Genomic DNA, 63,838 nt, shown 5'->3' on the forward strand with positions numbered 1-63,838 from the left:
TGCTTATATTATGCGGCAATGGTATATATGTGTGTTTTACACATCTACACTTATGTTCAGTGTTTAGGGGACGCAAGAGTATAATAAAAAATTCACCAATTCAAGATTTTAAGTTACATGCAAATATTAAATGTATATACATATATACATCCATGGTAATAAAAGCAATATAAGCGACTTGCTGTTGTCAGCCATAACAGGGCAGCACAAATTTCGTGTACGACATAACAAAGTAGTGGTTGACAAAGACAAGCCTCTACCGTTCACAAGCTTACAGAATACGGCTATGCAATAATATATTGTAATGATGCGTGTGCTTTAAAAAAAAGGAGTGATAAGAAAGTATCAGGATTACATGATTCACGAACACAGAAGAAAGAGAAGGTTTTAGTCAGAAGAGAGATAAAGGAAGTAGGAGAAAAAACTAAAATTTAGTGTAGGCATGGTGTAGAGTTTAAGTGAAAAAAGTTTAGTCAAGCAAGTATGACATGTAATATGAGGTTTTTTCAAAATTTAGGCTAGGCGTAGTGTAGAATATAGAATATTCAATATATATATATATATATTATATATATATATTATATATATATATAGTGAGATTGAGTGCAAAAAGTTCGTTCAATAGAGTATGAAGTGTAATATAAGATTATCTTGAAAATTTAGTCTAGGTGTTGTGCAGAATATCGTAGATTCAGTATATATAGTGAGTTTATGTGAAAAAGTTGATTCAAGCAAGTATGACATGTAATATAAGGTTTTTTAAGAAATTTAGGCTAGGCGTAGTGTAGAATATTGTATATTCAGTACATATAGTGAGTGTAAGTGCAAAAAGTACGTTCAAGAAAGTATGAAATGTAATATAAGGTCACTTCGTATAAAATTAGTAAAAGTATGCGTATATATACATGTTGATGAGTATGATAATATACAGTTACAGTGCAAGTGTTTAGTATAGTTAGAATGAAAACAATTAATATTTTCTTAAGATTTAAGGTTATGCGGAGGGATAAAATATCACACATACGTATATATAGATATACATATGCTCAGTGATTTCTTAGAATATAGTATATTGAACATATATAGTCTTTCCACAAGTATTTCATAGAAGCGAGTGTGAGAAGTTTAGTTTTTCAAGAATTTAGTATGGGTATAGTAAAAAAATGTCAGTTTCTACCTTTATTGTTCTACAAAAGTATGTCTAAAAAGTTGCATATACATGTTGATCATGTAGAATATGGTATAGTTAATATACATAGTGAATTTGACTGATAAAAGTTGTTTTGAGCAAGTATGTTGTGTAATAGAACGACACTTCTTATGAACATCAGGTCCTGCGCACGGACAAAAAGTCAATTTCGGAGAATGAGGCTTCGCTACTAGAAAGACTTTTTTCAATTCGGTATTTAGAATTTTCAAATAATGTGAATTTGTTCAGAATTTAATTTTCTACAAAATAGCCAGAATACTTTTATGAAAAAACCTTTTTATAAAAAATGGCTCAAAAAGAATTGAAAAAAATACACATTTTTGGTCAAATACAATAAGCGTTCGCCCTGGGTATAAGACGTTTCTTCGAAACTCTTTATACGGGGCGAGTGCCTGAAAAGTAACAAATTTTATATTAATATCCAGACAAATTTTTAAAATTATAGTTGTTTGTAAAATCCTACATTCATCTGGAAACTATATATGTTTAAAGCATATCTATCATGATAAAGTGCCCTATGAGGCCCAAATCATAAGTAAGTCTGCGGTAGCTGAAAATAGAAATTCTGAATTTTGGCCTTCAAAGATATGTCATACCTGATAATATGCTACATATAAACATTGTTTTACGTTTCTTACATTATACCTGAATATATGCAATAGTTTAATTCATTTTTTAAACCATTTAGGAAAAATATAAACAAAAATTGGATTTTTCATTTTTTGACAATTTAAGGTATATCCTTCCCCTTAAGCAGGCATTTGTCATTTTTATTGCCCGCCGGTAAAAAAACTGGTACCTTAACCGCTTAATAGGTATGAAAAACGCGAAAATCGGGCATGTGTTACAAAAATACTACAGTGTGCGCCGAGGGCTAAGCAGGCATTTCGACCTCATGTAGATAGTAGCCTTTTTCTTTACTATTAACTAGTGGCCTTCAAGTCAGATGTGAAATAATAGTACATTATGCAACAAGTGAGTATAGTCGATGATTATTCCCGCGGGTGAGAGTTTACTGCCCGAGCGAAGCGAAAGCATTAAATTACCCGAGGAAATCATTGACTTTACTCTCGTGTTGCATATAGTGTATTATTCACGACTGAACTGTGTAGCCACTTTATTTCTTGAAAAGTGGGACCTACAAGAGCTAAATTGAATTAATCAATACAACTATTTTTAAATATTCAAAATTTTTTATTTTTTTTTATAATTTTTTACTTTTTAACGTTTTTCAAAATTTTTTTCAATTTACAAAATTTTCCAAAATTTTGCAGGAATGAAGAATTGATTTCTCGCATTTTAAGGGGAAAAAAATAGGAGGAAATGAAATGCAACTTTAGTCCTGCTTTTCAGGAAATAAAGTGGCTATTATAGTTCAGTCGTGGACGGAGCGAAAATATTTTTCCCTCGGGTGATTACTGCTTTAAAAAATCTGATTCTTTCATCCCTTGTTCTATTATTGAATATTAATACTGAAACGGTCCATATGTATCTTTGTAGCCTTCTAAAATGCAGAAAACAGTACATGCGTTGCAAAATGTATAGTGTGCACCAGGGAGTCTAAGCGAGGTAGCACGAGCCAAAGACGAGTACTGCAAATTCCGCACTCGGTCTAAAAAAGCCCATTTTACGTCCTCGGTACACAATAAACTATTGATTGATAGTTTATTAGAGATTAGAAAATTTTTACATTTTTAAATTGAAAATCTCGACCAATTGCTTAAAATTCCTTTGAATTTTTTTAATAACATCTGCACCACAAATCAAAAGTTATTGATATGTACCCTCTTTTTGGAAATGCCAAAAACTGATAAACAAGTTACAATAAAAATTATTATATTATTTTGTTTGGCTGATTTAATATTTAGATCAAAAAGACCAATGCCAAGCATAACTTATAATGTATTTATTTATATTACTTAATAATGTTTACATTTTGCACTATTGTCATGTTAATATAACAATACGTATGAATTTATTTAAACATATAGCATAAAATAATGTAATAATAATTGATGACTTGGGTCGGTTATGTGGAATGAAGTGTAGGTAGTGTATACATCATTTTTTGTAAGAGGTTGCAGGGTAGGGCTATTTTAAATAAAGAAAATTAGAATACTAATGAAATTGAACTGATTTATAAGCAGAAATTATTAATAACTGTAAGCTTTGATTTGTAAGCAAACAAATATGTCGAAAATAGTACGTATTACTTTTCATGTTGATCAAAATTAAAATAAATATACGTAGCAAATGTGAGAGAGGTAATCCTTGTAAAAAAATCCATAAAATTCACGTTAACTGACGACGTTTCGTTGGTGTGGTATTCAACCTCATCAGATCTTTATTGACGAAAAAAATTATTACAATATATAAATAACATTGCACAAAGATTACAATAAGTATAGTCATAGTTCTTAACCTCCTAACTATGAATTGCCTTCCTCTACCTTCGCCAGAATTTTCACCAGCATTCTGTCCGAAAATGTTTCCACACTTCAAAGTATTCTGGAAAATTTCTGTCATAGATTCTGCTAATCCACCAGGAAATTTTACTGATTTCGGGCAATACAGCCTCAGCTTTCTATCAGAGCAATTTTGGAACGTTAACCGATGGTTTTAAAGAAATGTGTCAAGCGCTTTTTTAAACAGTATCTACAAATAGATTTAATTGTTATTAGATACTTTTTAATTTATAGACTGAATTGATACAATAAAATAAGAAAATATTGCCATGTTGCCAAACTTACCTAGGCATATTCAACACCTCTCCTTGACTCAATTGGAAATTTCCTTATAATAAAGTCCATGGATTAGTTGCATCCTGGATGTCACAACATTTTGGGGCGCAATGACTTGGGTGGGGACTATGGTCTTTGTAGTTCTTATTCCTCTTGACAATGGATTCATTACCACACGGCCCCTCCTGGCTACCGTATTTTTCCTATTATTAGCTTTGAGGGTGTTTGAAGCTACCGGGTGTTGTATCTTCTTTAAAGTTATAGGCTCACATGGTGATTTTGGAATGTCTTGTATCAATGTTTGCGCTTTCTCGACAATAGTCTTCCTGGTTCTTATTCCTCTCGCCAATGGATTTAATACCGCACGGCCCCGCCTGGCTACCGTGCTTTTCCTAATATTAGAGTTGAGGGTTTTTGAAGCTACCGGGTCTTGTATCTTCTTTATAGTTATAGGCTCACATGGTGGTTTTGGAATGTCTGGTATTGATGTTGGCGCTTTCTCGTCATCGCTCGAGCTAGAGTTACTACTATTTGAAGACTCGGAATCGTCGCTGCTTGAGTTCGAGCTAGAAGTCTTAGAACTGCTGCTACTGCTATTTGATGATGATGATGACGACGACGTAGAACAGGTGGAACATGTTGAACACGATGAACTCTTTGAACTGGTTGAACTGGTTGACCTGTTTGAACTGGTCGAACTGGTTGAACAGGTAGACACGTTCAAAGGGTCCTCGTGAGCTTCTTCGCTGTCAATCGTTCGACCACCGATAATAGACAACGGAAGGTCAACAGGCTCGGATGCTGGCTGCAGGATGACTTGTGCTGGTGAATTGTTGGCCATTGGTTGTTCGTCATGCTCTAACTGCTGAAGATCGTCACTGTCACTTGAAGATGCAGATAGGTTGAGTGGCTTGAACGGCGACTTTGCGATTTCACCGATTGATTTTGCTTCATTTTTCGGCAGCTCCAAGAAGTTAAAAAGTTTATCCGACTCCTTGTCTATCAATCTCCGTGCCAATTCCTTTTCCGGGTTCTTGTATACAAGCGCATCGAAATAATCAAGCGAGTGCTTGTCATCGGCGTCAACTTCCAAATAGCAGGGTGTAGGCGGCCGAATTACGTTATTTTCGCTGTCGACGTACCTTCCTCGTGGAATGCTCTTTTTGGAAGTGCTAGATCTAGAAGTTTCAGGAACAATTTCTCGAGGTCGTTTTGCCTTTGCCTCTACTTCTAATGAATTCCTCTTTCTCTTCTGACCTCCTTTTTTTATCGGCAATATTGGCGAAGATGAACGTTTCACTTCGACTTTTATTCCGCACTTATCTGGGCGTTTAGAAGATGTTAAACGTTTAAAGATGTTCGTGACCGCCAGATTTTTTGTGTTGTCCGGACCTGGCTGCTTAGGAAGGTGGTCGCTGTCCTGCTGAACTAATGCCATTTTATCTTCTCGATGATCGGTTGATTCAACTGAAAAAAAACTTTAGTGCAAATTAATAATCCTTAAAGCTAAACCTACCTAAAAAACTCCTACGTTAGGAAATCAACACTAAATTGATAATGAATATAACGACACTGTTTTGAATTGACTTGGCGTATCGTGCAGAGACTCGCTGTTACAAGTGTGTAGAGACGCTGTGCGCGTGAACTTAATCGGATGCACCTTTAGATTGTTGGAAACGAATTGATATACTCTGAACTTTTCTATAACAAGCTGACGACTATACTTTATTCTTCGAAAATGTGTACAGAAGCGTAGAGAACTACTGCTCAGCTTGACCGTTCGAATATAACTAACTTGAGCTAAAAATCGCCCAAGCTTGGTAAAAGTAGCCCTCTGGTGGAAGAGAGATGGATTACATGGCTTGCGCATGCGTTCAGTGTCGCCATCTGGAATAAGAGTGGGGGTATTCAGAGGGTACGCCTCAGATCGGCATACCTGCGTAAGGGACGCTAATGGCTGAGGGCGGAGTCGTTTGACTGATTGTTTTTATTTTGTAATGGGATACGGTACTAGGAATATTGTTGTAAATACTATAATAAAATTGTCTAGACATACGTCATAAGCTTCGAGATGCACAGATTATTAGGATAGTTTCGATAAGCTTAGGATTTTACCTCTGTAATTTTGCACGTGTATAAGTACTGAATGGAAATAGATACGAATAATCATAAACAAGCTTTCAAATTTCAACAGACTTTACTACTCGAATAAGCTAAAAATTTAAATATCTTTAGAAAATTATTGTTTTTACTTGCGCTAGTTAACAATTTTGTATTAAATACCTATGACACGTGTATGATTATAAAGTACGACTGAGTGATACTTACCAGACGAATCCTGGATAAGGTCTGAACGACTAGTTAGACACTAATCGGTCTTAAAAAGCTTTCTAGTATTAGGTCTACTGTAAATAAACAGGAAAGAGGCAAAAGACATGGACAGATAGCGCTGTAACGTCTTTGGCTTTTAAAGGAAAATCCAAAATTTAGAATTTTAATTCGCGTATTTAATATAAGTAAAAGATTATATAAAGTTTTTAAAGATTTCGATTGCTAATTTCAGACAATTTTTTTATTACATTATCTTATATATCATTTGATTAAATCATTTATTGATAGCTTTAATTTATAAAATTAGATTAAAATCTGAACAGTCCCGTTTTATTTGTATCACGTTCCTAATTGTTCTAACTCCACAGTTTAAAAGACGTCGTATTCTGACTATGATATGTATAACTATGTTTGATATCTTGGAATATACGATGATTTGTAAGCGACGGTCAGAGGAGCATCCGAACGACGCCGCCGCAACATTTAAGTGCCGCTGTAGTCAGGTCGCACACCGGGGATGTTAACAAAGCTTGCACGTGTATAGTATTTGTAGTATTTGTGGTATCAACAATTTTATTTCCTCCTAGGTAAATCTTTGTAATAGTAAAGTTTTCAGTTTAGATGAAACTTGATAGAAACGAATTCGGAGGTGTTTAGTGTTTGAATCATATGTTTTTAGAAAAATGTCCATGCAGAAGGCTGTGTGTGTATGCACGTATACCGTCATAATTCTGGAACTACGCAACCGATCGTAATAAAATTTGACATGCATATAGGTTTTCTGATTCTTAAATTAGGGAAATTTTATTTTTATGATTCTGACTATTACATGGCCCTATTATAGCCATTTTTCGCTTTTTGAAAAAATATTTTTGATTTTTTAATGATATAATTCATACAATATATTTAACAATAGTGTATCTATAAGAGCATAACATTGTCTAATTTTTCGTTTTTAGGCTGCGGCAGCTGAAAAATAGAAATTCTGAATTTTGGCCTTCAAAGATATGTCATACCTGATAATATGCTACATATAAACATTGTTTTACGTTTCTTACATTATACCTGAATATATGCAATAGTTTAATTCATTTTTTAAACCTTTTAGGAAAAATATAAACGAAAAATTGGATTTTTCATTTTTTGACAATTTAAGGTATATCCTTCCCCTTAAGCAGGCATTTGTCATTTGTATTGCCCGCCGGTCTATTTGCACGCTGTTTACTTTTTTCCCGCTGACAACTATTTTGTTCGCTGCCAACTTTTTTCGCCCGCCGGTAAAAAAACTGGTACCTTAACCGCTTAATAGGTATGAAAAACGCGAAAATCGGGCATGTGTTATAAGAGCATAACATTGTCTATTTTTTCCTGCAAGATTTTCTAGATTAATTGTTCCGTTCAATTTTTGGGAAAAAATGTATGACAATAAAAAATGATTACCAGAGAAAAAAGGCTTTATTTAAGTTAAAATTTTGGGAAAATATAGATCATTTGAACCCCGTTGTTGTGTAAGGAGTGAAGTTGCCTTAGATTACTAATAGTTTTATTCTGTAGTTATATTTATGTAGTTGATGAGTCGAATCGTTTGTCCAATTTTGTTAGTACTTATTTTAGATTTTAGTTTGTTTTGACTTTTTAATTTTAAATTGTAAATTATATTGCATATATTGTTGGTACATAATAATATTGTTTGATAGTTATTATTTTCCCTAATTATTAGTGATATATGTGCGTGTATGTATATCATTTGTTGAATTGCACAAGTGTTGCATGTATGCGTATCCTGCCTTCGATAAAGTGCTTCAATGGAATTATTAGATAAGTGATTTAATATGAATTAAAAACAAAATTTATTGTTTAAAACTTGTTCTATTCAGCATTTACTTTGTGGAAATTATTTTATTGTTGCAGGTTCTTCAATGTTTATGATGTTTGTAGCAGATGAATTTTTCTATCAGCCACTTGACTAGTAAAGTATATTATTTTTAATTTATTAAAATTATTATTTATCTTGTATATAAATGATTTTGTTGCATTTTATTGCAAAGTATAATGTCATTGATATTTCATTATAGTCAAAAATTGCATAAAAATTTGTTTACGGTTAAAATTATGATTAAAATTATGTTCTTATTTTAATTTTAACTATTATTATTCTTTTTTCAGTGCAATAATTATTGTTATTTATGATTGTTATAATTTGCTATGTATAATCTAGTTACAATTTAATTAATGTATACAATGCATAAATTACAATTTAGTAAAAGTATCTTGTTCAATATTTGTTTAAGAAGTCGATTCTCTGACGCAGTAACCATATATCATTGAGTTAATGATATACATTTTTATTATTTATATGTATTTCTATAATTATGAGGCATAGTGTTACGTTCAGAGCAAGCAAGATTAAAGATGTATCGCTTTAGACTTTGTGCTTATATTATGCGGCAATGGTATATATGTGTGTTATACACATCTACACTTATGTCAGTGTTTAGGGGACGCAAGAGTATAATAAAAAATTCACCAATTCAAGATTTTAAGTTACATGCAAATATTAAATGTATATACATATATACATCCATGGTAATAAAAGCAATATAAGCGACTTGCTGTTGTCAGCCATAACAGGGCAGCACAAATTTCGTGTACGACATAACAAAGTAGTGGTTGACAAAGACAAGCCTCTACCGTTCACAAGCTTACAGAATACGGGCTATGCAATAATATATTGTAATGATGCGTGTGCTTTAAAAAAAAGGAGTGATAAGAAAGTATCAGGATTACATGATTCACGAACACAGAAGAAAGAGAAGGTTTAGTCAGAAGAGAGATAAAGGAAGTAGGAGAAAAAACTAAAAATTTAGTGTAGGCATGGTGTAGAGTTTAAGTGAAAAAAGTTTAGTCAAGCAAGTATGACATGTAATATGTATAATAAAATTCACGTTAACTGACGACGTTTCGTTGGTGTGGTATTCAACCTCATCAGATCTTTATTGACGAAAAAAATTATTACAATATATAAATAACATTGCACAAAGATTACAATAAGTATAGTCATAGTTCTTAACCTCCTAACTATGAATTGCCTTCCTCTACCTTCGCCAGAATTTTCACCAGCATTCTGTCCGAAAATGTTTCCACACTTCAAAGTATTCTGGAAAATTTCTGTCATAGATTCTGCTAATCCACCAGGAAATTTTACTGATTTCGGGCAATACAGCCTCAGCTTTCTATCAGAGCAATTTTGGAACGTTAACCGATGGTTTTAAAGAAATGTGTCAAGCGCTTTTTTAAACAGTATCTACAAATAGATTTAATTGTTATTAGATACTTTTTAATTTATAGACTGAATTGATACAATAAAATAAGAAAATATTGCCATGTTGCCAAACTTACCTAGGCATATTCAACACCTCTCCTTGACTCAATTGGAAATTTCCTTATAATAAAGTCCATGGATTAGTTGCATCCTGGATGTCACAACATTTTGGGGCGCAATGACTTGGGTGGGGACTATGGTCTTTGTAGTTCTTATTCCTCTTGACAATGGATTCATTACCACACGGCCCCTCCTGGCTACCGTATTTTTCCTATTATTAGCTTTGAGGGTGTTTGAAGCTACCGGGTGTTGTATCTTCTTTAAAGTTATAGGCTCACATGGTGATTTTGGAATGTCTTGTATCAATGTTTGCGCTTTCTCGACAATAGTCTTCCTGGTTCTTATTCCTCTCGCCAATGGATTTAATACCGCACGGCCCCGCCTGGCTACCGTGCTTTTCCTAATATTAGAGTTGAGGGTTTTTGAAGCTACCGGGTCTTGTATCTTCTTTATAGTTATAGGCTCACATGGTGGTTTTGGAATGTCTGGTATTGATGTTGGCGCTTTCTCGTCATCGCTCGAGCTAGAGTTACTACTATTTGAAGACTCGGAATCGTCGCTGCTTGAGTTCGAGCTAGAAGTCTTAGAACTGCTGCTACTGCTATTTGATGATGATGATGACGACGACGTAGAACAGGTGGAACATGTTGAACACGATGAACTCTTTGAACTGGTTGAACTGGTTGACCTGTTTGAACTGGTCGAACTGGTTGAACAGGTAGACACGTTCAAAGGGTCCTCGTGAGCTTCTTCGCTGTCAATCGTTCGACCACCGATAATAGACAACGGAAGGTCAACAGGCTCGGATGCTGGCTGCAGGATGACTTGTGCTGGTGAATTGTTGGCCATTGGTTGTTCGTCATGCTCTAACTGCTGAAGATCGTCACTGTCACTTGAAGATGCAGATAGGTTGAGTGGCTTGAACGGCGACTTTGCGATTTCACCGATTGATTTTGCTTCATTTTTCGGCAGCTCCAAGAAGTTAAAAAGTTTATCCGACTCCTTGTCTATCAATCTCCGTGCCAATTCCTTTTCCGGGTTCTTGTATACAAGCGCATCGAAATAATCAAGCGAGTGCTTGTCATCGGCGTCAACTTCCAAATAGCAGGGTGTAGGCGGCCGAATTACGTTATTTTCGCTGTCGACGTACCTTCCTCGTGGAATGCTCTTTTTGGAAGTGCTAGATCTAGAAGTTTCAGGAACAATTTCTCGAGGTCGTTTTGCCTTTGCCTCTACTTCTAATGAATTCCTCTTTCTCTTCTGACCTCCTTTTTTTATCGGCAATATTGGCGAAGATGAACGTTTCACTTCGACTTTTATTCCGCACTTATCTGGGCGTTTAGAAGATGTTAAACGTTTAAAGATGTTCGTGACCGCCAGATTTTTTGTGTTGTCCGGACCTGGCTGCTTAGGAAGGTGGTCGCTGTCCTGCTGAACTAATGCCATTTTATCTTCTCGATGATCGGTTGATTCAACTGAAAAAAAACTTTAGTGCAAATTAATAATCCTTAAAGCTAAACCTACCTAAAAAACTCCTACGTTAGGAAATCAACACTAAATTGATAATGAATATAACGACACTGTTTTGAATTGACTTGGCGTATCGTGCAGAGACTCGCTGTTACAAGTGTGTAGAGACGCTGTGCGCGTGAACTTAATCGGATGCACCTTTAGATTGTTGGAAACGAATTGATATACTCTGAACTTTTCTATAACAAGCTGACGACTATACTTTATTCTTCGAAAATGTGTACAGAAGCGTAGAGAACTACTGCTCAGCTTGACCGTTCGAATATAACTAACTTGAGCTAAAAATCGCCCAAGCTTGGTAAAAGTAGCCCTCTGGTGGAAGAGAGATGGATTACATGGCTTGCGCATGCGTTCAGTGTCGCCATCTGGAATAAGAGTGGGGGTATTCAGAGGGTACGCCTCAGATCGGCATACCTGCGTAAGGGACGCTAATGGCTGAGGGCGGAGTCGTTTGACTGATTGTTTTTATTTTGTAATGGGATACGGTACTAGGAATATTGTTGTAAATACTATAATAAAATTGTCTAGACATACGTCATAAGCTTCGAGATGCACAGATTATTAGGATAGTTTCGATAAGCTTAGGATTTTACCTCTGTAATTTTGCACGTGTATAAGTACTGAATGGAAATAGATACGAATAATCATAAACAAGCTTTCAAATTTCAACAGACTTTACTACTCGAATAAGCTAAAAATTTAAATATCTTTAGAAAATTATTGTTTTTACTTGCGCTAGTTAACAATTTTGTATTAAATACCTATGACACGTGTATGATTATAAAGTACGACTGAGTGATACTTACCAGACGAATCCTGGATAAGGTCTGAACGACTAGTTAGACACTAATCGGTCTTAAAAAGCTTTCTAGTATTAGGTCTACTGTAAATAAACAGGAAAGAGGCAAAAGACATGGACAGATAGCGCTGTAACGTCTTTGGCTTTTAAAGGAAAATCCAAAATTTAGAATTTTAATTCGCGTATTTAATATAAGTAAAAGATTATATAAAGTTTTTAAAGATTTCGATTGCTAATTTCAGACAATTTTTTTATTACATTATCTTATATATCATTTGATTAAATCATTTATTGATAGCTTTAATTTATAAAATTAGATTAAAATCTGAACAGTCCCGTTTTATTTGTATCACGTTCCTAATTGTTCTAACTCCACAGTTTAAAAGACGTCGTATTCTGACTATGATATGTATAACTATGTTTGATATCTTGGAATATACGATGATTTGTAAGCGACGGTCAGAGGAGCATCCGAACGACGCCGCCGCAACATTTAAGTGCCGCTGTAGTCAGGTCGCACACCGGGGATGTTAACAAAGCTTGCACGTGTATAGTATTTGTAGTATTTGTGGTATCAACAATTTTATTTCCTCCTAGGTAAATCTTTGTAATAGTAAAGTTTTCAGTTTAGATGAAACTTGATAGAAACGAATTCGGAGGTGTTTAGTGTTTGAATCATATGTTTTTAGAAAAATGTCCATGCAGAAGGCTGTGTGTGTATGCACGTATACCGTCATAATTCTGGAACTACGCAACCGATCGTAATAAAATTTGACATGCATATAGGTTTTCTGATTCTTAAATTAGGGAAATTTTATTTTTATGATTCTGACTATTACATGGCCCTATTATAGCCATTTTTCGCTTTTTGAAAAAATATTTTTGATTTTTTAATGATATAATTCATACAATATATTTAACAATAGTGTATCTATAAGAGCATAACATTGTCTAATTTTTCGTTTTTAGGCTGCGGCAGCTGAAAAATAGAAATTCTGAATTTTGGCCTTCAAAGATATGTCATACCTGATAATATGCTACATATAAACATTGTTTTACGTTTCTTACCATTATACCTGAATATATGCAATAGTTTAATTCATTTTTTAAACCTTTTAGGAAAAATATAAACGAAAAATTGGATTTTTCATTTTTTGACAATTTAAGGTATATCCTTCCCCTTAAGCAGGCATTTGTCATTTGTATTGCCCGCCGGTCTATTTGCACGCTGTTTACTTTTTTCCCGCTGACAACTATTTTGTTCGCTGCCAACTTTTTTCGCCCGCCGGTAAATAAACTGGTACCTTAACCGCTTAATAGGTATAAAAAACGCGAAAATCGGGCATGTGTTATAAGAGCATAACATTGTCTATTTTTTCCTGCAAGATTTTCTAGATTAATTGTTCCGTTCAATTTTTGGGAAAAAATGTATGACAATAAAAAATGATTACAAGAGAAAAAAGGCTTTATTTAAGTTAAAATTTTGGGAAAATATAGATCATTTGAACCCCGTTGTTGTGTAAGGAGTGAAGTTGCCTTAGATTACTAATAGTTTTATTCTGTAGTTATATTTATGTAGTTGATGAGTCGAATCGTTTGTCCAATTTTGTTAGTACTTATTTTAGATTTTAGTTTGTTTTGACTTTTTAATTTTAAATTGTAAATTATATTGCATATATTGTTGGTACATAATAATATTGTTTGATAGTTATTATTTTCCCTAATTATTAGTGATATATGTGCGTGTATGTATATCATTTGTTGAATTGCACAAGTGTTACATGTATGCGTATCCTGCCTTCGATAAAGTGCTTCAATGGAATTATTAGATAAGTGATTTAATATGAATTAAAAACAAAATTTATTGTTTAAAACTTGTTCTATTCAGCATTTACTTTGTGGAAATTATTTTATTGTTGCAGGTTCTTCAATGTTTATGATGTTTGTAGCAGATGAATTTTTCTATCAGCCACTTGACTAGTAAAGTATATTATTTTTAATTTATTAAAATTATTATTTATCTTGTATATAAATGATTTTGTTGCATTTTATTGCAAAGTATAATGTCATTGATATTTCATTATAGTCAAAAATTGCATAAAAATTTGTTTACGGTTAAAATTATGATTAAAATTATGTTCTTATTTTAATTTTAACTATTATTATTCTTTTTTCAGTGCAATAATTATTGTTATTTATGATTGTTATAATTTGCTATGTATAATCTAGTTACAATTTAATTAATGTATACAATGCATAAATTACAATTTAGTAAAAGTATCTTGTTCAATATTTGTTTAAGAAGTCGATTCTCTGACGCAGTAACCATATATCATTGAGTTAATGATATACATTTTTATTATTTATATGTATTTCTATAATTATGAGGCATAGTGTTACGTTCAGAGCAAGCAAGATTAAAGATGTATCGCTTTAGACTTTGTGCTTATATTATGCGGCAATGGTATATATGTGTGTTATACACATCTACACTTATGTCAGTGTTTAGGGGACGCAAGAGTATAATAAAAAATTCACCAATTCAAGATTTTAAGTTACATGCAAATATTAAATGTATATACATATATACATCCATGGTAATAAAAGCAATATAAGCGACTTGCTGTTGTCAGCCATAACAGGGCAGCACAAATTTCGTGTACGACATAACAAAGTAGTGGTTGACAAAGACAAGCCTCTACCGTTCACAAGCTTACAGAATACGGGCTATGCAATAATATATTGTAATGATGCGTGTGCTTTAAAAAAAAAGGAGTGATAAGAAAGTAACAGGATTACATGATTCACGAAGACAGAAGAAAGAGAAGGTTTAGTCAGAAGAGAGATAAAGGAAGTAGGAGAAAAAACTAAAAATTTAGTGTAGGCATGGTGTAGAGTTTAAGTGAAAAAAGTTTAGTCAAGCAAGTATGACATGTAATATGAGGTTTTTTCAAAAATTTAGGCTAGGCGTAGTGTAGAATATAGAATATTCAATATATATATATATATATATATATATATATATATATATATATATATATAGTGAGATTGAGTGCAAAAAGTTCGTTCAATAGAGTATGAAGTGTAATATAAGATTATCTTGAAAATTTAGTCTAGGTGTTGTGCAGAATATCGTAGATTCAGTATATATAGTGAGTTTATGTGAAAAAAGTTGATTCAAGCAAGTATGACATGTAATATAAGGTTTTTTAAGAAATTTAGGCTAGGCGTAGTGTAGAATATTGTATATTCAGTACATATAGTGAGTGTAAGTGCAAAAAGTACGTTCAAGAAAGTATGAAATGTAATATAAGGTCACTTCGTATAAAAATTAGTAAAAGTATGCGTATATATACATGTTGATGAGTATGATAATATACAGTTACAGTGCAAGTGTTTAGTATAGTTAGAATGAAAACAATTAATATTTTCTTAAGATTTAAGGTTATGCGGAGGGATAAAATATCACACATACGTATATATAGATATACATATGCTCAGTGATTTCTTAGAATATAGTATATTGAACATATATAGTCTTTCCACAAGTATTTCATAGAAGCGAGTGTGAGAAGTTTAGTTTTTCAAGAATTTAGTATGGGTATAGTAAAAAAATGTCAGTTTCTACCTTTATTGTTCTACAAAAGTATGTCTAAAAAGTTGCATATACATGTTGATCATGTAGAATATGGTATAGTTAATATACATAGTGAATTTGACTGATAAAAGTTGTTTTGAGCAAGTATGTTGTGTAATAGAACGACACTTCTTATGAACATCAGGTCCTGCGCACGGACAAAAAGTCAATTTTCGGAGAATGAGGCTTCGCTACTAGAAAGACTTTTTTCAATTCGGTATTTAGAATTTTCAAATAATGTGAATTTGTTCAGAATTTAATTTTCTACAAAATAGCCAGAATACTTTTATGAAAAAACCTTTTTATAAAAAATGGCTCAAAAAGAATTGAAAAAAATACACATTTTTGGTCAAATACAATAAGCGTTCGCCCTGGGTATAAGACGTTTCTTCGAAACTCTTTATACGGGGCGAGTGCCTGAAAAGTAACAAATTTTATATTAATATCCAGACAAATTTTTAAAATTATAGTTGTTTGTAAAATCCTACATTCATCTGGAAACTATATATGTTTAAAGCATATCTATCATGATAAAAGTGCCCTATGAGGCCCAAATCATAAGTAAGTCTGCGGTAGCTGAAAAATAGAAATTCTGAATTTTGGCCTTCAAAGATATGTCATACCTGATAATATGCTACATATAAACATTGTTTTACGTTTCTTACATTATACCTGAATATATGCAATAGTTTAATTCATTTTTTAAACCATTTAGGAAAAATATAAACAAAAAATTGGATTTTTCATTTTTTGACAATTTAAGGTATATCCTTCCCCTTAAGCAGGCATTTGTCATTTTTATTGCCCGCCGGTAAAAAAACTGGTACCTTAACCGCTTAATAGGTATGAAAAACGCGAAAATCGGGCATGTGTTACAAAAATACTACAGTGTGCGCCGAGGGCTAAGCAGGCATTTCGACCTCATGTAGATAGTAGCCTTTTTCTTTACTATTAACTAGTGGCCTTCAAGTCAGATGTGAAATAATAGTACATTATGCAACAAGTGAGTATAGTCGATGATTATTCCCGCGGGTGAGAGTTTACTGCCCGAGCGAAGCGAAAGCATTAAATTACCCGAGGAAATCATTGACTTTACTCTCGTGTTGCATATAGTGTATTATTCACGACTGAACTGTGTAGCCACTTTATTTCTTGAAAAGTGGGACCTACAAGAGCTAAATTGAATTAATCAATACAACTATTTTTAAATATTCAAAATTTTTTATTTTTTTTATAATTTTTTACTTTTTAACGTTTTTCAAAATTTTTTTCAAATTTACAAAATTTTCCAAAATTTTGCAGGAATGAAGAATTGATTTCTCGCATTTTAAGGGGAAAAAAATAGGAGGAAATGAAATGCAACTTTAGTCCTGCTTTTCAGGAAATAAAGTGGCTATTATAGTTCAGTCGTGGACGGAGCGAAAATATTTTTCCCTCGGGTGATTACTGCTTTAAAAAATCTGATTCTTTCATCCCTTGTTCTATTATTGAATATTAATACTGAAACGGTCCATATGTATCTTTGTAGCCTTCTAAAATGCAGAAAACAGTACATGCGTTGCAAAATGTATAGTGTGCACCAGGGAGTCTAAGCGAGGTAGCACGAGCCAAAGACGAGTACTGCAAATTCCGCACTCGGTCTAAAAAAGCCCATTTTACGTCCTCGGTACACAATAAACTATTGATTGATAGTTTATTAGAGATTAGAAAATTTTTACATTTTTAAATTGAAAATCTCGACCAATTGCTTAAAATTCCTTTGAATTTTTTTAATAACATCTGCACCACAAATCAAAAGTTATTGATATGTACCCTCTTTTTGGAAATGCCAAAAACTGATAAACAAGTTACAATAAAAATTATTATATTATTTTGTTTGGCTGATTTAATATTTAGATCAAAAAGACCAATGCCAAGCATAACTTATAATGTATTTATTTATATTACTTAATAATGTTTACATTTTGCACTATTGTCATGTTAATATAACAATACGTATGAATTTATTTAAACATATAGCATAAAATAATGTAATAATAATTGATGACTTGGGTCGGTTATGTGGAATGAAGTGTAGGTAGTGTATACATCATTTTTTGTAAGAGGTTGCAGGGTAGGGCTATTTTAAATAAAGAAAATTAGAATACTAATGAAATTGAACTGATTTATAAGCAGAAATTATTAATAACTGTAAGCTTTGATTTGTAAGCAAACAAATATGTCGAAAATAGTACGTATTACTTTTCATGTTGATCAAAATTAAAATAAATATACGTAGCAAATGTGAGAGAGGTAATCCTTGTAAAAAAATCCATAAAATTCACGTTAACTGACGACGTTTCGTTGGTGTGGTATTCAACCTCATCAGATCTTTATTGACGAAAAAAATTATTACAATATATAAATAACATTGCACAAAGATTACAATAAATATAGTCATAGTTCTTAACCTCCTAACTATGAATTGCCTTCCTCTACTTCGCCAGAATTTTCACCAGCATTCTGTCCGAAAATGTTTCCACACTTCAAAGTATTCTGGAAAATTTCTGTCATAGATTCTGCTAATCCACCAGGAAATTTTACTGATTTCGGGCAATACAGCCTCAGCTTTCTATCAGAGCAATTTTGGAACGTTAACCGATGGTTTTAAAGAAATGTGTCAAGCGCTTTTTTAAACAGGATCTACAAATAGATTTAATTGTTATTAGATACTTTTTAATTTATAGACTGAATTGATACAATAAAATAAGAAAATATTGCCATGTTGCCAAACTTACCTAGGCATATTCAACACCTCTCCTTGACTCAATTGGAAATTTCCTTATAATAAAGTCCATGGATTAGTTGCATCCTGGATGTCACAACATTTTGGGGCGCAATGACTTGGGTGGGGACTATGGTCTTTGTAGTTCTTATTCCTCTTGACAATGGATTCATTACCACACGGCCCCTCCTGGCTACCGTATTTTTCCTATTATTAGCTTTGAGGGTGTTTGAAGCTACCGGGTGTTGTATCTTCTTTAAAGTTATAGGCTCACATGGTGATTTTGGAATGTCTTGTATCAATGTTTGCGCTTTCTCGACAATAGTCTTCCTGGTTCTTATTCCTCTCGCCAATGGATTTAATACCGCACGGCCCCGCCTGGCTACCGTGCTTTTCCTAATATTAGAGTTGAGGGTTTTTGAAGCTACCGGGTCTTGTATCTTCTTTATAGTTATAGGCTCACATGGTGGTTTTGGAATGTCTGGTATTGATGTTGGCGCTTTCTCGTCATCGCTCGAGCTAGAGTTACTACTATTTGAAGATTCGGAATCGTCGCTGCTTGAGTTCGAGCTAGAAGTCTTAGAACTGCTGCTACTGCTATTTGATGATGATGATGACGACGACGTAGAACAGGTGGAACATGTTGAACACGATGAACTCTTTGAACTGGTTGAACTGGTTGACCTGTTTGAACTGGTCGAACTGGTTGAACAGGTAGACACGTTCAAAGGGTCCTCGTGAGCTTCTTCGCTGTCAATCGTTCGACCACCGATAATAGACAACGGAAGGTCAACAGGCTCGGATGCTGGCTGCAGGATGACTTGTGCTGGTGAATTGTTGGCCATTGGTTGTTCGTCATGCTCTAACTGCTGAAGATCGTCACTGTCACTTGAAGATGCAGATAGGTTGAGTGGCTTGAACGGCGACTTTGCGATTTCACCGATTGATTTTGCTTCATTTTTCGGCAGCTCCAAGAAGTTAAAAAGTTTATCCGACTCCTTGTCTATCAATCTCCGTGCCAATTCCTTTTCCGGGTTCTTGTATACAAGCGCATCGAAATAATCAAGCGAGTGCTTGTCATCGGCGTCAACTTCCAAATAGCAGGGTGTAGGCGGCCGAATTACGTTATTTTCGCTGTCGACGTACCTTCCTCGTGGAATGCTCTTTTTGGAAGTGCTAGATCTAGAAGTTTCAGGAACAATTTCTCGAGGTCGTTTTGCCTTTGCCTCTACTTCTAATGAATTCCTCTTTCTCTTCTGACCTCCTTTTTTTATCGGCAATATTGGCGAAGATGAACGTTTCACTTCGACTTTTATTCCGCACTTATCTGGGCGTTTAGAAGATGTTAAACGTTTAAAGATGTTCGTGACCGCCAGATTTTTTGTGTTGTCCGGACCTGGCTGCTTAGGAAGGTGGTCGCTGTCCTGCTGAACTAATGCCATTTTATCTTCTCGATGATCGGTTGATTCAACTGAAAAAAAACTTTAGTGCAAATTAATAATCCTTAAAGCTAAACCTACCTAAAAAACTCCTACGTTAGGAAATCAACACTAAATTGATAATGAATATAACGACACTGTTTTGAATTGACTTGGCGTATCGTGCAGAGACTCGCTGTTACAAGTGTGTAGAGACGCTGTGCGCGTGAACTTAATCGGATGCACCTTTAGATTGTTGGAAACGAATTGATATACTCTGAACTTTTCTATAACAAGCTGACGACTATACTTTATTCTTCGAAAATGTGTACAGAAGCGTAGAGAACTACTGCTCAGCTTGACCGTTCGAATATAACTAACTTGAGCTAAAAATCGCCCAAGCTTGGTAAAAGTAGCCCTCTGGTGGAAGAGAGATGGATTACATGGCTTGCGCATGCGTTCAGTGTCGCCATCTGGAATAAGAGTGGGGGTATTCAGAGGGTACGCCTCAGATCGGCATACCTGCGTAAGGGACGCTAATGGCTGAGGGCGGAGTCGTTTGACTGATTGTTTTTATTTTGTAATGGGATACGGTACTAGGAATATTGTTGTAAATACTATAATAAAATTGTCTAGACATACGTCATAAGCTTCGAGATGCACAGATTATTAGGATAGTTTCGATAAGCTTAGGATTTTACCTCTGTAATTTTGCACGTGTATAAGTACTGAATGGAAATAGATACGAATAATCATAAACAAGCTTTCAAATTTCAACAGACTTTACTACTCGAATAAGCTAAAAATTTAAATATCTTTAGAAAATTATTGTTTTTACTTGCGCTAGTTAACAATTTTGTATTAAATACCTATGACACGTGTATGATTATAAAGTACGACTGAGTGATACTTACCAGACGAATCCTGGATAAGGTCTGAACGACTAGTTAGACACTAATCGGTCTTAAAAAGCTTTCTAGTATTAGGTCTACTGTAAATAAACAGGAAAGAGGCAAAAGACATGGACAGATAGCGCTGTAACGTCTTTGGCTTTTAAAGGAAAATCCAAAATTTAGAATTTTAATTCGCGTATTTAATATAAGTAAAAGATTATATAAAGTTTTTAAAGATTTCGATTGCTAATTTCAGACAATTTTTTTATTACATTATCTTATATATCATTTGATTAAATCATTTATTGATAGCTTTAATTTATAAAATTAGATTAAAATCTGAACAGTCCCGTTTTATTTGTATCACGTTCCTAATTGTTCTAACTCCACAGTTTAAAAGACGTCGTATTCTGACTATGATATGTATAACTATGTTTGATATCTTGGAATATACGATGATTTGTAAGCGACGGTCAGAGGAGCATCCGAACGACGCCGCCGCAACATTTAAGTGCCGCTGTAGTCAGGTCGCACACCGGGGATGTTAACAAAGCTTGCACGTGTATAGTATTTGTAGTATTTGTGGTATCAACAATTTTATTTCCTCCTAGGTAAATCTTTGTAATAGTAAAGTTTTCAGTTTAGATGAAACTTGATAGAAACGAATTCGGAGGTGTTTAGTGTTTGAATCATATGTTTTTAGAAAAATGTCCATGCAGAAGGCTGTGTGTGTATGCACGTATACCGTCATAATTCTGGAACTACGCAACCGATCGTAATAAAATTTGACATGCATATAGGTTTTCTGATTCTTAAATTAGGGAAATTTTATTTTTATGATTCTGACTATTACATGGCCCTATTATAGCCATTTTTCGCTTTTTGAAAAAATATTTTTGATTTTTTAATGATATAATTCATACAATATATTTAACAATAGTGTATCTATAAGAGCATAACATTGTCTAATTTTTCGTTTTTAGGCTGCGGCAGCTGAAAAATAGAAATTCTGAATTTTGGCCTTCAAAGATATGTCATACCTGATAATATGCTACATATAAACATTGTTTTACGTTTCTTACATTATACCTGAATATATGCAATAGTTTAATTCATTTTTTAAACCTTTTAGGAAAATATAAACGAAAAATTGGATTTTTCATTTTTTGACAATTTAAGGTATATCCTTCCCCTTAAGCAGGCATTTGTCATTTGTATTGCCCGCCGGTCTATTTGCACGCTGTTTACTTTTTTCCCGCTGACAACTATTTTGTTCGCTGCCAACTTTTTTCGCCCGCCGGTAAAAAAACTGGTACCTTAACCGCTTAATAGGTATGAAAAACGCGAAAATCGGGCATGTGTTATAAGAGCATAACATTGTCTATTTTTTCCTGCAAGATTTTCTAGATTAATTGTTCCGTTCAATTTTTGGGAAAAAATGTATGACAATAAAAAATGATTACAGAGAAAAAGGCTTTATTTAAGTTAAAATTTTGGGAAAATATAGATCATTTGAACCCGTTGTTGTGTAAGGAGTGAAGTTGCCTTAGATTACTAATAGTTTTATTCTGTAGTTATATTTATGTAGTTGATGAGTCGAATCGTTTGTCCAATTTTGTTAGTACTTATTTTAGATTTTAGTTTGTTTTGACTTTTTAATTTTAAATTGTAAATTATATTGCATATATTGTTGGTACATAATAATATTGTTTGATAGTTATTATTTTCCCTAATTATTAGTGATATATGTGCGTGTATGTATATCATTTGTTGAATTGCACAAGTGTTGCATGTATGCGTATCCTGCCTTCGATAAAGTGCTTCAATGGAATTATTAGATAAGTGATTTAATATGAATTAAAAACAAATTTATTGTTTAAAACTTGTTCTATTCAGCATTTACTTTGTGGAAATTATTTTATTGTTGCAGGTTCTTCAATGTTTATGATGTTTGTAGCAGATGAATTTTTCTATCAGCCACTTGACTAGTAAAGTATATTATTTTTAATTTATTAAAATTATTATTTATCTTGTATATAAATGATTTTGTTGCATTTTATTGCAAAGTATAATGTCATTGATATTTCATTATAGTCAAAAATTGCATAAAATTTGTTTACGGTTAAAATTATGATTAAAATTATGTTCTTATTTTAATTTTAACTATTATTATTCTTTTTTCAGTGCAATAATTATTGTTATTTATGATTGTTATAATTTGCTATGTATAATCTAGTTACAATTTAATTATGTATACAATGCATAAATTACAATTTAGTAAAAGTATCTTGTTCAATATTTGTTTAAGAAGTCGATTCTCTGACGCAGTAACCATATATCATTGAGTTAATGATATACATTTTTATTATTTTATGTATTTCTATAATTATGAGGCATAGTGTTACTTCAGAGCAAGCAAGATTAAAGATGTATCGCTTTAGACTTTGTGCTTATATTATGCGGCAATGGTATATATGTGTGTTATACACATCTACACTTATGTCAGTGTTTAGGGGACGCAAGAGTATAATAAAAATTCACAATTCAAGATTTTAAGTTACATGCAAATATTAAATGTATATACATATTACATCCATGGTAATAAAAGCATATAAGCGACTGCTGTTGTCAGCCATAACAGGGCAGCACAAATTTCGTGTAGACATAACAAAGTAGTGGGTTGACAAAGACAAGCCTCTACCGTCACAAGCTTACAGAATACGGGCTATGCAATAATATATTGTAATGATGCGTGTGCTTTAAAAAAAAGGAGTGATAAGAAGTATCAGGATTACATGATCACGAAACAGAAGAAAGAGAAGGTTTAGTCAGAAGAGAGATAAAGGAAGTAGGAGAAAAAACTAAAAATTTAGTGTAGGCATGGTGTAGAGTTTAAGTGAAAAAGTTTAGTCAAGCAAGTATGACATGTAATATGTATAATAAAATTCACGTTAACTGACGACGTTTCGTTGGTGTGGTATTCAACCTCATCAGATCTTTATTGACGAAAAAAATTATTACAATATATAAATAACATTGCACAAAGATTACAATAAGTATAGTCATAGTTCTTAACCTCCTAACTATGAATTGCCTTCCTCTACCTTCGCCAGAATTTTCACCAGCATTCTGTCCGAAAATGTTTCCACACTTCAAAGTATTCTGGAAAATTTCTGTCATAGATTCTGCTAATCCACCAGGAAATTTTACTGATTTCGGGCAATACAGCCTCAGCTTTCTATCAGAGCAATTTTGGAACGTTAACCGATGGTTTTAAAGAAATGTGTCAAGCGCTTTTTTAAACAGTATCTAAAATAGATTTAAATGTTATTCTTAGATCTACTTTTTAAGATTTTAGACTGAATTGATACAATAAAATAAGAAAATATTGCCATGTTGTGCAAACTTACCTAGGCATATTCAACACCTCTCCTTGACTCAATTGGAAATTTCTTATAATAAAGTCCATGGATTAGTTGCATCCTGGATGTCACAACATTTTGGGGCGCAATGACTTGGGTGGGGACTATGGTCTTTGTAGTTCTTATTCCTCTTGACAATGGATTCATTACCAACGGCCCTCCTGGCTACCGTATTTTTCCTATTATTAGCTTGAGGGTGTTTGAAGCTACCGGGTGTTGTATTCTTTAAAGTTTATAGGCTCACATGGTGATTTTGGAATGTTTGTATCAATGTTTGCGCTTTCTCGACAATAGTCTTCCTGGTTCTTATTCCTCTCGCCAATGGATTTAATACCGCACGGCCCCGCCTGGCTACCGTGCTTTTCCTAATATTAGAGTTGAGGGTTTTTGAAGCTACCGGGTCTTGTATCTTCTTTATAGTTATAGGCTCACATGGTGGTTTTGGAATGTCTGGTATTGATGTTGGCGCTTTCTCGTCATCGCTCGAGCTAGAGTTACTACTATTTGAAGACTCGGAATCGTCGCTGCTTGAGTTCGAGCTAGAAGTCTTAGAACTGCTGCTACTGCTATTTGATGATGATGATGACGACGACGTAGAACAGGTGGAACATGTTGAACACGATGAACTCTTTGAACTGGTTGAACTGGTTGACCTGTTTGAACTGGTCGAACTGGTTGAACAGGTAGACACGTTCAAAGGGTCCTCGTGAGCTTCTTCGCTGTCAATCGTTCGACCACCGATAATAGACAACGGAAGGTCAACAGGCTCGGATGCTGGCTGCAGGATGACTTGTGCTGGTGAATTGTTGGCCATTGGTTGTTCGTCATGCTCTAACTGCTGAAGATCGTCACTGTCACTTGAAGATGCAGATAGGTTGAGTGGCTTGAACGGCGACTTTGCGATTTCACCGATTGATTTTGCTTCATTTTTCGGCAGCTCCAAGAAGTTAAAAAGTTTATCCGACTCCTTGTCTATCAATCTCCGTGCCAATTCCTTTTCCGGGTTCTTGTATACAAGCGCATCGAAATAATCAAGCGAGTGCTTGTCATCGGCGTCAACTTCCAAATAGCAGGGTGTAGGCGGCCGAATTACGTTATTTTCGCTGTCGACGTACCTTCCTCGTGGAATGCTCTTTTTGGAAGTGCTAGATCTAGAAGTTTCAGGAACAATTTCTCGAGGTCGTTTTGCCTTTGCCTCTACTTCTAATGAATTCCTCTTTCTCTTCTGACCTCCTTTTTTTATCGGCAATATTGGCGAAGATGAACGTTTCACTTCGACTTTTATTCCGCACTTATCTGGGCGTTTAGAAGATGTTAAACGTTTAAAGATGTTCGTGACCGCCAGATTTTTTGTGTTGTCCGGACCTGGCTGCTTAGGAAGGTGGTCGCTGTCCTGCTGAACTAATGCCATTTTATCTTCTCGATGATCGGTTGATTCAACTGAAAAAAAACTTTAGTGCAAATTAATAATCCTTAAAGCTAAACCTACCTAAAAAACTCCTACGTTAGGAAATCAACACTAAATTGATAATGAATATAACGACACTGTTTTGAATTGACTTGGCGTATCGTGCAGAGACTCGCTGTTACAAGTGTGTAGAGACGCTGTGCGCGTGAACTTAATCGGATGCACCTTTAGATTGTTGGAAACGAATTGATATACTCTGAACTTTTCTATAACAAGCTGACGACTATACTTTATTCTTCGAAAATGTGTACAGAAGCGTAGAGAACTACTGCTCAGCTTGACCGTTCGAATATAACTAACTTGAGCTAAAAATCGCCCAAGCTTGGTAAAAGTAGCCCTCTGGTGGAAGAGAGATGGATTACATGGCTTGCGCATGCGTTCAGTGTCGCCATCTGGAATAAGAGTGGGGGTATTCAGAGGGTACGCCTCAGATCGGCATACCTGCGTAAGGGACGCTAATGGCTGAGGGCGGAGTCGTTTGACTGATTGTTTTTATTTTGTAATGGGATACGGTACTAGGAATATTGTTGTAAATACTATAATAAAATTGTCTAGACATACGTCATAAGCTTCGAGATGCACAGATTATTAGGATAGTTTCGATAAGCTTAGGATTTTACCTCTGTAATTTTGCACGTGTATAAGTACTGAATGGAAATAGATACGAATAATCATAAACAAGCTTTCAAATTTCAACAGACTTTACTACTCGAATAAGCTAAAAATTTAAATATCTTTAGAAAATTATTGTTTTTACTTGCGCTAGTTAACAATTTTGTATTAAATACCTATGACACGTGTATGATTATAAAGTACGACTGAGTGATACTTACCAGACGAATCCTGGATAAGGTCTGAACGACTAGTTAGACACTAATCGGTCTTAAAAAGCTTTCTAGTATTAGGTCTACTGTAAATAAACAGGAAAGAGGCAAAAGACATGGACAGATAGCGCTGTAACGTCTTTGGCTTTTAAAGGAAAATCCAAAATTTAGAATTTTAATTCGCGTATTTAATATAAGTAAAAGATTATATAAAGTTTTTAAAGATTTCGATTGCTAATTTCAGACAATTTTTTTATTACATTATCTTATATATCATTTGATTAAATCATTTATTGATAGCTTTAATTTATAAAATTAGATTAAAATCTGAACAGTCCCGTTTTATTTGTATCACGTTCCTAATTGTTCTAACTCCACAGTTTAAAAGACGTCGTATTCTGACTATGATATGTATAACTATGTTTGATATCTTGGAATATACGATGATTTGTAAGCGACGGTCAGAGGAGCATCCGAACGACGCCGCCGCAACATTTAAGTGCCGCTGTAGTCAGGTCGCACACCGGGGATGTTAACAAAGCTTGCACGTGTATAGTATTTGTAGTATTTGTGGTATCAACAATTTTATTTCCTCCTAGGTAAATCTTTGTAATAGTAAAGTTTTCAGTTTAGATGAAACTTGATAGAAACGAATTCGGAGGTGTTTAGTGTTTGAATCATATGTTTTTAGAAAAATGTCCATGCAGAAGGCTGTGTGTGTATGCACGTATACCGTCATAATTCTGGAACTACGCAACCGATCGTAATAAAATTTGACATGCATATAGGTTTTCTGATTCTTAAATTAGGGAAATTTTATTTTTATGATTCTGACTATTACATGGCCCTATTATAGCCATTTTTCGCTTTTTGAAAAAATATTTTTGATTTTTTAATGATATAATTCATACAATATATTTAACAATAGTGTATCTATAAGAGCATAACATTGTCTAATTTTTCGTTTTTAGGCTGCGGCAGCTGAAAAATAGAAATTCTGAATTTTGGCCTTCAAAGATATGTCATACCTGATAATATGCTACATATAAACATTGTTTTACGTTTCTTACATTATACCTGAATATATGCAATAGTTTAATTCATTTTTTAAACCTTTTAGGAAAAATATAAACGAAAAATTGGATTTTTCATTTTTTGACAATTTAAGGTATATCCTTCCCCTTAAGCAGGCATTTGTCATTTGTATTGCCCGCCGGTCTATTTGCACGCTGTTTACTTTTTTCCCGCTGACAACTATTTTGTTCGCTGCCAACTTTTTTCGCCCGCCGGTAAAAAAACTGGTACCTTAACCGCTTAATAGGTATGAAAAACGCGAAAATCGGGCATGTGTTATAAGAGCATAACATTGTCTATTTTTTCCTGCAAGATTTTCTAGATTAATTGTTCCGTTCAATTTTTGGGAAAAAATGTATGACAATAAAAAATGATTACCAGAGAAAAAAGGCTTTATTTAAGTTAAAATTTTGGGAAAATATAGATCATTTGAACCCCGTTGTTGTGTAAGGAGTGAAGTTGCCTTAGATTACTAATAGTTTTATTCTGTAGTTATATTTATGTAGTTGATGAGTCGAATCGTTTGTCCAATTTTGTTAGTACTTATTTTAGATTTTAGTTTGTTTTGACTTTTTAATTTTAAATTGTAAATTATATTGCATATATTGTTGGTACATAATAATATTGTTTGATAGTTATTATTTTCCCTAATTATTAGTGATATATGTGCGTGTATGTATATCATTTGTTGAATTGCACAAGTGTTGCATGTATGCGTATCCTGCCTTCGATAAAGTGCTTCAATGGAATTATTAGATAAGTGATTTAATATGAATTAAAAACAAAATTTATTGTTTAAAACTTGTTCTATTCAGCATTTACTTTGTGGAAATTATTTTATTGTTGCAGGTTCTTCAATGTTTATGATGTTTGTAGCAGATGAATTTTTCTATCAGCCACTTGACTAGTAAAGTATATTATTTTTAATTTATTAAAATTATTATTTATCTTGTATATAAATGATTTTGTTGCATTTTATTGCAAAGTATAATGTCATTGATATTTCATTATAGTCAAAAATTGCATAAAAATTTGTTTACGGTTAAAATTATGATTAAAATTATGTTCTTATTTTAATTTTAACTATTATTATTCTTTTTTCAGTGCAATAATTATTGTTATTTATGATTGTTATAATTTGCTATGTATAATCTAGTTACAATTTAATTAATGTATACAATGCATAAATTACAATTTAGTAAAAGTATCTTGTTCAATATTTGTTTAAGAAGTCGATTCTCTGACGCAGTAACCATATAGCATTGAGTTAATGATATACATTTTTATTATTTATATGTATTTCTATAATTATGAGGCATAGTGTTACGTTCAGAGCAAGCAAGATTAAAGATGTATCGCTTTAGACTTTGTGCTTATATTATGCGGCAATGGTATATATGTGTGTTATACACATCTACACTTATGTCAGTGTTTAGGGGACGCAAGAGTATAATAAAAAATTCACCAATTCAAGATTTTAAGTTACATGCAAATATTAAATGTATATACATATATACATCCATGGTAATAAAAGCAATATAAGCGACTTGCTGTTGTCAGCCATAACAGGGCAGCACAAATTTCGTGTACGACATAACAAAGTAGTGGTTGACAAAGACAAGCCTCTACCGTTCACAAGCTTACAGAATACGGGCTATGCAATAATATATTGTAATGATGCGTGTGCTTTAAAAAAAAGGAGTGATAAGAAAGTATCAGGATTACATGATTCACGAACACAGAAGAAAGAGAAGGTTTAGTCAGAAGAGAGATAAAGGAAGTAGGAGAAAAAACTAAAAATTTAGTGTAGGCATGGTGTAGAGTTTAAGTGAAAAAAGTTTAGTCAAGCAAGTATGACATGTAATATGAGGTTTTTTCAAAAATTTAGGCTAGGCGTAGTGTAGAATATAGAATATTCAATATATATATATATATATATATATATATATATATATATATATAGTGAGATTGAGTGCAAAAAGTTCGTTCAATAGAGTATGAAGTGTAATATAAGATTATCTTGAAAATTTAGTCTAGGTGTTGTGCAGAATATCGTAGATTCAGTATATATAGTGAGTTTATGTGAGAAAAGTTGATTCAAGCAAGTATGACATGTAATATAAGGTTTTTTAAGAAATTTAGGCTAGGCGTAGTGTAGAATATTGTATATTCAGTACATATAGTGAGTGTAAGTGCAAAAAGTACGTTCAAGAAAGTATGAAATGTAATATAAGGTCACTTCGTATAAAAATTAGTAAAAGTATGCGTATATATACATGTTGATGAGTATGATAATATACAGTTACAGTGCAAGTGTTTAGTATAGTTAGAATGAAAACAATTAATATTTTCTTAAGATTTAAGGTTATGCGGAGGGATAAAATATCACACATACGTATATATAGATATACATATGCTCAGTGATTTCTTAGAATATAGTATATTGAACATATATAGTCTTTCCACAAGTATTTCATAGAAGCGAGTGTGAGAAGTTTAGTTTTTCAAGAATTTAGTATGGGTATAGTAAAAAAATGTCAGTTTCTACCTTTATTGTTCTACAAAAGTATGTCTAAAAAGTTGCATATACATGTTGATCATGTAGAATATGGTATAGTTAATATACATAGTGAATTTGACTGATAAAAGTTGTTTTGAGCAAGTATGTTGTGTAATAGAACGACACTTCTTATGAACATCAGGTCCTGCGCACGGACAAAAAGTCAATTTTCGGAGAATGAGGCTTCGCTACTAGAAAGACTTTTTTCAATTCGGTATTTAGAATTTTCAAATAATGTGAATTTGTTCAGAATTTAATTTTCTACAAAATAGCCAGAATACTTTTATGAAAAAACCTTTTTATAAAAAATGGCTCAAAAAGAATTGAAAAAAATACACATTTTTGGTCAAATACAATAAGCGTTCGCCCTGGGTATAAGACGTTTCTTCGAAACTCTTTATACGGGGCGAGTGCCTGAAAAGTAACAAATTTTATATTAATATCCAGACAAATTTTTAAAATTATAGTTGTTTGTAAAATCCTACATTCATCTGGAAACTATATATGTTTAAAGCATATCTATCATGATAAAAGTGCCCTATGAGGCCCAAATCATAAGTAAGTCTGCGGTAGCTGAAAAATAGAAATTCTGAATTTTGGCCTTCAAAGATATGTCATACCTGATAATATGCTACATATAAACATTGTTTTACGTTCCTTACATTATACCTGAATATATGCAATAGTTTAATTCATTTTTTAAACCATTTAGGAAAAATATAAACAAAAAATTGGATTTTTCATTTTTTGACAATTTAAGGTATATCCTTCCCCTTAAGCAGGCATTTGTCATTTTTATTGCCCGCCGGTAAAAAAACTGGTACCTTAACCGCTTAATAGGTATGAAAAACGCGAAAATCGGGCATGTGTTACAAAAATACTACAGTGTGCGCCGAGGGCTAAGCAGGCATTTCGACCTCATGTAGATAGTAGCCTTTTTCTTTACTATTAACTAGTGGCCTTCAAGTCAGATGTGAAATAATAGTACATTATGCAACAAGTGAGTATAGTCGATGATTATTCCCGCGGGTGAGAGTTTACTGCCCGAGCGAAGCGAAAGCATTAAATTACCCGAGGAAATCATTGACTTTACTCTCGTGTTGCATATAGTGTATTATTCACGACTGAACTGTGTAGCCACTTTATTTCTTGAAAAGTGGGACCTACAAGAGCTAAATTGAATTAATCAATACAACTATTTTTAAATATTCAAAATTTTTTATTTTTTTTTATAATTTTTTACTTTTTAACGTTTTTCAAAATTTTTTTCAAATTTACAAAATTTTCCAAAATTTTGCAGGAATGAAGAATTGATTTCTCGCATTTTAAGGGGAAAAAAATAGGAGGAAATGAAATGCAACTTTAGTCCTGCTTTTCAGGAAATAAAGTGGCTATTATAGTTCAGTCGTGGACGGAGCGAAAATATTTTTCCCTCGGGTGATTACTGCTTTAAAAAATCTGATTCTTTCATCCCTTGTTCTATTATTGAATATTAATACTGAAACGGTCCATATGTATCTTTGTAGCCTTCTAAAATGCAGAAAACAGTACATGCGTTGCAAAATGTATAGTGTGCACCAGGGAGTCTAAGCGAGGTAGCACGAGCCAAAGACGAGTACTGCAAATTCCGCACTCGGTCTAAAAAAGCCCATTTTACGTCCTCGGTACACAATAAACTATTGATTGATAGTTTATTAGAGATTAGAAAATTTTTACATTTTTAAATTGAAAATCTCGACCAATTGCTTAAAATTCCTTTGAATTTTTTTAATAACATCTGCACCACAAATCAAAAGTTATTGATATGTACCCTCTTTTTGGAAATGCCAAAAACTGATAAACAAGTTACAATAAAAATTATTATATTATTTTGTTTGGCTGATTTAATATTTAGATCAAAAAGACCAATGCCAAGCATAACTTATAATGTATTTATTTATATTACTTAATAATGTTTACATTTTGCACTATTGTCATGTTAATATAACAATACGTATGAATTTATTTAAACATATAGCATAAAATAATGTAATAATAATTGATGACTTGGGTCGGTTATGTGGAATGAAGTGTAGGTAGTGTATACATCATTTTTTGTAAGAGGTTGCAGGGTAGGGCTATTTTAAATAAAGAAAATTAGAATACTAATGAAATTGAACTGATTTATAAGCAGAAATTATTAATAACTGTAAGCTTTGATTTGTAAGCAAACAAATATGTCGAAAATAGTACGTATTACTTTTCATGTTGATCAAAATTAAAATAAATATACGTAGCAAATGTGAGAGAGGTAATCCTTGTAAAAAAATCCATAAAATTCACGTTAACTGACGACGTTTCGTTGGTGTGGTATTCAACCTCATCAGATCTTTATTGACGAAAAAAATTATTACAATATATAAATAACATTGCACAAAGATTACAATAAATATAGTCATAGTTCTTAACCTCCTAACTATGAATTGCCTTCCTCTACTTCGCCAGAATTTTCACCAGCATTCTGTCCGAAAATGTTTCCACACTTCAAAGTATTCTGGAAAATTTCTGTCATAGATTCTGCTAATCCACCAGGAAATTTTACTGATTTCGGGCAATACAGCCTCAGCTTTCTATCAGAGCAATTTTGGAACGTTAACCGATGGTTTTAAAGAAATGTGTCAAGCGCTTTTTTAAACAGGATCTACAAATAGATTTAATTGTTATTAGATACTTTTTAATTTATAGACTGAATTGATACAATAAAATAAGAAAATATTGCCATGTTGCCAAACTTACCTAGGCATATTCAACACCTCTCCTTGACTCAATTGGAAATTTCCTTATAATAAAGTCCATGGATTAGTTGCATCCTGGATGTCACAACATTTTGGGGCGCAATGACTTGGGTGGGGACTATGGTCTTTGTAGTTCTTATTCCTCTTGACAATGGATTCATTACCACACGGCCCCTCCTGGCTACCGTATTTTTCCTATTATTAGCTTTGAGGGTGTTTGAAGCTACCGGGTGTTGTATCTTCTTTAAAGTTATAGGCTCACATGGTGATTTTGGAATGTCTTGTATCAATGTTTGCGCTTTCTCGACAATAGTCTTCCTGGTTCTTATTCCTCTCGCCAATGGATTTAATACCGCACGGCCCCGCCTGGCTACCGTGCTTTTCCTAATATTAGAGTTGAGGGTTTTTGAAGCTACCGGGTCTTGTATCTTCTTTATAGTTATAGGCTCACATGGTGGTTTTGGAATGTCTGGTATTGATGTTGGCGCTTTCTCGTCATCGCTCGAGCTAGAGTTACTACTATTTGAAGACTCGGAATCGTCGCTGCTTGAGTTCGAGCTAGAAGTCTTAGAACTGCTGCTACTGCTATTTGATGATGATGATGACGACGACGTAGAACAGGTGGAACATGTTGAACACGATGAACTCTTTGAACTGGTTGAACTGGTTGACCTGTTTGAACTGGTCGAACTGGTTGAACAGGTAGACACGTTCAAAGGGTCCTCGTGAGCTTCTTCGCTGTCAATCGTTCGACCACCGATAATAGACAACGGAAGGTCAACAGGCTCGGATGCTGGCTGCAGGATGACTTGTGCTGGTGAATTGTTGGCCATTGGTTGTTCGTCATGCTCTAACTGCTGAAGATCGTCACTGTCACTTGAAGATGCAGATAGGTTGAGTGGCTTGAACGGCGACTTTGCGATTTCACCGATTGATTTTGCTTCATTTTTCGGCAGCTCCAAGAAGTTAAAAAGTTTATCCGACTCCTTGTCTATCAATCTCCGTGCCAATTCCTTTTCCGGGTTCTTGTATACAAGCGCATCGAAATAATCAAGCGAGTGCTTGTCATCGGCGTCAACTTCCAAATAGCAGGGTGTAGGCGGCCGAATTACGTTATTTTCGCTGTCGACGTACCTTCCTCGTGGAATGCTCTTTTTGGAAGTGCTAGATCTAGAAGTTTCAGGAACAATTTCTCGAGGTCGTTTTGCCTTTGCCTCTACTTCTAATGAATTCCTCTTTCTCTTCTGACCTCCTTTTTTTATCGGCAATATTGGCGAAGATGAACGTTTCACTTCGACTTTTATTCCGCACTTATCTGGGCGTTTAGAAGATGTTAAACGTTTAAAGATGTTCGTGACCGCCAGATTTTTTGTGTTGTCCGGACCTGGCTGCTTAGGAAGGTGGTCGCTGTCCTGCTGAACTAATGCCATTTTATCTTCTCGATGATCGGTTGATTCAACTGAAAAAAAACTTTAGTGCAAATTAATAATCCTTAAAGCTAAACCTACCTAAAAAACTCCTACGTTAGGAAATCAACACTAAATTGATAATGAATATAACGACACTGTTTTGAATTGACTTGGCGTATCGTGCAGAGACTCGCTGTTACAAGTGTGTAGAGACGCTGTGCGCGTGAACTTAATCGGATGCACCTTTAGATTGTTGGAAACGAATTGATATACTCTGAACTTTTCTATAACAAGCTGACGACTATACTTTATTCTTCGAAAATGTGTACAGAAGCGTAGAGAACTACTGCTCAGCTTGACCGTTCGAATATAACTAACTTGAGCTAAAAATCGCCCAAGCTTGGTAAAAGTAGCCCTCTGGTGGAAGAGAGATGGATTACATGGCTTGCGCATGCGTTCAGTGTCGCCATCTGGAATAAGAGTGGGGGTATTCAGAGGGTACGCCTCAGATCGGCATACCTGCGTAAGGGACGCTAATGGCTGAGGGCGGAGTCGTTTGACTGATTGTTTTTATTTTGTAATGGGATACGGTACTAGGAATATTGTTGTAAATACTATAATAAAATTGTCTAGACATACGTCATAAGCTTCGAGATGCACAGATTATTAGGATAGTTTCGATAAGCTTAGGATTTTACCTCTGTAATTTTGCACGTGTATAAGTACTGAATGGAAATAGATACGAATAATCATAAACAAGCTTTCAAATTTCAACAGACTTTACTACTCGAATAAGCTAAAAATTTAAATATCTTTAGAAAATTATTGTTTTTACTTGCGCTAGTTAACAATTTTGTATTAAATACCTATGACACGTGTATGATTATAAAGTACGACTGAGTGATACTTACCAGACGAATCCTGGATAAGGTCTGAACGACTAGTTAGACACTAATCGGTCTTAAAAAGCTTTCTAGTATTAGGTCTACTGTAAATAAACAGGAAAGAGGCAAAAGACATGGACAGATAGCGCTGTAACGTCTTTGGCTTTTAAAGGAAAATCCAAAATTTAGAATTTTAATTCGCGTATTTAATATAAGTAAAAGATTATATAAAGTTTTTAAAGATTTCGATTGCTAATTTCAGACAATTTTTTTATTACATTATCTTATATATCATTTGATTAAATCATTTATTGATAGCTTTAATTTATAAAATTAGATTAAAATCTGAACAGTCCCGTTTTATTTGTATCACGTTCCTAATTGTTCTAACTCCACAGTTTAAAAGACGTCGTATTCTGACTATGATATGTATAACTATGTTTGATATCTTGGAATATACGATGATTTGTAAGCGACGGTCAGAGGAGCATCCGAACGACGCCGCCGCAACATTTAAGTGCCGCTGTAGTCAGGTCGCACACCGGGGATGTTAACAAAGCTTGCACGTGTATAGTATTTGTAGTATTTGTGGTATCAACAATTTTATTTCCTCCTAGGTAAATCTTTGTAATAGTAAAGTTTTCAGTTTAGATGAAACTTGATAGAAACGAATTCGGAGGTGTTTAGTGTTTGAATCATATGTTTTTAGAAAAATGTCCATGCAGAAGGCTGTGTGTGTATGCACGTATACCGTCATAATTCTGGAACTACGCAACCGATCGTAATAAAATTTGACATGCATATAGGTTTTCTGATTCTTAAATTAGGGAAATTTTATTTTTATGATTCTGACTATTACATGGCCCTATTATAGCCATTTTTCGCTTTTTGAAAAAATATTTTTGATTTTTTAATGATATAATTCATACAATATATTTAACAATAGTGTATCTATAAGAGCATAACATTGTCTAATTTTTCGTTTTTAGTCTGCGGCAGCTGAAAAATAGAAATTCTGAATTTTGGCCTTCAAAGATATGTCATACCTGATAATATGCTACATATAAACATTGTTTTACGTTTCTTACATTATACCTGAATATATGCAATAGTTTAATTCATTTTTTAAACCTTTTAGGAAAAATATAAACGAAAAATTGGATTTTTCATTTTTTGACAATTTAAGGTATATCCTTCCCCTTAAGCAGGCATTTGTCATTTGTATTGCCCGCCGGTCTATTTGCACGCTGTTTACTTTTTTCCCGCTGACAACTATTTTGTTCGCTGCCAACTTTTTTCGCCCGCCGGTAAAAAAACTGGTACCTTAACCGCTTAATAGGTATGAAAAACGCGAAAATCGGGCATGTGTTATAAGAGCATAACATTGTCTATTTTTTCCTGCAAGATTTTCTAGATTAATTGTTCCGTTCAATTTTTGGGAAAAAATGTATGACAATAAAAAATGATTACCAGAGAAAAAAGGCTTTATTTAAGTTAAAATTTTGGGAAAATATAGATCATTTGAACCCCGTTGTTGTGTAAGGAGTGAAGTTGCCTTAGATTACTAATAGTTTTATTCTGTAGTTATATTTATGTAGTTGATGAGTCGAATCGTTTGTCCAATTTTGTTAGTACTTATTTTAGATTTTAGTTTGTTTTGACTTTTTAATTTTAAATTGTAAATTATATTGCATATATTGTTGGTACATAATAATATTGTTTGATAGTTATTATTTTCCCTAATTATTAGTGATATATGTGCGTGTATGTATATCATTTGTTGAATTGCACAAGTGTTGCATGTATGCGTATCCTGCCTTCGATAAAGTGCTTCAATGGAATTATTAGATAAGTGATTTAATATGAATTAAAAACAAAATTTATTGTTTAAAACTTGTTCTATTCAGCATTTACTTTGTGGAAATTATTTTATTGTTGCAGGTTCTTCAATGTTTATGATGTTTGTAGCAGATGAATTTTTCTATCAGCCACTTGACTAGTAAAGTATATTATTTTTAATTTATTAAAATTATTATTTATCTTGTATATAAATGATTTTGTTGCATTTTATTGCAAAGTATAATGTCATTGATATTTCATTATAGTCAAAAATTGCATAAAAATTTGTTTACGGTTAAAATTATGATTAAAATTATGTTCTTATTTTAATTTTAACTATTATTATTCTTTTTTCAGTGCAATAATTATTGTTATTTATGATTGTTATAATTTGCTATGTATAATCTAGTTACAATTTAATTAATGTATACAATGCATAAATTACAATTTAGTAAAAGTATCTTGTTCAATATTTGTTTAAGAAGTCGATTCTCTGACGCAGTAACCATATATCATTGAGTTAATGATATACATTTTTATTATTTATATGTATTTCTATAATTATGAGGCATAGTGTTACGTTCAGAGCAAGCAAGATTAAAGATGTATCGCTTTAGACTTTGTGCTTATATTATGCGGCAATGGTATATATGTGTGTTATACACATCTACACTTATGTCAGTGTTTAGGGGACGCAAGAGTATAATAAAAAATTCACCAATTCAAGATTTTAAGTTACATGCAAATATTAAATGTATATACATATATACATCCATGGTAATAAAAGCAATATAAGCGACTTGCTGTTGTCAGCCATAACAGGGCAGCACAAATTTCGTGTACGACATAACAAAGTAGTGGTTGACAAAGACAAGCCTCTACCGTTCACAAGCTTACAGAATACGGGCTATGCAATAATATATTGTAATGATGCGTGTGCTTTAAAAAAAAAGGAGTGATAAGAAAGTAACAGGATTACATGATTCACGAAGACAGAAGAAAGAGAAGGTTTAGTCAGAAGAGAGATAAAGGAAGTAGGAGAAAAAACTAAAAATTTAGTGTAGGCATGGTGTAGAGTTTAAGTGAAAAAAGTTTAGTCAAGCAAGTATGACATGTAATATGAGGTTTTTTCAAAAATTTAGGCTAGGCGTAGTGTAGAATATAGAATATTCAATATATATATATATATATATATATATATATATATATATATATATATATATAGTGAGATTGAGTGCAAAAAGTTCGTTCAATAGAGTATGAAGTGTAATATAAGATTATCTTGAAAATTTAGTCTAGGTGTTGTGCAGAATATCGTAGATTCAGTATATATAGTGAGTTTATGTGAGAAAAGTTGATTCAAGCAAGTATGACATGTAATATAAGGTTTTTTAAGAAATTTAGGCTAGGCGTAGTGTAGAATATTGTATATTCAGTACATATAGTGAGTGTAAGTGCAAAAAGTACGTTCAAGAAAGTATGAAATGTAATATAAGGTCACTTCGTATAAAAATTAGTAAAAGTATGCGTATATATACATGTTGATGAGTATGATAATATACAGTTACAGTGCAAGTGTTTAGTATAGTTAGAATGAAAACAATTAATATTTTCTTAAGATTTAAGGTTATGCGGAGGGATAAATATCACACATACGTATATATAGATATACATATGCTCAGTGATTTCTTAGAATATAGTATATTGAACATATATAGTCTTTCCACAGTATTTCATAGAAGCGAGTGTGAGAAGTTTAGTTTTTCAAGAATTTAGTATGGGTATAGTAAAAAAATGTCAGTTTCTACCTTTATTGTTCTACAAAAGTATGTCTAAAAAGTTGCATATACATGTTGATCATGTAGAATATGGTATAGTTAATATACATAGTGAATTTGACTGATAAAAGTTGTTTTGAGCAAGTATGTTGTGTAATAGAACGACACTTCTTATGAACATCAGGTCCTGCGCACGGACAAAAAGTCAATTTTCGGAGAATGAGGCTTCGCTACTAGAAAGACTTTTTTCAATTCGGTATTTAGAATTTTCAAATAATGTGAATTTGTTCAGAATTTAATTTTCTACAAAATAGCCAGAATACTTTTATGAAAAAACCTTTTTATAAAAAATGGCTCAAAAAGAATTGAAAAAAATACACATTTTTGGTCAAATACAATAAGCGTTCGCCCTGGGTATAAGACGTTTCTTCGAAACTCTTTATACGGGGCGAGTGCCTGAAAAGTAACAAATTTTATATTAATATCCAGACAAATTTTTAAAATTATAGTTGTTTGTAAAATCCTACATTCATCTGGAAACTATATATGTTTAAAGCATATCTATCATGATAAAAGTGCCCTATGAGGCCCAAATCATAAGTAAGTCTGCGGTAGCTGAAAAATAGAAATTCTGAATTTTGGCCTTCAAAGATATGTCATACCTGATAATATGCTACATATAAACATTGTTTTACGTTTCTTACATTATACCTGAATATATGCAATAGTTTAATTCATTTTTTAAACCATTTAGGAAAAATATAAACAAAAAATTGGATTTTTCATTTTTTGACAATTTAAGGTATATCCTTCCCCTTAAGCAGGCATTTGTCATTTTTATTGCCCGCCGGTCTATTTGCACTCTGTTTACTTTTTTCCCGCTGACAACTATTTTGTTCGCTGCCAACTTTTTTCGCCCGCCGGTAAAAAAACTGGTACCTTAACCGCTTAATAGGTATGAAAAACGCGAAAATCGGGCATGTGTTACAAAAATACTACAGTGTGCGCCGAGGGCTAAGCAGGCATTTCGACCTCATGTAGATAGTAGCCTTTTACTTTACCTTTTACCTTTTACCTTTACTATTAACTAGTGGCCTTCCAGTCAGATGTGAAATAATAGTACATTATGCAACAAGTGAGTATAGTCGATGATTATTCCCGCGGGTGATAGTTTACTGCCCGAGCGAAGCGAAAGCATTAAATTACCCGAGGAAATCATTGACTTTACTCTCGTGTTGCATATAGTGTATTATTCACGACTGAACTGTGTAGCCACTTTATTTCTTGAAAAGTGGGACCTACAAGAGCTAAATTGAATTAATCAATACAACTATTTTTAAATATTCAAAATTTTTTATTTTTTTTATAATTTTTTACTTTTTAACGTTTTTCAAAATTTTTTTCAAATTTACAAAATTTTCCAAAATTTTGCAGGAATGAAGAATTGATTTCTCGCATTTTAAGGGGAAAAAAATAGGAGGAAATGAAATGCAACTTTAGTCCTGCTTTTCAGGAAATAAAGTGGCTATTATAGTTCAGTCGTGGACGGAGCGAAAATATTTTTCCCTCGGGTGATTACTGCTTTAAAAAATCTGATTCTTTCATCCCTTGTTCTATTATTGAATATTAATACTGAAACGGTCCATATGAATCTTTGTAGCCTTCTAAAATGCAGAAAACAGTACATGCGTTGCAAAATGTATAGTGTGCACCAGGGAGTCTAAGCGAGGTAGCACGAGCCAAAGACGAGTACTGCAAATTCCGCACTCGGTCTAAAAAAGCCCATTTTACGCCCTCGGTACACAATAAACTATTGATTGATAGTTTATTAGAGATTAGAAAATTTTTACATTTTTAAATTGAAAATCTCGACCAATTGCTTAAAATTCTTTTGAATTTTTTTAATAACATCTGCACCACAAATCAAAAGTTATTGATATGTACCCTCTTTTTGGAAATGCCAAAAACTGATAAACAAGTTACAATAAAAATTATTATATTATTTTGTTTGGCTGATTTAATATTTAGATCAAAAAGACCAATGCCAAGCATAACTTATAATGTATTTATTTATATTACTTAATAATGTTTACATTTTGCACTATTGTCATGTTAATATAACAATACGTATGAATTTATTTAAACATATAGCATAAAATAATGTAATAATAATTGATGACTTGGGTCGGTTATGTGGAATGAAGTGTAGGTAGTGTATACATCATTTTTTGTAAGAGGTTGCAGGGTAGGGCTATTTTAAATAAAGAAAATTAGAATACTAATGAAATTGAACTGATTTATAAGCAGAAATTATTAATAACTGTAAGCTTTGATTTGTAAGCAAACAAATATGTCGAAAATAGTACGTATTACTTTTCATGTTGATCAAAATTAAAATAAATATACGTAGCAAATGTGAGAGAGGTAATCCTTGTAAAAAAATCCATAAAATTCACGTTAACTGACGACGTTTCGTTGGTGTGGTATTCAACCTCATCAGATCTTTATTGACGAAAAAATTATTACAATATATAAATAACATTGCACAAAGATTACAATAAGTATAGTCATAGTTCTTAACCTCCTAACTATGAATTGCCTTCCTCTACCTTCGCCAGAATTTTCACCAGCATTCTGTCCGAAAATGTTTCCACACTTCAAAGTATTCTGGAAAATTTCTGTCATAGATTCTGCTAATCCACCAGGAAATTTTACTGATTTCGGGCAATACAGCCTCAGCTTTCTATCAGAGCAATTTTGGAACGTTAACCGATGGTTTTAAAGAAATGTGTCAAGCGCTTTTTTAAACAGTATCTACAAATAGATTTAATTGTTATTAGATACTTTTTAATTTATAGACTGAATTGATACAATAAAATAAGAAAATATTGCCATGTTGCCAAACTTACCTAGGCATATTCAACACCTCTCCTTGACTCAATTGGAAATTTCCTTATAATAAAGTCCATGGATTAGTTGCATCCTGGATGTCACAACATTTTGGGGCGCAATGACTTGGGTGGGGACTATGGTCTTTGTAGTTCTTATTCCTCTTGACAATGGATTCATTACCACACGGCCCCTCCTGGCTACCGTATTTTTCCTATTATTAGCTTTGAGGGTGTTTGAAGCTACCGGGTGTTGTATCTTCTTTAAAGTTATAGGCTCACATGGTGATTTTGGAATGTCTTGTATCAATGTTTGCGCTTTCTCGACAATAGTCTTCCTGGTTCTTATTCCTCTCGCCAATGGATTTAATACCGCACGGCCCCGCCTGGCTACCGTGCTTTTCCTAATATTAGAGTTGAGGGTTTTTGAAGCTACCGGGTCTTGTATCTTCTTTATAGTTATAGGCTCACATGGTGGTTTTGGAATGTCTGGTATTGATGTTGGCGCTTTCTCGTCATCGCTCGAGCTAGAGTTACTACTATTTGAAGACTCGGAATCGTCGCTGCTTGAGTTCGAGCTAGAAGTCTTAGAACTGCTGCTACTGCTATTTGATGATGATGATGACGACGACGTAGAACAGGTGGAACATGTTGAACACGATGAACTCTTTGAACTGGTTGAACTGGTTGACCTGTTTGAACTGGTCGAACTGGTTGAACAGGTAGACACGTTCAAAGGGTCCTCGTGAGCTTCTTCGCTGTCAATCGTTCGACCACCGATAATAGACAACGGAAGGTCAACAGGCTCGGATGCTGGCTGCAGGATGACTTGTGCTGGTGAATTGTTGGCCATTGGTTGTTCGTCATGCTCTAACTGCTGAAGATCGTCACTGTCACTTGAAGATGCAGATAGGTTGAGTGGCTTGAACGGCGACTTTGCGATTTCACCGATTGATTTTGCTTCATTTTTCGGCAGCTCCAAGAAGTTAAAAAGTTTATCCGACTCCTTGTCTATCAATCTCCGTGCCAATTCCTTTTCCGGGTTCTTGTATACAAGCGCATCGAAATAATCAAGCGAGTGCTTGTCATCGGCGTCAACTTCCAAATAGCAGGGTGTAGGCGGCCGAATTACGTTATTTTCGCTGTCGACGTACCTTCCTCGTGGAATGCTCTTTTTGGAAGTGCTAGATCTAGAAGTTTCAGGAACAATTTCTCGAGGTCGTTTTGCCTTTGCCTCTACTTCTAATGAATTCCTCTTTCTCTTCTGACCTCCTTTTTTTATCGGCAATATTGGCGAAGATGAACGTTTCACTTCGACTTTTATTCCGCACTTATCTGGGCGTTTAGAAGATGTTAAACGTTTAAAGATGTTCGTGACCGCCAGATTTTTTGTGTTGTCCGGACCTGGCTGCTTAGGAAGGTGGTCGCTGTCCTGCTGAACTAATGCCATTTTATCTTCTCGATGATCGGTTGATTCAACTGAAAAAAAACTTTAGTGCAAATTAATAATCCTTAAAGCTAAACCTACCTAAAAAACTCCTACGTTAGGAAATCAACACTAAATTGATAATGAATATAACGACACTGTTTTGAATTGACTTGGCGTATCGTGCAGAGACTCGCTGTTACAAGTGTGTAGAGACGCTGTGCGCGTGAACTTAATCGGATGCACCTTTAGATTGTTGGAAACGAATTGATATACTCTGAACTTTTCTATAACAAGCTGACGACTATACTTTATTCTTCGAAAATGTGTACAGAAGCGTAGAGAACTACTGCTCAGCTTGACCGTTCGAATATAACTAACTTGAGCTAAAAATCGCCCAAGCTTGGTAAAAGTAGCCCTCTGGTGGAAGAGAGATGGATTACATGGCTTGCGCATGCGTTCAGTGTCGCCATCTGGAATAAGAGTGGGGGTATTCAGAGGGTACGCCTCAGATCGGCATACCTGCGTAAGGGACGCTAATGGCTGAGGGCGGAGTCGTTTGACTGATTGTTTTTATTTTGTAATGGGATACGGTACTAGGAATATTGTTGTAAATACTATAATAAAATTGTCTAGACATACGTCATAAGCTTCGAGATGCACAGATTATTAGGATAGTTTCGATAAGCTTAGGATTTTACCTCTGTAATTTTGCACGTGTATAAGTACTGAATGGAAATAGATACGAATAATCATAAACAAGCTTTCAAATTTCAACAGACTTTACTACTCGAATAAGCTAAAAATTTAAATATCTTTAGAAAATTATTGTTTTTACTTGCGCTAGTTAACAATTTTGTATTAAATACCTATGACACGTGTATGATTATAAAGTACGACTGAGTGATACTTACCAGACGAATCCTGGATAAGGTCTGAACGACTAGTTAGACACTAATCGGTCTTAAAAAGCTTTCTAGTATTAGGTCTACTGTAAATAAACAGGAAAGAGGCAAAAGACATGGACAGATAGCGCTGTAACGTCTTTGGCTTTTAAAGGAAAATCCAAAATTTAGAATTTTAATTCGCGTATTTAATATAAGTAAAAGATTATATAAAGTTTTTAAAGATTTCGATTGCTAATTTCAGACAATTTTTTTATTACATTATCTTATATATCATTTGATTAAATCATTTATTGATAGCTTTAATTTATAAAATTAGATTAAAATCTGAACAGTCCCGTTTTATTTGTATCACGTTCCTAATTGTTCTAACTCCACAGTTTAAAAGACGTCGTATTCTGACTATGATATGTATAACTATGTTTGATATCTTGGAATATACGATGATTTGTAAGCGACGGTCAGAGGAGCATCCGAACGACGCCGCCGCAACATTTAAGTGCCGCTGTAGTCAGGTCGCACACCGGGGATGTTAACAAAGCTTGCACGTGTATAGTATTTGTAGTATTTGTGGTATCAACAATTTTATTTCCTCCTAGGTAAATCTTTGTAATAGTAAAGTTTTCAGTTTAGATGAAACTTGATAGAAACGAATTCGGAGGTGTTTAGTGTTTGAATCATATGTTTTTAGAAAAATGTCCATGCAGAAGGCTGTGTGTGTATGCACGTATACCGTCATAATTCTGGAACTACGCAACCGATCGTAATAAAATTTGACATGCATATAGGTTTTCTGATTCTTAAATTAGGGAAATTTTATTTTTATGATTCTGACTATTACATGGCCCTATTATAGCCATTTTTCGCTTTTTGAAAAAATATTTTTGATTTTTTAATGATATAATTCATACAATATATTTAACAATAGTGTATCTATAAGAGCATAACATTGTCTAATTTTTCGTTTTTAGTCTGCGGCAGCTGAAAAATAGAAATTCTGAATTTTGGCCTTCAAAGATATGTCATACCTGATAATATGCTACATATAAACATTGTTTTACGTTTCTTACATTATACCTGAATATATGCAATAGTTTAATTCATTTTTTAAACCTTTTAGGAAAAATATAAACGAAAAATTGGATTTTTCATTTTTTGACAATTTAAGGTATATCCTTCCCCTTAAGCAGGCATTTGTCATTTGTATTGCCCGCCGGTCTATTTGCACGCTGTTTACTTTTTTCCCGCTGACAACTATTTTGTTCGCTGCCAACTTTTTTCGCCCGCCGGTAAAAAAACTGGTACCTTAACCGCTTAATAGGTATGAAAAACGCGAAAATCGGGCATGTGTTATAAGAGCATAACATTGTCTATTTTTTCCTGCAAGATTTTCTAGATTAATTGTTCCGTTCAATTTTTGGGAAAAAATGTATGACAATAAAAAATGATTACCAGAGAAAAAAGGCTTTATTTAAGTTAAAATTTTGGGAAAATATAGATCATTTGAACCCCGTTGTTGTGTAAGGAGTGAAGTTGCCTTAGATTACTAATAGTTTTATTCTGTAGTTATATTTATGTAGTTGATGAGTCGAATCGTTTGTCCAATTTTGTTAGTACTTATTTTAGATTTTAGTTTGTTTTGACTTTTTAATTTTAAATTGTAAATTATATTGCATATATTGTTGGTACATAATAATATTGTTTGATAGTTATTATTTTCCCTAATTATTAGTGATATATGTGCGTGTATGTATATCATTTGTTGAATTGCACAAGTGTTGCATGTATGCGTATCCTGCCTTCGATAAAGTGCTTCAATGGAATTATTAGATAAGTGATTTAATATGAATTAAAAACAAAATTTATTGTTTAAAACTTGTTCTATTCAGCATTTACTTTGTGGAAATTATTTTATTGTTGCAGGTTCTTCAATGTTTATGATGTTTGTAGCAGATGAATTTTTCTATCAGCCACTTGACTAGTAAAGTATATTATTTTTAATTTATTAAAATTATTATTTATCTTGTATATAAATGATTTTGTTGCATTTTATTGCAAAGTATAATGTCATTGATATTTCATTATAGTCAAAAATTGCATAAAAATTTGTTTACGGTTAAAATTATGATTAAAATTATGTTCTTATTTTAATTTTAACTATTATTATTCTTTTTTCAGTGCAATAATTATTGTTATTTATGATTGTTATAATTTGCTATGTATAATCTAGTTACAATTTAATTAATGTATACAATGCATAAATTACAATTTAGTAAAAGTATCTTGTTCAATATTTGTTTAAGAAGTCGATTCTCTGACGCAGTAACCATATAGCATTGAGTTAATGATATACATTTTTATTATTTATATGTATTTCTATAATTATGAGGCATAGTGTTACGTTCAGAGCAAGCAAGATTAAAGATGTATCGCTTTAGACTTTGTGCTTATATTATGCGGCAATGGTATATATGTGTGTTATACACATCTACACTTATGTCAGTGTTTAGGGGACGCAAGAGTATAATAAAAAATTCACCAATTCAAGATTTTAAGTTACATGCAAATATTAAATGTATATACATATATACATCCATGGTAATAAAAGCAATATAAGCGACTTGCTGTTGTCAGCCATAACAGGGCAGCACAAATTTCGTGTACGACATAACAAAGTAGTGGTTGACAAAGACAAGCCTCTACCGTTCACAAGCTTACAGAATACGGGCTATGCAATAATATATTGTAATGATGCGTGTGCTTTAAAAAAAAGGAGTGATAAGAAAGTATCAGGATTACATGATTCACGAACACAGAAGAAAGAGAAGGTTTAGTCAGAAGAGAGATAAAGGAAGTAGGAGAAAAAACTAAAAATTTAGTGTAGGCATGGTGTAGAGTTTAAGTGAAAAAAGTTTAGTCAAGCAAGTATGACATGTAATATGAGGTTTTTTCAAAAATTTAGGCTAGGCGTAGTGTAGAATATAGAATATTCAATATATATATATATATATATATATATATATATATATATATATATATAGTGAGATTGAGTGCAAAAAGTTCGTTCAATAGAGTATGAAGTGTAATATAAGATTATCTTGAAAATTTAGTCTAGGTGTTGTGCAGAATATCGTAGATTCAGTATATATAGTGAGTTTATGTGAAAAAGTTGATTCAAGCAAGTATGACATGTAATATAAGGTTTTTTAAGAAATTTAGGCTAGGCGTAGTGTAGAATATTGTATATTCAGTACATATAGTGAGTGTAAGTGCAAAAAGTACGTTCAAGAAAGTATGAAATGTAATATAAGGTCACTTCGTATAAAAATTAGTAAAAGTATGCGTATATATACATGTTGATGAGTATGATAATATACAGTTACAGTGCAAGTGTTTAGTATAGTTAGAATGAAAACAATTAATATTTTCTTAAGATTTAAGGTTATGCGGAGGGATAAATATCACACATACGTATATATAGATATACATATGCTCAGTGATTTCTTAGAATATAGTATATTGAACATATATAGTCTTTCCACAAGTATTTCATAGAAGCGAGTGTGAGAAGTTTAGTTTTTCAAGAATTTAGTATGGGTATAGTAAAAAAATGTCAGTTTCTACCTTTATTGTTCTACAAAAGTATGTCTAAAAAGTTGCATATACATGTTGATCATGTAGAATATGGTATAGTTAATATACATAGTGAATTTGACTGATAAAAGTTGTTTTGAGCAAGTATGTTGTGTAATAGAACGACACTTCTTATGAACATCAGGTCCTGCGCACGGACAAAAAGTCAATTTTCGGAGAATGAGGCTTCGCTACTAGAAAGACTTTTTTCAATTCGGTATTTAGAATTTTCAAATAATGTGAATTTGTTCAGAATTTAATTTTCTACAAAATAGCCAGAATACTTTTATGAAAAAACCTTTTTATAAAAAATGGCTCAAAAAGAATTGAAAAAAATACACATTTTTGGTCAAATACAATAAGCGTTCGCCCTGGGTATAAGACGTTTCTTCGAAACTCTTTATACGGGGCGAGTGCCTGAAAAGTAACAAATTTTATATTAATATCCAGACAAATTTTTAAAATTATAGTTGTTTGTAAAATCCTACATTCATCTGGAAACTATATATGTTTAAAGCATATCTATCATGATAAAAGTGCCCTATGAGGCCCAAATCATAAGTAAGTCTGCGGTAGCTGAAAAATAGAAATTCTGAATTTTGGCCTTCAAAGATATGTCATACCTGATAATATGCTACATATAAACATTGTTTTACGTTCTTACATTATACCTGAATATATGCAATAGTTTAATTCATTTTTTAAACCATTTAGGAAAAATATAAACAAAAAATTGGATTTTTCATTTTTTGACAATTTAAGGTATATCCTTCCCCTTAAGCAGGCATTTGTCATTTTTATTGCCCGCCGGTAAAAAAACTGGTACCTTAACCGCTTAATAGGTATGAAAAACGCGAAAATCGGGCATGTGTTACAAAAATACTACAGTGTGCGCCGAGGGCTAAGCAGGCATTTCGACCTCATGTAGATAGTAGCCTTTTTCTTTACTATTAACTAGTGGCCTTCAGTCAGATGTGAAATAATAGTACATTATGCAACAAGTGAGTATAGTCGATGATTATTCCCGCGGGTGAGAGTTTACTGCCCGAGCGAAGCGAAAGCATTAAATTACCCGAGGAAATCATTGACTTTACTCTCGTGTTGCATATAGTGTATTATTCACGACTGAACTGTGTAGCCACTTTATTTCTTGAAAAGTGGGACCTACAAGAGCTAAATTGAATTAATCAATACAACTATTTTTAAATATTCAAAATTTTTTATTTTTTTTTATAATTTTTTACTTTTTAACGTTTTTCAAAATTTTTTTCAAATTTACAAAATTTTCCAAAATTTTGCAGGAATGAAGAATTGATTTCTCGCATTTTAAGGGGAAAAAAATAGGAGGAAATGAAATGCAACTTTAGTCCTGCTTTTCAGGAAATAAAGTGGCTATTATAGTTCAGTCGTGGACGGAGCGAAAATATTTTTCCCTCGGGTGATTACTGCTTTAAAAAATCTGATTCTTTCATCCCTTGTTCTATTATTGAATATTAATACTGAAACGGTCCATATGTATCTTTGTAGCCTTCTAAAATGCAGAAAACAGTACATGCGTTGCAAAATGTATAGTGTGCACCAGGGAGTCTAAGCGAGGTAGCACGAGCCAAAGACGAGTACTGCAAATTCCGCACTCGGTCTAAAAAAGCCCATTTTACGTCCTCGGTACACAATAAACTATTGATTGATAGTTTATTAGAGATTAGAAAATTTTTACATTTTTAAATTGAAAATCTCGACCAATTGCTTAAAATTCTTTTGAATTTTTTTAATAACATCTGCACCACAAATCAAAAGTTATTGATATGTACCCTCTTTTTGGAAATGCCAAAAACTGATAAACAAGTTACAATAAAAATTATTATATTATTTTGTTTGGCTGATTTAATATTTAGATCAAAAAGACCAATGCCAAGCATAACTTATAATGTATTTATTTATATTACTTAATAATGTTTACATTTTGCACTATTGTCATGTTAATATAACAATACGTATGAATTTATTTAAACATATAGCATAAAATAATGTAATAATAATTGATGACTTGGGTCGGTTATGTGGAATGAAGTGTAGGTAGTGTATACATCATTTTTTGTAAGAGGTTGCAGGGTAGGGCTATTTTAAATAAAGAAAATTAGAATACTAATGAAATTGAACTGATTTATAAGCAGAAATTATTAATAACTGTAAGCTTTGATTTGTAAGCAAACAAATATGTCGAAAATAGTACGTATTACTTTTCATGTTGATCAAAATTAAAATAAATATACGTAGCAAATGTGAGAGAGGTAATCCTTGTAAAAAAATCCATAAAATTCACGTTAACTGACGACGTTTCGTTGGTGTGGTATTCAACCTCATCAGATCTTTATTGACGAAAAAAATTATTACAATATATAAATAACATTGCACAAAGATTACAATAATATAGTCATAGTTCTTAACCTCCTAACTATGAATTGCCTTCCTCTACTTCGCCAGAATTTTCACCAGCATTCTGTCCGAAAATGTTTCCACACTTCAAAGTATTCTGGAAAATTTCTGTCATAGATTCTGCTAATCCACCAGGAAATTTTACTGATTTCGGGCAATACAGCCTCAGCTTTCTATCAGAGCAATTTTGGAACGTTAACCGATGGTTTTAAAGAAATGTGTCAAGCGCTTTTTTAAACAGTATCTACAAATAGATTTAATTGTTATTAGATACTTTTTAATTTATAGACTGAATTGATACAATAAAATAAGAAAATATTGCCATGTTGCCAAACTTACCTAGGCATATTCAACACCTCTCCTTGACTCAATTGGAAATTTCCTTATAATAAAGTCCATGGATTAGTTGCATCCTGGATGTCACAACATTTTGGGGCGCAATGACTTGGGTGGGGACTATGGTCTTTGTAGTTCTTATTCCTCTTGACAATGGATTCATTACCACACGGCCCCTCCTGGCTACCGTATTTTTCCTATTATTAGCTTTGAGGGTGTTTGAAGCTACCGGGTGTTGTATCTTCTTTAAAGTTATAGGCTCACATGGTGATTTTGGAATGTCTTGTATCAATGTTTGCGCTTTCTCGACAATAGTCTTCCTGGTTCTTATTCCTCTCGCCAATGGATTTAATACCGCACGGCCCCGCCTGGCTACCGTGCTTTTCCTAATATTAGAGTTGAGGGTTTTTGAAGCTACCGGGTCTTGTATCTTCTTTATAGTTATAGGCTCACATGGTGGTTTTGGAATGTCTGGTATTGATGTTGGCGCTTTCTCGTCATCGCTCGAGCTAGAGTTACTACTATTTGAAGACTCGGAATCGTCGCTGCTTGAGTTCGAGCTAGAAGTCTTAGAACTGCTGCTACTGCTATTTGTGATGATGATGATGACGACGACGTAGAACAGGTGGAACATGTTGAACACGATGAACTCTTTGAACTGGTTGAACTGGTTGACCTGTTTGAACTGGTCGAACTGGTTGAACAGGTAGACACGTTCAAAGGGTCCTCGTGAGCTTCTTCGCTGTCAATCGTTCGACCACCGATAATAGACAACGGAAGGTCAACAGGCTCGGATGCTGGCTGCAGGATGACTTGTGCTGGTGAATTGTTGGCCATTGGTTGTTCGTCATGCTCTAACTGCTGAAGATCGTCACTGTCACTTGAAGATGCAGATAGGTTGAGTGGCTTGAACGGCGACTTTGCGATTTCACCGATTGATTTTGCTTCATTTTTCGGCAGCTCCAAGAAGTTAAAAAGTTTATCCGACTCCTTGTCTATCAATCTCCGTGCCAATTCCTTTTCCGGGTTCTTGTATACAAGCGCATCGAAATAATCAAGCGAGTGCTTGTCATCGGCGTCAACTTCCAAATAGCAGGGTGTAGGCGGCCGAATTACGTTATTTTCGCTGTCGACGTACCTTCCTCGTGGAATGCTCTTTTTGGAAGTGCTAGATCTAGAAGTTTCAGGAACAATTTCTCGAGGTCGTTTTGCCTTTGCCTCTACTTCTAATGAATTCCTCTTTCTCTTCTGACCTCCTTTTTTTATCGGCAATATTGGCGAAGATGAACGTTTCACTTCGACTTTTATTCCGCACTTATCTGGGCGTTTAGAAGATGTTAAACGTTTAAAGATGTTCGTGACCGCCAGATTTTTTGTGTTGTCCGGACCTGGCTGCTTAGGAAGGTGGTCGCTGTCCTGCTGAACTAATGCCATTTTATCTTCTCGATGATCGGTTGATTCAACTGAAAAAAAACTTTAGTGCAAATTAATAATCCTTAAAGCTAAACCTACCTAAAAAACTCCTACGTTAGGAAATCAACACTAAATTGATAATGAATATAACGACACTGTTTTGAATTGACTTGGCGTATCGTGCAGAGACTCGCTGTTACAAGTGTGTAGAGACGCTGTGCGCGTGAACTTAATCGGATGCACCTTTAGATTGTTGGAAACGAATTGATATACTCTGAACTTTTCTATAACAAGCTGACGACTATACTTTATTCTTCGAAAATGTGTACAGAAGCGTAGAGAACTACTGCTCAGCTTGACCGTTCGAATATAACTAACTTGAGCTAAAAATCGCCCAAGCTTGGTAAAAGTAGCCCTCTGGTGGAAGAGAGATGGATTACATGGCTTGCGCATGCGTTCAGTGTCGCCATCTGGAATAAGAGTGGGGGTATTCAGAGGGTACGCCTCAGATCGGCATACCTGCGTAAGGGACGCTAATGGCTGAGGGCGGAGTCGTTTGACTGATTGTTTTTATTTTGTAATGGGATACGGTACTAGGAATATTGTTGTAAATACTATAATAAAATTGTCTAGACATACGTCATAAGCTTCGAGATGCACAGATTATTAGGATAGTTTCGATAAGCTTAGGATTTTACCTCTGTAATTTTGCACGTGTATAAGTACTGAATGGAAATAGATACGAATAATCATAAACAAGCTTTCAAATTTCAACAGACTTTACTACTCGAATAAGCTAAAAATTTAAATATCTTTAGAAAATTATTGTTTTTACTTGCGCTAGTTAACAATTTTGTATTAAATACCTATGACACGTGTATGATTATAAAGTACGACTGAGTGATACTTACCAGACGAATCCTGGATAAGGTCTGAACGACTAGTTAGACACTAATCGGTCTTAAAAAGCTTTCTAGTATTAGGTCTACTGTAAATAAACAGGAAAGAGGCAAAAGACATGGACAGATAGCGCTGTAACGTCTTTGGCTTTTAAAGGAAAATCCAAAATTTAGAATTTTAATTCGCGTATTTAATATAAGTAAAAGATTATATAAAGTTTTTAAAGATTTCGATTGCTAATTTCAGACAATTTTTTTATTACATTATCTTATATATCATTTGATTAAATCATTTATTGATAGCTTTAATTTATAAAATTAGATTAAAATCTGAACAGTCCCGTTTTATTTGTATCACGTTCCTAATTGTTCTAACTCCACAGTTTAAAAGACGTCGTATTCTGACTATGATATGTATAACTATGTTTGATATCTTGGAATATACGATGATTTGTAAGCGACGGTCAGAGGAGCATCCGAACGACGCCGCCGCAACATTTAAGTGCCGCTGTAGTCAGGTCGCACACCGGGGATGTTAACAAAGCTTGCACGTGTATAGTATTTGTAGTATTTGTGGTATCAACAATTTTATTTCCTCCTAGGTAAATCTTTGTAATAGTAAAGTTTTCAGTTTAGATGAAACTTGATAGAAACGAATTCGGAGGTGTTTAGTGTTTGAATCATATGTTTTTAGAAAAATGTCCATGCAGAAGGCTGTGTGTGTATGCACGTATACCGTCATAATTCTGGAACTACGCAACCGATCGTAATAAAATTTGACATGCATATAGGTTTTCTGATTCTTAAATTAGGGAAATTTTATTTTTATGATTCTGACTATTACATGGCCCTATTATAGCCATTTTTCGCTTTTTGAAAAAATATTTTTGATTTTTTAATGATATAATTCATACAATATATTTAACAATAGTGTATCTATAAGAGCATAACATTGTCTAATTTTTCGTTTTTAGGCTGCGGCAGCTGAAAAATAGAAATTCTGAATTTTGGCCTTCAAAGATATGTCATACCTGATAATATGCTACATATAAACATTGTTTTACGTTTCTTACATTATACCTGAATATATGCAATAGTTTAATTCATTTTTTAAACCTTTTAGGAAAAATATAAACGAAAAATTGGATTTTTCATTTTTTGACAATTTAAGGTATATCCTTCCCCTTAAGCAGGCATTTGTCATTTGTATTGCCCGCCGGTCTATTTGCACGCTGTTTACTTTTTTCCCGCTGACAACTATTTTGTTCGCTGCCAACTTTTTTCGCCCGCCGGTAAAAAAACTGGTACCTTAACCGCTTAATAGGTATGAAAAACGCGAAAATCGGGCATGTGTTATAAGAGCATAACATTGTCTATTTTTTCCTGCAAGATTTTCTAGATTAATTGTTCCGTTCAATTTTTGGGAAAAAATGTATGACAATAAAAAATGATTACCAGAGAAAAAAGGCTTTATTTAAGTTAAAATTTTGGGAAAATATAGATCATTTGAACCCCGTTGTTGTGTAAGGAGTGAAGTTGCCTTAGATTACTAATAGTTTTATTCTGTAGTTATATTTATGTAGTTGATGAGTCGAATCGTTTGTCCAATTTTGTTAGTACTTATTTTAGATTTTAGTTTGTTTTGACTTTTTAATTTTAAATTGTAAATTATATTGCATATATTGTTGGTACATAATAATATTGTTTGATAGTTATTATTTTCCCTAATTATTAGTGATATATGTGCGTGTATGTATATCATTTGTTGAATTGCACAAGTGTTGCATGTATGCGTATCCTGCCTTCGATAAAGTGCTTCAATGGAATTATTAGATAAGTGATTTAATATGAATTAAAAACAAAATTTATTGTTTAAAACTTGTTCTATTCAGCATTTACTTTGTGGAAATTATTTTATTGTTGCAGGTTCTTCAATGTTTATGATGTTTGTAGCAGATGAATTTTTCTATCAGCCACTTGACTAGTAAAGTATATTATTTTTAATTTATTAAAATTATTATTTATCTTGTATATAAATGATTTTGTTGCATTTTATTGCAAAGTATAATGTCATTGATATTTCATTATAGTCAAAAATTGCATAAAAATTTGTTTACGGTTAAAATTATGATTAAAATTATGTTCTTATTTTAATTTTAACTATTATTATTCTTTTTTCAGTGCAATAATTATTGTTATTTATGATTGTTATAATTTGCTATGTATAATCTAGTTACAATTTAATTAATGTATACAATGCATAAATTACAATTTAGTAAAAGTATCTTGTTCAATATTTGTTTAAGAAGTCGATTCTCTGACGCAGTAACCATATAGCATTGAGTTAATGATATACATTTTTATTATTTATATGTATTTCTATAATTATGAGGCATAGTGTTACGTTCAGAGCAAGCAAGATTAAAGATGTATCGCTTTAGACTTTGTGCTTATATTATGCGGCAATGGTATATATGTGTGTTATACACATCTACACTTATGTCAGTGTTTAGGGGACGCAAGAGTATAATAAAAAATTCACCAATTCAAGATTTTAAGTTACATGCAAATATTAAATGTATATACATATATACATCCATGGTAATAAAAGCAATATAAGCGACTTGCTGTTGTCAGCCATAACAGGGCAGCACAAATTTCGTGTACGACATAACAAAGTAGTGGTTGACAAAGACAAGCCTCTACCGTTCACAAGCTTACAGAATACGGGCTATGCAATAATATATTGTAATGATGCGTGTGCTTTAAAAAAAAGGAGTGATAAGAAAGTATCAGGATTACATGATTCACGAACACAGAAGAAAGAGAAGGTTTAGTCAGAAGAGAGATAAAGGAAGTAGGAGAAAAAACTAAAAATTTAGTGTAGGCATGGTGTAGAGTTTAAGTGAAAAAAGTTTAGTCAAGCAAGTATGACATGTAATATGAGGTTTTTTCAAAAATTTAGGCTAGGCGTAGTGTAGAATATAGAATATTCAATATATATATATATATATATATATATATATATATATATATATATATATAGTGAGATTGAGTGCAAAAAGTTCGTTCAATAGAGTATGAAGTGTAATATAAGATTATCTTGAAAATTTAGTCTAGGTGTTGTGCAGAATATCGTAGATTCAGTATATATAGTGAGTTTATGTGAAAAAGTTGATTCAAGCAAGTATGACATGTAATATAAGGTTTTTTAAGAAATTTAGGCTAGGCGTAGTGTAGAATATTGTATATTCAGTACATATAGTGAGTGTAAGTGCAAAAAGTACGTTCAAGAAAGTATGAAATGTAATATAAGGTCACTTCGTATAAAAATTAGTAAAAGTATGCGTATATATACATGTTGATGAGTATGATAATATACAGTTACAGTGCAAGTGTTTAGTATAGTTAGAATGAAAACAATTAATATTTTCTTAAGATTTAAGGTTATGCGGAGGGATAAATATCACACATACGTATATATAGATATACATATGCTCAGTGATTTCTTAGAATATAGTATATTGAACATATATAGTCTTTCCACAAGTATTTCATAGAAGCGAGTGTGAGAAGTTTAGTTTTTCAAGAATTTAGTATGGGTATAGTAAAAAAATGTCAGTTTCTACCTTTATTGTTCTACAAAAGTATGTCTAAAAAGTTGCATATACATGTTGATCATGTAGAATATGGTATAGTTAATATACATAGTGAATTTGACTGATAAAAGTTGTTTTGAGCAAGTATGTTGTGTAATAGAACGACACTTCTTATGAACATCAGGTCCTGCGCACGGACAAAAAGTCAATTTTCGGAGAATGAGGCTTCGCTACTAGAAAGACTTTTTTCAATTCGGTATTTAGAATTTTCAAATAATGTGAATTTGTTCAGAATTTAATTTTCTACAAAATAGCCAGAATACTTTTATGAAAAAACCTTTTTATAAAAAATGGCTCAAAAAGAATTGAAAAAAATACACATTTTTGGTCAAATACAATAAGCGTTCGCCCTGGGTATAAGACGTTTCTTCGAAACTCTTTATACGGGGCGAGTGCCTGAAAAGTAACAAATTTTATATTAATATCCAGACAAATTTTTAAAATTATAGTTGTTTGTAAAATCCTACATTCATCTGGAAACTATATATGTTTAAAGCATATCTATCATGATAAAAGTGCCCTATGAGGCCCAAATCATAAGTAAGTCTGCGGTAGCTGAAAAATAGAAATTCTGAATTTTGGCCTTCAAAGATATGTCATACCTGATAATATGCTACATATAAACATTGTTTTACGTTCCTTACATTATACCTGAATATATGCAATAGTTTAATTCATTTTTTAAACCATTTAGGAAAAATATAAACAAAAAATTGGATTTTTCATTTTTTGACAATTTAAGGTATATCCTTCCCCTTAAGCAGGCATTTGTCATTTTTATTGCCCGCCGGTAAAAAAACTGGTACCTTAACCGCTTAATAGGTATGAAAAACGCGAAAATCGGGCATGTGTTACAAAAATACTACAGTGTGCGCCGAGGGCTAAGCAGGCATTTCGACCTCATGTAGATAGTAGCCTTTTTCTTTACTATTAACTAGTGGCCTTCAGTCAGATGTGAAATAATAGTACATTATGCAACAAGTGAGTATAGTCGATGATTATTCCCGCGGGTGAGAGTTTACTGCCCGAGCGAAGCGAAAGCATTAAATTACCCGAGGAAATCATTGACTTTACTCTCGTGTTGCATATAGTGTATTATTCACGACTGAACTGTGTAGCCACTTTATTTCTTGAAAAGTGGGACCTACAAGAGCTAAATTGAATTAATCAATACAACTATTTTTAAATATTCAAAATTTTTTATTTTTTTTATAATTTTTTACTTTTTAACGTTTTTCAAAATTTTTTTCAAATTTACAAAATTTTCCAAAATTTTGCAGGAATGAAGAATTGATTTCTCGCATTTTAAGGGGAAAAAAATAGGAGGAAATGAAATGCAACTTTAGTCCTGCTTTTCAGGAAATAAAGTGGCTATTATAGTTCAGTCGTGGACGGAGCGAAAATATTTTTCCCTCGGGTGATTACTGCTTTAAAAAATCTGATTCTTTCATCCCTTGTTCTATTATTGAATATTAATACTGAAACGGTCCATATGTATCTTTGTAGCCTTCTAAAATGCAGAAAACAGTACATGCGTTGCAAAATGTATAGTGTGCACCAGGGAGTCTAAGCGAGGTAGCACGAGCCAAAGACGAGTACTGCAAATTCCGCACTCGGTCTAAAAAAGCCCATTTTACGTCCTCGGTACACAATAAACTATTGATTGATAGTTTATTAGAGATTAGAAAATTTTTACATTTTTAAATTGAAAATCTCGACCAATTGCTTAAAATTCTTTGAATTTTTTTAATAACATCTGCACCACAAATCAAAAGTTATTGATATGTACCCTCTTTTTGGAAATGCCAAAAACTGATAAACAAGTTACAATAAAAATTATTATATTATTTTGTTTGGCTGATTTAATATTTAGATCAAAAAGACCAATGCCAAGCATAACTTATAATGTATTTATTTATATTACTTAATAATGTTTACATTTTGCACTATTGTCATGTTAATATAACAATACGTATGAATTTATTTAAACATATAGCATAAAATAATGTAATAATAATTGATGACTTGGGTCGGTTATGTGGAATGAAGTGTAGGTAGTGTATACATCATTTTTTGTAAGAGGTTGCAGGGTAGGGCTATTTTAAATAAAGAAAATTAGAATACTAATGAAATTGAACTGATTTATAAGCAGAAATTATTAATAACTGTAAGCTTTGATTTGTAAGCAAACAAATATGTCGAAAATAGTACGTATTACTTTTCATGTTGATCAAAATTAAAATAAATATACGTAGCAAATGTGAGAGAGGTAATCCTTGTAAAAAAATCCATAAAATTCACGTTAACTGACGACGTTTCGTTGGTGTGGTATTCAACCTCATCAGATCTTTATTGACGAAAAAAATTATTACAATATATAAATAACATTGCACAAAGATTACAATAATATAGTCATAGTTCTTAACCTCCTAACTATGAATTGCCTTCCTCTACTTCGCCAGAATTTTCACCAGCATTCTGTCCGAAAATGTTTCCACACTTCAAAGTATTCTGGAAAATTTCTGTCATAGATTCTGCTAATCCACCAGGAAATTTTACTGATTTCGGGCAATACAGCCTCAGCTTTCTATCAGAGCAATTTTGGAACGTTAACCGATGGTTTTAAAGAAATGTGTCAAGCGCTTTTTTAAACAGTATCTACAAATAGATTTAATTGTTATTAGATACTTTTTAATTTATAGACTGAATTGATACAATAAAATAAGAAAATATTGCCATGTTGCCAAACTTACCTAGGCATATTCAACACCTCTCCTTGACTCAATTGGAAATTTCCTTATAATAAAGTCCATGGATTAGTTGCATCCTGGATGTCACAACATTTTGGGGCGCAATGACTTGGGTGGGGACTATGGTCTTTGTAGTTCTTATTCCTCTTGACAATGGATTCATTACCACACGGCCCCTCCTGGCTACCGTATTTTTCCTATTATTAGCTTTGAGGGTGTTTGAAGCTACCGGGTGTTGTATCTTCTTTAAAGTTATAGGCTCACATGGTGATTTTGGAATGTCTTGTATCAATGTTTGCGCTTTCTCGACAATAGTCTTCCTGGTTCTTATTCCTCTCGCCAATGGATTTAATACCGCACGGCCCCGCCTGGCTACCGTGCTTTTCCTAATATTAGAGTTGAGGGTTTTTGAAGCTACCGGGTCTTGTATCTTCTTTATAGTTATAGGCTCACATGGTGGTTTTGGAATGTCTGGTATTGATGTTGGCGCTTTCTCGTCATCGCTCGAGCTAGAGTTACTACTATTTGAAGACTCGGAATCGTCGCTGCTTGAGTTCGAGCTAGAAGTCTTAGAACTGCTGCTACTGCTATTTGATGATGATGATGACGACGACGTAGAACAGGTGGAACATGTTGAACACGATGAACTCTTTGAACTGGTTGAACTGGTTGACCTGTTTGAACTGGTCGAACTGGTTGAACAGGTAGACACGTTCAAAGGGTCCTCGTGAGCTTCTTCGCTGTCAATCGTTCGACCACCGATAATAGACAACGGAAGGTCAACAGGCTCGGATGCTGGCTGCAGGATGACTTGTGCTGGTGAATTGTTGGCCATTGGTTGTTCGTCATGCTCTAACTGCTGAAGATCGTCACTGTCACTTGAAGATGCAGATAGGTTGAGTGGCTTGAACGGCGACTTTGCGATTTCACCGATTGATTTTGCTTCATTTTTCGGCAGCTCCAAGAAGTTAAAAAGTTTATCCGACTCCTTGTCTATCAATCTCCGTGCCAATTCCTTTTCCGGGTTCTTGTATACAAGCGCATCGAAATAATCAAGCGAGTGCTTGTCATCGGCGTCAACTTCCAAATAGCAGGGTGTAGGCGGCCGAATTACGTTATTTTCGCTGTCGACGTACCTTCCTCGTGGAATGCTCTTTTTGGAAGTGCTAGATCTAGAAGTTTCAGGAACAATTTCTCGAGGTCGTTTTGCCTTTGCCTCTACTTCTAATGAATTCCTCTTTCTCTTCTGACCTCCTTTTTTTATCGGCAATATTGGCGAAGATGAACGTTTCACTTCGACTTTTATTCCGCACTTATCTGGGCGTTTAGAAGATGTTAAACGTTTAAAGATGTTCGTGACCGCCAGATTTTTTGTGTTGTCCGGACCTGGCTGCTTAGGAAGGTGGTCGCTGTCCTGCTGAACTAATGCCATTTTATCTTCTCGATGATCGGTTGATTCAACTGAAAAAAAACTTTAGTGCAAATTAATAATCCTTAAAGCTAAACCTACCTAAAAAACTCCTACGTTAGGAAATCAACACTAAATTGATAATGAATATAACGACACTGTTTTGAATTGACTTGGCGTATCGTGCAGAGACTCGCTGTTACAAGTGTGTAGAGACGCTGTGCGCGTGAACTTAATCGGATGCACCTTTAGATTGTTGGAAACGAATTGATATACTCTGAACTTTTCTATAACAAGCTGACGACTATACTTTATTCTTCGAAAATGTGTACAGAAGCGTAGAGAACTACTGCTCAGCTTGACCGTTCGAATATAACTAACTTGAGCTAAAAATCGCCCAAGCTTGGTAAAAGTAGCCCTCTGGTGGAAGAGAGATGGATTACATGGCTTGCGCATGCGTTCAGTGTCGCCATCTGGAATAAGAGTGGGGGTATTCAGAGGGTACGCCTCAGATCGGCATACCTGCGTAAGGGACGCTAATGGCTGAGGGCGGAGTCGTTTGACTGATTGTTTTTATTTTGTAATGGGATACGGTACTAGGAATATTGTTGTAAATACTATAATAAAATTGTCTAGACATACGTCATAAGCTTCGAGATGCACAGATTATTAGGATAGTTTCGATAAGCTTAGGATTTTACCTCTGTAATTTTGCACGTGTATAAGTACTGAATGGAAATAGATACGAATAATCATAAACAAGCTTTCAAATTTCAACAGACTTTACTACTCGAATAAGCTAAAAATTTAAATATCTTTAGAAAATTATTGTTTTTACTTGCGCTAGTTAACAATTTTGTATTAAATACCTATGACACGTGTATGATTATAAAGTACGACTGAGTGATACTTACCAGACGAATCCTGGATAAGGTCTGAACGACTAGTTAGACACTAATCGGTCTTAAAAAGCTTTCTAGTATTAGGTCTACTGTAAATAAACAGGAAAGAGGCAAAAGACATGGACAGATAGCGCTGTAACGTCTTTGGCTTTTAAAGGAAAATCCAAAATTTAGAATTTTAATTCGCGTATTTAATATAAGTAAAAGATTATATAAAGTTTTTAAAGATTTCGATTGCTAATTTCAGACAATTTTTTTATTACATTATCTTATATATCATTTGATTAAATCATTTATTGATAGCTTTAATTTATAAAATTAGATTAAAATCTGAACAGTCCCGTTTTATTTGTATCACGTTCCTAATTGTTCTAACTCCACAGTTTAAAAGACGTCGTATTCTGACTATGATATGTATAACTATGTTTGATATCTTGGAATATACGATGATTTGTAAGCGACGGTCAGAGGAGCATCCGAACGACGCCGCCGCAACATTTAAGTGCCGCTGTAGTCAGGTCGCACACCGGGGATGTTAACAAAGCTTGCACGTGTATAGTATTTGTAGTATTTGTGGTATCAACAATTTTATTTCCTCCTAGGTAAATCTTTGTAATAGTAAAGTTTTCAGTTTAGATGAAACTTGATAGAAACGAATTCGGAGGTGTTTAGTGTTTGAATCATATGTTTTTAGAAAAATGTCCATGCAGAAGGCTGTGTGTGTATGCACGTATACCGTCATAATTCTGGAACTACGCAACCGATCGTAATAAAATTTGACATGCATATAGGTTTTCTGATTCTTAAATTAGGGAAATTTTATTTTTATGATTCTGACTATTACATGGCCCTATTATAGCCATTTTTCGCTTTTTGAAAAAATATTTTTGATTTTTTAATGATATAATTCATACAATATATTTAACAATAGTGTATCTATAAGAGCATAACATTGTCTAATTTTTCGTTTTTAGTCTGCGGCAGCTGAAAAATAGAAATTCTGAATTTTGGCCTTCAAAGATATGTCATACCTGATAATATGCTACATATAAACATTGTTTTACGTTTCTTACATTATACCTGAATATATGCAATAGTTTAATTCATTTTTTAAACCTTTTAGGAAAAATATAAACGAAAAATTGGATTTTTCATTTTTTGACAATTTAAGGTATATCCTTCCCCTTAAGCAGGCATTTGTCATTTGTATTGCCCGCCGGTCTATTTGCACGCTGTTTACTTTTTTCCCGCTGACAACTATTTTGTTCGCTGCCAACTTTTTTCGCCCGCCGGTAAAAAAACTGGTACCTTAACCGCTTAATAGGTATGAAAAACGCGAAAATCGGGCATGTGTTATAAGAGCATAACATTGTCTATTTTTTCCTGCAAGATTTTCTAGATTAATTGTTCCGTTCAATTTTTGGGAAAAAATGTATGACAATAAAAAATGATTACCAGAGAAAAAAGGCTTTATTTAAGTTAAAATTTTGGGAAAATATAGATCATTTGAACCCCGTTGTTGTGTAAGGAGTGAAGTTGCCTTAGATTACTAATAGTTTTATTCTGTAGTTATATTTATGTAGTTGATGAGTCGAATCGTTTGTCCAATTTTGTTAGTACTTATTTTAGATTTTAGTTTGTTTTGACTTTTTAATTTTAAATTGTAAATTATATTGCATATATTGTTGGTACATAATAATATTGTTTGATAGTTATTATTTTCCCTAATTATTAGTGATATATGTGCGTGTATGTATATCATTTGTTGAATTGCACAAGTGTTGCATGTATGCGTATCCTGCCTTCGATAAAGTGCTTCAATGGAATTATTAGATAAGTGATTTAATATGAATTAAAAACAAAATTTATTGTTTAAAACTTGTTCTATTCAGCATTTACTTTGTGGAAATTATTTTATTGTTGCAGGTTCTTCAATGTTTATGATGTTTGTAGCAGATGAATTTTTCTATCAGCCACTTGACTAGTAAAGTATATTATTTTTAATTTATTAAAATTATTATTTATCTTGTATATAAATGATTTTGTTGCATTTTATTGCAAAGTATAATGTCATTGATATTTCATTATAGTCAAAAATTGCATAAAAATTTGTTTACGGTTAAAATTATGATTAAAATTATGTTCTTATTTTAATTTTAACTATTATTATTCTTTTTTCAGTGCAATAATTATTGTTATTTATGATTGTTATAATTTGCTATGTATAATCTAGTTACAATTTAATTAATGTATACAATGCATAAATTACAATTTAGTAAAAGTATCTTGTTCAATATTTGTTTAAGAAGTCGATTCTCTGACGCAGTAACCATATATCATTGAGTTAATGATATACATTTTTATTATTTATATGTATTTCTATAATTATGAGGCATAGTGTTACGTTCAGAGCAAGCAAGATTAAAGATGTATCGCTTTAGACTTT

The 63,838-nt window shown here is 33.2% G+C and overlaps 5 protein-coding genes across 5 annotated transcripts; all 5 read right to left on the minus strand.

Annotated features, from left to right (window-relative positions):
• Positions 1-3,408: 3,408 nt before the first annotated feature.
• LOC116418236 (cell wall integrity and stress response component 3-like) lies at positions 3,409-6,000 on the minus strand. Its single transcript, XM_031933295.1, has 2 exons — positions 3,961-6,000; positions 3,409-3,865 (listed from the first exon to the last, which is right to left on the minus strand). Exon 1 carries the CDS (start codon positions 5,387-5,389, stop codon positions 3,989-3,991), a length of 1,401 nt encoding a protein of 466 aa, XP_031789155.1. The 5' UTR covers positions 5,390-6,000; the 3' UTR covers positions 3,409-3,865; positions 3,961-3,988.
• Positions 6,001-8,834: 2,834 nt separating this feature from the next.
• LOC116418235 (cell wall integrity and stress response component 3-like) lies at positions 8,835-11,721 on the minus strand. The gene is made up of 2 exons (XM_031933294.1): positions 9,682-11,721; positions 8,835-9,586 (listed from the first exon to the last, which is right to left on the minus strand). The coding sequence occupies exon 1, from the start codon at positions 11,108-11,110 to the stop codon at positions 9,710-9,712; it is 1,401 nt and encodes a 466-aa protein (XP_031789154.1). The 5' UTR covers positions 11,111-11,721; the 3' UTR covers positions 8,835-9,586; positions 9,682-9,709.
• A 21,135-nt stretch (positions 11,722-32,856) lies between these two features.
• LOC116418234 (cell wall integrity and stress response component 3-like) lies at positions 32,857-34,257 on the minus strand. The gene has a single exon (XM_031933293.1). The coding sequence runs from the start codon at positions 34,255-34,257 to the stop codon at positions 32,857-32,859; it is 1,401 nt and encodes a 466-aa protein (XP_031789153.1).
• A 7,035-nt stretch (positions 34,258-41,292) lies between these two features.
• LOC116418233 (cell wall integrity and stress response component 3-like) lies at positions 41,293-43,686 on the minus strand. The gene is made up of 2 exons (XM_031933292.1): positions 41,647-43,686; positions 41,293-41,551 (listed from the first exon to the last, which is right to left on the minus strand). The coding sequence occupies exon 1, from the start codon at positions 43,073-43,075 to the stop codon at positions 41,675-41,677; it is 1,401 nt and encodes a 466-aa protein (XP_031789152.1). The 5' UTR covers positions 43,076-43,686; the 3' UTR covers positions 41,293-41,551; positions 41,647-41,674.
• Positions 43,687-58,758: 15,072 nt separating this feature from the next.
• Positions 58,759-61,125, minus strand: LOC116418232 (cell wall integrity and stress response component 3-like). Its single transcript, XM_031933291.1, has 2 exons — positions 59,086-61,125; positions 58,759-58,990 (listed from the first exon to the last, which is right to left on the minus strand). The coding sequence occupies exon 1, from the start codon at positions 60,512-60,514 to the stop codon at positions 59,114-59,116; it is 1,401 nt and encodes a 466-aa protein (XP_031789151.1). The 5' UTR covers positions 60,515-61,125; the 3' UTR covers positions 58,759-58,990; positions 59,086-59,113.
• Between the last annotated feature and the right edge of the window lie 2,713 nt (positions 61,126-63,838).

The sequence above is a fragment of the Nasonia vitripennis genome, unplaced genomic scaffold (assembly GCF_009193385.2).
Source record: "Nasonia vitripennis strain AsymCx unplaced genomic scaffold, Nvit_psr_1.1 unplaced0112, whole genome shotgun sequence".
NCBI classification, from domain to species: domain Eukaryota; kingdom Metazoa; phylum Arthropoda; class Insecta; order Hymenoptera; family Pteromalidae; genus Nasonia; species Nasonia vitripennis.

Excerpts from the sequence above, each read along its gene's own strand:
- LOC116418235 (XM_031933294.1), bottom strand. The coding sequence starts at position 11,110 with ATGGCATTAGTTCAGCAGGACAGCGACCACCTTCCTAAGCAGCCAGGT.
- LOC116418234 (XM_031933293.1), bottom strand. The coding sequence starts at position 34,257 with ATGGCATTAGTTCAGCAGGACAGCGACCACCTTCCTAAGCAGCCAGGT.
- LOC116418232 (XM_031933291.1), bottom strand. The coding sequence starts at position 60,514 with ATGGCATTAGTTCAGCAGGACAGCGACCACCTTCCTAAGCAGCCAGGT.
- LOC116418233 (XM_031933292.1), bottom strand. The coding sequence starts at position 43,075 with ATGGCATTAGTTCAGCAGGACAGCGACCACCTTCCTAAGCAGCCAGGT.
- LOC116418236 (XM_031933295.1), bottom strand. The coding sequence starts at position 5,389 with ATGGCATTAGTTCAGCAGGACAGCGACCACCTTCCTAAGCAGCCAGGT.